Below are 72,089 nucleotides of genomic sequence, written 5' to 3'. Positions count from 1 at the left end.
GTTTTTCCAGGATGTCTTGTTTATTTATTTTTATGATTTAAACTTCAAAAAACCTTAGGTTTTCCTTGCTGCAAAAGTGGGAGTTTTCGAATTTGTGGCTGCTTATATAAAACTGAGGCAGTTAAAGTTTTATTTTGAAATAGTAAGTCAATGCTAAAATTCCAGTTACCATATTTAAACACTTTTTACGTCTCTAAAAGTGCTAAGATTTCTACTTTTCCATAGATTCTAGTCCCATCTCTGATACTGAGTGTCAGACAGCACTTTCTTCAAGGAGCAAATAGCAGCGTAAAGTCCAATTTCATATGTTCAGACTGTGTATCCATAACAAAAGTTGCTCTTATGTTTGCTTTGAATGTGCCTTTAATTTCAGTGCCTGGGGAACAAATAATACTCACTTTTAAGATTGAAGCTCTGCATTTATTGCCTTTTTGTAGCAAATGAGCCTCTATTTGGGCAGGATTCCAAAGCATTTCCCCAGGGTGGACTGCCTGAATGCTGGTATGGAATACCATGAGGCTGGAATTTTGTGCCTCTATGTCCAACATAGGTCTTTATCTCTCTGTTAAAATTAAGCCTAAAATAATTTCCATTTGTTTCTGCTGCTATAGAAATTCTCACCTTCTACTGTCTTTTAATAAAAATTACTTCCAAGAGGATAAAAGTGCTATTTTTTCTGCTCACATTATTTGGATGAGGGAAGGCTAGTGCAAGGTACTTATTAAGACATCCATTCTGGAGACATCTGATTGAACTAGAATGCCTTTTTTTTTTTCTCCCTTTGACTTGAATTGTTCTCTATTAATTAGTTAGAAAATAATAAATCCCATTTCAATCGTTATTGAAAAGAGTTTATTAAAACAAAAATTTACTCAGTTTCAGTCTGCAGCAAACCATAAATGGCCTTGCACATGGCCAGAAGCACTGTGAAATGCTTACTATCTCATGAAAAATTAACATAATTGCCAGCATTACACCTATAAAATCCCCAACCAGAAAGAATTTCTGCAAGATTGAAGATGAAAATTATAGTGAGCCATGTCTAGCCTATTCTTCCAAGCAAATATATATGGGCTGTAGGAAGAGCATATAAGCACACATGGGATGACAACCCAATTTGATTTTTTCCCGAGGAGCAGGAAATAGGGAGAGAAGAGAAACTTGCTGCACTGGCCACCTCTTCCCCTTTCCTTTTCTGTTCCCAGAGCATTCAGCTGAGAGGATGGGGTAACACAGAGCTATACACAGAGATTCTGATTATTTTAAGCCGATGAATGTCTTGCCATTTTGCAGGTTAAGAAATTGCTTAATAAACAGTAACAGCATGACTGTTTTGATTTCTTAATTCTTCCTAAAATATTGAAGTGGAAGAAGAGGAGGAAGGAACTGAAGGGAATTACTTTGTTCTGAATGTTTCCTCAAGATCTTTAAATCAGAAAAGGATCATCTGATCATGGGAGGCAAGAGCTGTTTCAGAAGAAAAGCAACCAACCCCCAAGCTGAATGTACAGATTATATGTATCCCTTGACACTCAAAAAGGCATACAGTCTTTCTTGTCCTTTGCAGAAAACAAAGGCAAGTTAAAAACCTGTATGTCAGTCACAGTAAAAGAAATTACATTTCTTTTGGAGTGATTACTTCAGCTGACTCCTTTTTTGGAGGATGAATGTCAACCTGGATTACCACCATTCTATCTCCAGAGAAAACCCTACTGGAAACCACAATGTGTGCTTTTTAAAATAACATTTTTGTGACTTCAGCTTGTTTACAGAATCAAGATATCTAGAACTAGAATTTTTTAGTCATCACCTGTCTCAATAAGAATATATCTGTCTGTTTTACAACTCTGTAAGAGCTGAAAAAAAGGTTTATTGTCTTGTACTGCAAGACTTCATTAGCAGTAGGCCATTTCTGAACCCAGAAGACCTTTAAGACTATCTTGACTTTACTGAATGCAGAAACTGAGAAAAAAGCTGAACTCTTATTAAAGATAAATCACAAGAAATAATATTAGTGATTCTTTTATTTCCAAGTAAAATTTATACTATATTTACAGTAAAAAGTTTCAGATGAAAAGTAATTAAGTTTTCTTTACATTTTTATTTTAGGAATTTCTATTTAATAATGAGAAAAAGGTGAAAAATAGAGACTTAATCCCTCTCTCCCTCCTGGGATATTAAACAAGGACTACCAACTTGGAATTTAAGCAGGGGTAAGAAAAAGGTTTTATTTTTTTTTTCTTTTCTGAAACAAAATAAAGAAAATACTTGATTACTAATTTTTGCAATCAAATTTACATATCTTTGCATTATGTTTTAAACCTTACCATAAAAGGGACAGGTGACTAGCTTTAGAGTGGTCCTTCTCCATTCTGAAGTACTTCTAGCTCTGCATATGATGCATGTGTATGATTCGTGTTTCTTCAAGAACATACAGACCAGAGGCTGAATTATTTATTCCAGCGATTCCATGAAAATCTGGATTTGAGCATTGAACCCATTTTTCTATATGCTTACTCGCGTTTGGAACACCATAAGGCTTGAGCTAATTTTTAAATTGTCATGGTGAGGTCTCTCACAGTAACTTTAGGAGGCTGCAGCCTCAGAATAGCAGCCCAGTCCTGTTACCCCCGGAGAACCTTGGTCTGCATCTGGAGCAAATACCTCCTACTAAATAGTTCCATATCTGCCTGAAATTAATGTCTGAGTGAAGGTAGCTGTTGAAGCTGTTCTCAAAAAAGACAAAATGAAGTCTGCTTAGAAAGGCTGACATACTTTGATTATTTTAAAAATATTTTCTCCCATTGCTTTAGTGCAATGACTTATATCTTAAGAGTCTGCCTTGATTCATGTTCAAATTGGTATGAGAAAAAACAACTAATGGTCTTCTGTGCCTGGCTAGAAGACAGTTTCTAGTCTGTTCAGATAACCCATTTAGCTAACTTGGGCACTGTGATCTTTACTTTCTAGCTTCCAGTTGGACTATTGCATTTTCAACTATTTCAGTAGAAAAATGCAAAGTCTCATTTGTGCAGAAAGCAAATATTCTAAGAAGTCTATGGGTATAGGAAATTTAAACCATCATAGATATGACATTTCAAAATGGAAGAAAAAGTTTATTTCTGATTTATTTTCTACAGTTCACTACAGTGTAACTAAAATTAAGAATACCAGGGTAAGAAACATGTACAAGTGAATTTATTGAGAAAGAGAGTTGAGAAAAAGAGTTGTTTGGTAGACACAGAAAGAAGGAAGGGAAGATTAAATCAACTAAGAGAAAGTAGAAGGAAAGATATACCACCATCCTAGTGCGATTTTGGCTATTTACTCATTAGGAGACATGTATACTAAAAAGGCTCACTAGACAGATAAATAGCACTGTGCAAATATACACTGCTGCATAAATTTAAGAGGAAAAAAGATAGTACTGAAACCTCAATTTCTTTATTGAATAATTTACTTTGTCATTATAAATGTAATGCTATATTGCCTTGTAGTGTAACTACTGGAGAGATGTGTTGGTAAAGCCCAGTCCCAAGAGGGATGGCTGAAGAATGATCAAAAGCTTAGATTTAATTTTTTTTTCTTAGTTTGTTTTTATCATTTTGTTTTGGTACCTGGAATTTCTTATTAATTTTTCAAAGACTGGGTCATAGACTGGGTTTTGGACTTTCTTCCTGCTGTTAGTTTAATGGATGAAGAAAAGTTTTCCACAGAAATTATAATAGTAGGAAAAGTTTATAAGAACATAAGCAGCTAACTTTGAAAATATCCATTTCTGTAATGGGTCTGTGATAAATTCTGCCATCTGGTCTTCTAATGCAGAAGTTGTTTGATGCTCTTATCTCATATGGAGAATGTTTCACGTAGGTAGTTCTTGACTACTGAGGCTGTTTGATGGTATCAAACTGCTGTGTACTTATTAACTGATGCATAGAAAGTTCACTGGAGAAAAAAACATCTGGGGAAAAATTGTACTGCTTCTTTGAGTTTGGTGAACTTCCAGAACTCAGTGGTGAATGTGGCCAGTTCTTCCTGCTTGCTGTGTTGTTAATGAGTTCACAAAAAATTTGGAAACTTTGTTTACTAATTTTTTTTAAGTGGCAAGACTTTAGTGCTGACTGTACTCTACTTGGGCCAGTTTCAGGAGAATAAATAAGGCCACTCTCAGTTCCCACACTCCAGAGAAAATCTCTAAGAATGCAATACTGGTCTTGGTAAATAAGCTGTATTTCAGCAAATTCAGATGACCTTTAGTAGTATGGTGATGGCACACATGTCGTGATGCAAAGATTTGACCTCAAAGGATTAAATTAAAAAAGATTTAGCTGCGGTCCAAAGTTTTCCCTCAATTAGCCTGCCTGGTATAAATTGATTATAACTGAGGTCAGACTAAAGCACATATAATGAACAAGATTTAGAGTATTTTTTCTCAAATTGGCATAAATGAAGATGGCTGGCTCACAAAAGAACGAGTACTTAAGCCTAAATGTATTTCCTCGCCCTAATCTGCATGCCAGTCCCTTTGCTAACATGGATAATTGGCTAGCTCCACATAATCTCTCTTTTGCATGCCATTGTGAATGTGTTATTTTATAGTCAAATACTGGTATATACACATAAAAGAAAAAACCCAGTATCTCTGAGTTTAAGAAAGGAAAACAATTTTGACTTCAGATAGAAATGACAGTCCACTAAAACTTACCACACCCAAGCACAAAGTGTTCCACAGCAGATTGACTGTACAGGTGATCTGTGAGAAACGGTTAAAATTACTTTCAATTTTATGGGGTTTTTTTTGTGTGTGTGAGTGGAGGATCACGTCATGATTACTTTTCCTGTGATGCCAGTTATTGTGGTTTTTGTGTTGGATTATTTCCAGACATCTAATATTTCATCATGTATGAAAGTGGACTCTGATCAAACACCTCACATTCCTGGGCTGTTTGGATGAAAACTGTAAGCAGCATTATCCTATTTGAAGTGACAAAGGAGATTTTATTTCATTTTCAGTTAACCAGAGTAGTTCCCTTGATTGTAAAGAAAGCACTCTACTAAATGTGAGGGGAGCTGTTTTTCAAAATCTTTCCCCAGAATTTGTATTCATTGGTTTCCCTCAGCTGAAATCATATTAGATACAATAATATTGCACAGTTAGCTGTAAAATATATGTTTAGTTTTCCCAAATGAAAAAAAAATAATGGTGAGGATTACTTTTGATATATGCAGCGTATTTACATATTTTAAAATAAAATATGCTTATTTGTATGGAATCATATAACACTGTCTATTATAAAGTGTATTTCTTGAGAACAGAGGAAAAAAACCTGTAATAAAGAGATAGAGGTGTTCCTATTTTCTTTCAGCACCTGAAGGAGCTATCTTCAGGAAGGTCACTCTCCTGTAAGGATTTAAAAAAAATACCTTTTAACTTTTCACATATATGAACAAAAGGATTTAAATACATAGTGCAGTTTTAAGGTATAAAATCATACAAGAAGTGGGTTTGTAATTGAGTGCTGTAGGACAGTGCAACGACCATTACAGATAACATTTCAAATGTACTTTCATTCTAACTTCCAGTTTTCACTCCTAACTTTCTGAAGTCTTTAACTTTGAGGAGATGTCTTTAGGTGCAATCTCCATACGTCCTTGCTGTTTACTTTCTGTTTAGCACTTTGTTTTAATTCTGCTACTATACATCTTTAATTTTACTAGTTCTTAGTTGGGAGAGTTAGAGGGGAAAATCATTGTCTTTAGAGTTAGAAAATAATCATGTAGCATTGTTTTTCTAGGCATGGAAAACTGCTAGTGACAGAAATTAAAATGCATTATGTTATTGCAAAGGGAAGCACCTTGGAGTGGTCTGATGAAAACTGATGTTGATTTGACAGACTTCTCAGCTATTCAGAGCTGTTTTCCCCATCTGAACAGTGTATTTTCTTAGAAGAGCATTCAGTTTTGTTCATACTTTCTTTACAATGGAAATTTAATTGCTGCTATTTCAGCTGTGATAACTCTGGGTTAGCACTGAGCATTTTGGAAAGAACTTCCCTGTGAGAGTAAGTTACAGAGATGCATGTTACAGAGGTTTCTGGAGTTATCAGCAGGCAGTGCCTTTTGCGTGTTCATGATGTGCGTTTCCTATGTAACCATACCAGGATTTGTTGATTCAGTGAAACAAACATTCAGAGAAGTGGATTTCTGTTCCACGAACCAGGTGAACCCTTTCAGGGCTCATTTTTCATAGGTAAGATTGCTTGAGAGAGAGAGCAAACTGAATGTGTTTATATTTGGTATCTATCCCCAGAGAATGCTATACAGTAAAAATAAGCAGGTCAGGGGCATTACAAAAGAGGATGTTATTAAGACCAGCCCTCTCTTATAATTAGACTGTGTAACGTGTGGGAAAATCTACCATAAAGGGAAGTCAGAACTTAACTGTAGGACCAAAATCATAAGCATTTTAGCAAAAGGTCTGAGGAAGAGTCTGGTGCTATTTTGTATTACTCTAGCTTAATAATGGCATAAACTAACTAAAAAGCTGGTGACACTCCTAATGATTCTCCCTTTCATGCTGCTGGAAACATCAAACCTGCTAAGAATCTGACTGCATCTTTGGCTAAACCTTACAAAAATAGTAAGCACACATTGAGGACTTCTTGTCCAGTGCCAGCTAGTTTGATATTTAGAGACTGAAAGGAATAGCAACTAAAAATTGTGTTCCTTTTATTTGCTTGTGTACAAGCAGTTTTAAATAAAAACTGTCAGAACTGAGACCAGTTGTATGAAAATTTAGCAAGCATTTTGCTGGAATATTTACTATTACTGTTTCTGAAGAAAATCAGGTTTTTGTGCCTACCTGTTGTGAACTTCAACAGATTTTCAACAGAAGGACATTAGTTCAAAGCAACAATGTAGTGTCAATTATTTTCAAAACCAAAAAATTTTAGGCTTTTATTTCTATATATCTTTCTTTGTAAAGTAGTGCCATGCACCACTGAAAATTGTGTTTCAGTTTTAAGTAAAAACTACAATGGTACATTAAATACGTTATTTGTTTCTCTGTTGCATTTTCATTACAGCTGACCAGATGCTTCAAGTAATTATACGTCTGACACAGACCAGTAACACTGATAAATGGGTGATACTATCTCTCTTTGACTCTAAAGGATTGTCAAGTTGTTAGTTGATAGATTGAAGCTGAATTAAAAAAAAATAAAATACTGTCCTGTGTAATTTATAAACCAGGACATTTGGTATTAATCTGCCTTCTGCAAAATGAACCAATCCCTACTTTTGGGAAGATGTCCACATTAAACAGAGAGATACTCTATGGAAGCCACAGTACATAGTTACAGCCAACTTGGGTTGAAGTCCAAATGTTAAAATGTTCTTTATCCAGCTAAAAGGGGGATTTTTTAATAAATTCTGGAACATTTTCCTGTAATAATCTCCACATGTACTTTTTATAAATGTAAACATTAGCTGTTGCTATGCCCTGATTTTATTTTAACCTGAACTGTATTTACTATACCTAAGGATAATTCACGTGGAGCAAAGAGCCCTAATATTTGTATTTTAGAATAAATATTATGAATATCTCTCTCAGGGGAAGAAAATGTTTAGATAACCTGCCTTTCACACAGAGAAGCTGGCTGCTGAACCTTCAAGCCAGCAGTTCTTCCCTGTCTTTCTAACCAAGAGACAGTACTACATATGAAAATTCAGTGCCTCCTGGCCATACTTAAGAAACTCTATTTCTTTGTGAAAGAGGGAGAACGTATGGAAGCTGTAAATAAATTATGATTGCCGAAGATCAGAAGAATTTTTACACAAGACCAAAGCAATTTAAGCTCATTCTTTGATACAAATGTTTAATAATTCAACATAGTGGCAATTTTGGTATTGCTAGAATTCCTAACAATTGAACTGATCTCCAGGTTGTTAGCAGATGATTAAGAATTAAGTTATTAGTAGCTGACCTCTGCAGAAGTCATACAATTCAATGTTTAGTTTAAGCAATAGGTATGACTTTCTTTCTGAGATGTCCTGGAATTCTCCATGAAAACACCCCAACACTCATTTGATGCTGACACACTGTTCAGTTCTTTAACGAGTATTTCTTGCTCAGGTGTCAAAGGCAATCACTCTGAGCTACTCTTATTCAAGTAATTCAGAAGCAGGACTTAAAATACGATGCCTTAATGAAATAGCATGCTGGATATCAAAGAGAAGAATCATATCCTTTCCAACAGGAATATCTAGAATAAATACATACTCACCGAGGAAAGCTCATCCCCTTTAAAAACATAAAGAATTCGGTGCCATGGTAGTGGGCTCTCACACTTAGACTACTACTTCAAATAAATATAGGTTATGAAACACAGACATTGATTTCTTCTTTGCAGGAAGACTATTTCACTTTTACACCGACCTGCCAAGTCTCAGACATTGTGAGCTGGACCTGTTGAAGAGGTTCCTTCTCCTTCTGTCATGCCTACACCTCACACACTCGCAGGGCAGCATCCCAGCACCCAGCCTTCAGTAGTGCCTGTGCCAGCACACAGAGCACTGCTGATACACGTGAAGTTGGAGGGAGCACATGGAATTTCACAAAACCAGGAGTGTGTGCTTCCTAATGGGGTGCAGAGACCAGGGACCATCCTTCATCCTACCCTGTGTTTCCCTTTTTCAGTGATTTAAATCCATGGCCCTCCCTGTGATGGGGAGTCACCTTACCCATCACATAAGGTAACCCTCAGTGCCTTTCTTAGGCAACAGTCCTGCCACAGATGTGTCCTTGTCAGCAGACCAGGAAGGGGTGCCTCACACATCAGAAGCCAGGAACTCTGACAGGTCCACTTATGTGAGATGGGTAAAAAATCTGAAAGTATCAAGCTTTTACACAGGAACGTAACAACCACACTCAGTTTAGAGTGTTATTAAGGCAAAATACTGAGCCAGGAAAGTCAGAAAAACTAGGATCGCTTCCTGTTAATGATCCAGTCTCGCTTACTATAGATACTGTTCTTTTACTGGGCTTTTTCCTCAGCTGATGTAAACAATGTAACTCCATTGAAGCTAGTGGAGTACTTGATTCCTATCAGTTGAAGATCTGGCCCCACAGAAAAATGTGCTTTCCTCCCAAAATACTTTCCCTTTTTTTCTTTTATTCACCTAATGCTAATGATAGTCTGCATTTTTTTTAATAACTAGTATGTAGGCAAATGCACTTTTAATAACAAGTAAAAGATTCAAATTCAAACTGCTTGGTTTAAAAAAAGAAAAGAGAGAAAGAAAGGGAGAAAGCCAGCATAAACAGTAGTGAGCTGGCAAAAGAGTGGACTTCCAGATGTGCATTAGTATATTTTCAGGCAGGGTCAGTTAGCATATTTCTGTTCTGGCATGTGCATTCATCTTCTGAACAGGGTGGAAATTCAACATAATGAGCACCTGATCATCCATTACTAATGAGCCAGATATGCCCTGTTATTTAATTTGCTCTTTCATAATTTCATACACTATATATTGCTTAACACTATACCAGTCAGTCTAATGGAGAAAGCTTGTCTTCATCCTTTTCACTCTCCCTGCTACTAAATGGATTTAGAAAAAAGAATGTAGTCTATTATTCAAAGATGGTTTCTAAGATGGTTCACAACAGGTTAATGAATGATACCTAATACTCATATTAGACCAATCATATTAATAACAGAGAAGAGCACATGAGGGTCATAGTGCTAATTGCATAGGACGTCCAGCCAGAAGGCATCTTTATCTTAGAATTCAAGACGCACCAAGTTTGACTAATCACCCACAGTGTGTTTGCAATTAAAATAACACTGTATTAACCCTGCCAATGTGAGGTATCAATATTTTATGTGTGGCTTGACAGTTCTAAGCTGAACATTTGTAGTGCTTGATATCATGCTCACACAGGAAGCACACAGCTCTTGCTCTGCTTTAGACTGCAACAAAGGAAGTTGCACAGGGGAAATTCAAAAGAAATATTTTTGTGAGAAATTTCACTTTTTTCTATTATTTTTAAGAATGGTGCTAACAGCATCAAAAAGAGGTATTTTTTGAATTAAGTTGCTTTATACACCACAACACAAAAACTGGGTTGCTTTAGAAATTGTTAAACAAAATCCTATTGAAATCAATGGAAAGACTGACTTCTTTAGCTCCACCCTGAATTGAAGGAAAGGAAGATTGATGCTCTATTTTAGTGTGACCATGACTGATTGTTGCACAAAGTTCAAAGTAGATACAAGGCATGTTGCATTAGCAATAGCTCCATATATGAGACAGATCTTTACCTGGTTTAAATTGTCATGGGGGTCAGAGTACGTGTATTCTGTTAATCATGTGAGCCTTTGGTTTACACATGTGAAACCTACAAAGCAGTTTAACTTGTAGACTGAGCTCCATTTCCCAAATCTGATGTCAAAGAGTAAAATGTTGGTCCTTCCTCCGTAGCCCACATCCCCAGGTTCTCCTCAGCACTCTGCCCAACTCTCCTGTAGATCTGGTTTTCATTTGCACAACTGCTGTTATACTTTTGAAAGCTGTCATTGTCTGAAAACCCACTCAACCTTCACCATTTATAACTTAAAAAAAATAAAGAACCCCCATTCCTTTCTCTAAACTTTGATGACTGTTGAGGGTACTCCAAATTCTTAGATCACATGCCCAGAATCGTTGCATAACTTTCAAGATTGTCTTTAAAAGAAGTATTTATCTGAGAGCCAGGTGCTTTTTTGAATTCCGCTAAGCATGTTATGAAACGAAGTAAAAACTGCAAGAGTCTTGAAAATGTCTGTTCACAATGAACCAGCACTAGCTTCTTTGTTAGATCTCAGGTGTTTTATGATATGTTTTTGTGCCAATGGATTTTTATTTTTTTATATTATTCTTGTTGGTAGTCTGAACACTTTCAAATGTTTGTCAGTTGACAGTCTCTACATAATGGGTACAATCCGTATCTGGGTCAGACCTTCCAGTTCAGGTACAATAGCTTAGCTCCCTGGAGCTGTGATTTTTTTCATGTGATAGATTTGTAAAGAATGGAAATGATGCCAAGTAGACTTAAATGCTTTTCCTCAACTTTTGCAAACAGTTATGCTTCTGCTTGGATCTTCTGCAGACAAAATTATATAAAGTTATTTCAAGTTTTAAAGAATATATTGAGACACCTGTGAGACATAAAACTAATAATAGTTTTTCTTAATAGACTCCTATAGTCTCCTATCATATCTATCTTATTCAGATATGCCTTAGTGAAAATTCCTGCATTTATGAATGTGATCAAGTTTTTAAACCACAGACAATGCAGCATAATGTAAACTTTTCAATGAAGCAAACAAAGCCAGCAAAGAAAACTCATATACATCATTAGCTAGTACAAGGTCATGCTGGACGATAAAGGAAGGTCCCAATTAAAATCTGACAGAAACTAATTATTTTATTTTGCGTAGACATTTTGGAAACTGCTTCTTTTTTTAGTGCTCCAAATCCAAACCTTTTCAAAATAAAAACAGGACTATGAATCTTCAGTTTTCAAAAAAACTGTGGTTATGCTTGATTGTTTGTTTTTTAAATCAGACATCTGGAATTGACCAGAGAACCGAGTTCCTTTGACTTCAGATAAATGTTTAGCAAAGGTACCAATTAAATCTTCATGCCTCCACAATAGATTTCAGATACAGCAGAAAGTCAAGCACTGCTCAACAAATGGAAAAAAATATGCTGATCAGGTTGGGTACCCAGATCCCAAAGTGGGCTGAGTGGATGTTCTGGGAGGATAGTGAGCAACTCTGATTATGTGCAATGTTTGTTGTTTTTTTCGAGGGCAGGGATACTATTTTATAAGATTGGCCTGGTTTGGTTTCCTTTTTTTGATAAGTGTTTTGCTGAACTGCAAAAGCCAAATGTAAACCCAAAGCTTCTTATTGTACTTCAGAGAGTCATTGGAAAGTCTACAGGACACACAACTGGGATAATTTTTATTTTTATTTGTCGACATATATTGGTTTTACTACCAATCAGATTAGTTTCAGATTAGTTTTATTAATATAGATTGCCCATTTGTGCTTTAATATCTTTTTTACTAATGAATCATTACTGAAGTTTGCTAATCATAACAGGAAAGAGACTGAATCTTGAAATGAAATATTTAAGCCTCCAAAATTCAATGTGAAAATTCAAGGGCTACTATAGCAATATGCGAGATCTGAAGCCAGTAAGTGGAGGGGAGCTGAGGGAAAATTTGCTCTCTTTCCCTGTGTGTTTGTACATGTGTATTGCTACATTTGGCAGCACCTTCAGCCTGTTGCTGCTGGTGAGAGTCTCTCCGAAAGAATCCCAGAGAGTCATAGCACAGCAGACAGCAAACTGGTACATACTGGATGGCACAAATAGGATAGATGGGAGGGAATGGACATATGCATACGCTATCACGGTTGTAGCATATTCAAAACTTTTCAGAAAAAAAAGAAACGGTTCAGGAAATTTCTCATTGCCTTAAATACATTGAAATGTACACATCGTGAGAGATTATTTTTCTAAAAAATCTTTATTAGGACATGGAATTATTTCTAATTTCTTCTTATTTGCTTTTGTTTGGGTGCTTTATCTGTTTTAACTTCACAATTGTTAATGTCAGAAAAAGTCCAGCAGACAGTGGGTCAGTGAGCAGAGGTGCTGATAACATTTCATTTATCAACATATACTTCATCTACTTAGTCTTTTTAACCACAGTTCTGCACAGAAAAGAGAGCATACACCAGCCTTGAGCTAAAAAATCCACTGTGTGGCTGTTGATGAGTTGATCGCTCTCTAAAGTGCCTGATGAATTAGGCATGAAGAGCCACATGATGAGGAGGGTTCATTAGCATGATCTCTCTCTCTCCCAGTTGCAAATCATGCACCCTCAGACTACAGTATGACTAAGAGGAGAGGGAGGGTGGCCAGCCAGGCCCTTGCCAAATGGGTGGTGAAGGCAGGGAGCAAAGCCATGTTCCCACCTCAACCTTTGCAGGGTGACAGACCATGGCATGCTGCAGACCCTTCAAGTCCTTTGTTGTTAACCCTGCACAGAACGGAGTGGTGTAAATACACAGAGAGGCTCACAGAAATTGTTTATCATTGGAAGTTCACTTGTTTTCCTTCAAAGTAATTTTTTAAAAAGTTATTTAAACTTCTGTGGTCTGGAAACAAATCTGTATGTGAATGTGGGTATTTCCTGGTTTCTTCTGGCCAAGAAATACTGTAGTACAAGAACCGGCTGTGAGCATGATTCCCCCTGCAAATATTAGGTGTGTGTACAGAGGACCCTGTAGGACCTCCTCTTGTGTTATCTCCACCAGTGGTCCCTTTGGGAAGTGACTCATGAAAACTGCATCCCCAGAGACTCTGATTATATTCCTTCTCCAAGAAGCATCAGACTGGCTAAACATGAATTGATACTACTTTCTCTTGCTGTAATCCAATGTCAACCCCCCTGGAAAGAAAACAGATATCCCTGGGGGTCTTGTATGCTAGGATAAACTAGAATCAAGCCCTGTGTTGCTTACTTCCCACTTCTATCTAAAAGTGTAAAAGCTCCTATAGGAGCTACTTTGCAATTGTTAGAAGCGTATGCACTCCATTTATACATTGCAGTGTTTTATTACATTAAAATTTTATTCCTAGTCAGTATTAATAAAAATTTCCCAAACTGTCTAGTAAATTACAAGAAAGTAACCTGTATCTGAGCTTCATCTAAGGTATATGAAATGAAATGGAATGTTGGATTTAAAAGTAGTCAGAGGAGAGGTGGGGAAACAGCAGTCACTTCCAAGTGCACACACTTCCTTCAGGGGAGGAAGACTTTTTGGAACTGAACTGTCATTCATTGTGAACAGTTTTAAGTATGATATTCTATGCAAACCACCTTAGGCTGAAGGTTTGTGGGAATATAGGTTGTTCTTTTCCCCTGGTCAGTTTGCAGTTCTGAATGAGAAGTGGGAGGGAGCAAAAATGTTGTTTGGGGTTAAAGAAAACATTATGTTTTGATAATTCTTTTGGTTTTCTTCCTTTTACAAAATGCCTTTAAAATAATGTGGAAAAAACCTAAAATTTTGGTCAGTTTGAGTTGAAAGTGAATATGCTTGTTTTGAAAAAGTGAGGAGAAATATATCAACTCCATTTGCATTCTGAGGAGAGAGATGACTTGTAAGGTAATGATAATCTGAGTATTGTTGTATCTTGCACAATAGGGTAAAAATCAAAAGAAAAATGTTCAACAATTGGGTTTTTTTGCAAAATATTGCAAAGCTTAGTTTTAAAAATGATGAACAAAAATGTTAACAGGCACTTTGGAGAAATTTTCAGTGTACCTCAAAATTGAGGATAGATGCAGAAGCACCTTGGAATTTCTCAGTAGGCACCTATCAGCATTTTAGATCCTTCTGTCTTCTCTCCTTCTGACTTAGAGATCATGTTTGCTTTGAATCTCAGCAAGTGCCATATGTCTGTGTTGAGAACCTTGATTTCTAAGGATTAAATTCATGTATTTATGTATATTTTATGTAGCTGTGTCCATATTGTCTTTAAATAGCTAGAAACTTTCAGGTATATCTAATAGATATTATAAATGCTTAGTATCTATCTAGTGTACCTAAAACACACTTAATAGCCCCTCTGAAGAAGTAACTAGGGCAAAGAAACATAGGAAATTTTGCTCTTTAAATGCAAGCAGTCACTACAATGTGCACCTTCTGCTTTGCTTTATTCAATTTTAAAAGTAATTTAAGGTCATAGTGCTCTTGCCTTCCTCCACACATTCATGCCTTTCTGTGCCTCAGACAAACTGAAAAATAATCCCACAAAAATACCCCTTTGTGTTTTGCTTAGTTCCAGCACAAGAAAGGTACAATAAAATATATGGTCTTGAGGTGGTGGGAAGTCAGGAATAGCCTTTTTGGCAGAAGAACAATCTTAAATTGTCTTACACAGGTTACGAAACCGCATGTAGCTATCAGTGGTTGAATTCTCTTTTTAGAGGCTTTGGAAATCTTCCTGAGATTTTAACGTAATATACCATCTCAGGTGTTGACTTTGCCTGGAATTAGATATCTAACTATCTTTTGTGCCTTTGAAAAAGTTCCTTTTTATTCTAGCATAAACTTAAAACAAATTCAGTGGAAAACTCTGGGATCCAGGGGTGCTTTTTGTCATGATGACACAGTTTATATGTACTGTATGAGACTCTTGTTTCCAAGAGCTATTAGGATGTTCTGAGTTATATCAATCTGTGTTTACATTTGGATATTTTTATTCATGGATTTATTTTAGAATTGTACACTGCATTGCAAAACATAACTGGCCTTTTCCCACCCAATTTAAATTCATTCGATGAATATATAAACTTAGCAACCAAGATTTTTCAGTTACTTTTTGGATTTTGACCCCATGTGAAATATTCATGTAACCTGATGTTTTTTCTGAATAACATCCTAGTTAGAAGCCTAAATTAGGCTAAAATTAGGTGTCTATACTTAACAGAGGAACATGGGCATGTCCAGAATATTATTTCACACAAAGTGAGTTAGATGCCTGGAAACAGTTTGGATAAATATTTTCTCAACATTTCTTACCAACAGCATATTGTTCACTAAGTAAATTTGGAAGAAAACATGTCAAAAAAGGTTAAGACTTCTTTATTACCTTCAAAGCAGTAACAGTTTACACTACCTTACATTTCCCTGCCTTTGCTTCTATCTAGGGAAGATACTAATTTAGCAGAATTTTACATGTATTTTACTGTGCCTCTTACTAAGAACATTATGATGCCAAAATGACTTGCTGATATAATGCTCTGGCACTACCTATAGCCAAGTGTTGTGGTAGTTTTAAGATCAGAATATTGGCTACATGACAACTTGGAAAGAGCATGTGGCTGTTGGTAACACTGGAACTGAGAGGAAGGGTTTTTCCCAGAAGATTGTTTTCTTTTCTGCCCTTGGGCCACAACAGCACATTTGATGAACCCATAGGACAGTTCTGCAGGCTGTTAACAATATCCTGTTCTCCCCCCAACCCTATGCAAAGTATGTCAAAAGCTATTCAGAGAAGTCTCCAAACTCTTACCAAGTAGCAGCCACAGTTGGTTTTGCTGTTCATTTGTATTACCACCTTAGGATCACATGGGAAAGGCTGTGGATGGAGCAGAGTGGCCTCTATACCTAATTTTGAACTGAAGGCAAGGCAGCATTACTTTTCAGATCCTTTTTCCTTCAAAAAGGCTATAAGTCATTGTGCTAAGCTATGTTTTTTATAAAGTTTTAAAGTACTTGCCTTCAAAGAAACAACATTAAGAACTAATTGAATGGTTAACACTGTTTCAATGAAATCCTAAAATCCTGTAAATCTGTATTCATATGTTTACTGATAAAATATATAGTGATTTAATTGCCTGGATGAGATTTTTGCATTCTTCTCTAACAGACATACTTATAGAATGGTAAAGGTGAGTTTATATGGCAGAAAAGCATCTTAAGCTCACTTTTAAGATAACAATGTCCTATGTTATGATCTAGTAATAGGAAGTTAAGTGAAAGGGAGATACTTTTTAATGTAAAATTTTTTAGTCCAATAGGCAAAATATCTACCATTCGGCTGAGATGATGGAAGGAGGAGTAATAATGCTTTCTCTGTTTGGACAAACACAGGACCCTGAACCAATTTTTTAGAAGAGACTGTTTCAAGATAGTTCTTTCTTAATCTCTTCTATTGAAATAGTGTTACAAAGTATTCAAATATTCCTGGATGCAGGACCTAGAGTTCAGGTTTACACTTCTAGAGGACTGCTCAGAGTGCCATCACAGAGTTGTTCTACCTCTTTTTCTTTGTTTGAGCCAAAACAAATTATCTGCTTCACAAAAAATGATATTGTTTTTAGGTCCGGTCATCGAAATAAAAATTCAGTTATTCATGCAGTCCCAGTCATGCTGAAAAAAAGTTCTGTCACACCATAACAATATTAAAACAGCAGAATTCATATGCCACCTCATTATATATATTTTAAATGTGGGATATCTTAACTCTTCCAGAAGGTTGAAGAAGTGTTGTCACAAATTCTTTTTTATGTGTGAAGATTTTACATTAGACTGTATCTGAAAAATCAGAAAGGGATAGAAAACTGTGATTACAGAATAGAATTCAAATAGCATATTAAATCGTGGAAAGAATGATTCCTTTTTATTTTGTCTAATACTAGTCTGAGAAAAAGAGTGGGATACCTTTATTAAACTAAAATAAAGCAGCATTCATCCATAATTCTGAGCTTAATACAATGATTTCAAAGTTCCACAAAGACTAACTTAAGTATTATTTTGAGCTGTCTTCTAAAGCACTTTTTTAGTAGTAACGTTTCTGACTGACTCCATAGTCTTAACAAGAGCAGCCGCCTGCTACAACATCTGATAACTACCTGTGCCTTCAAAACACCTCAGCAGACACTTCTTCCTAACACAAATCACAACATATTATTATCAAAGCATTTTTTCCTAGTATTTTCTCTTTCTGTCCTTATTGAAAAATAAAGTAGGGCAATCTTCTACTTCAGTTGTCCAGTACAAAAAAAAGTTATTGTATCTGCCACTACGGTGGTGCTGTACAACACCCTTGTGAACAGTGTTGTTGGAGAGAAACATTTGGGAATTTTCTTAAGAACGTTTTTGTCAGAATTCATTGGTTTGTTGAAAGTGAATTTTTTTTTTTTTTTTTTTCAACAGAGTTTCTGTATTTTAATACTGTTTTAATAAGGCAGGGAATTCTGGTCAGGGAGAAACAGACCTGATAGATGCACTAACCCACTATGGAGCTGGCTCATTTAGGATAGTTAAATCCATGAACTGGCTCTGGGGACAGGTCAACATTTGATGTACCCTTATTTCCCAGAGTATAGTAGAACCTTTTCAGCTTTTGTTTAACGGATGACACAGGGAGGCCTTCTGCACGTCTGCATGTAGAGCGGAGCAGGACACTGCAGCCTACAGAGTAGCATGGACTAACCAAAACCTGGAAGCGGTGTGGTTGTGTCTGCCTGCTGCTGGACCCACGTGGTTCACCTGTGCTGAGGACTGCAGTGGGTCAGGTTACCAGCACTGCCACTTTCTTTCATGCCTGCACTAGTCTGGAGTAGTGTTGCTGTACTGTGCATTACATCAGTCAGGTCAGTTATAGCTGAGGATCTTTCCAGTGGTGCAGAAAAAAACCCTGCTATGGACCATGCTTTCCTGCTCTGATTTTCTTTTCCTACTCCCCACTCTTTCCCCCCCTCTTTCTTTCTTTCTTTTTTATATGGATTTTTACTGTGGTTGTTGTTCTCCTGGTTCAGAGCAAAAAAACTTAAAGAATCCTGTAAAACTTCCCTTGGGTAAGAAAACAGTTTCCTAGCCACTTCTGAACATTACAGTACCTGGAAAAGTAGGGAGAAGGTGGGAAATTGCTAAGGACTCTGCAAGGTAGATTTATAACATGGGTCTGTTAACCATAGCTACAAGTTTAAAGGAAAGCATGGTTCAAGCATGAAAACTGCAGAGTGAAATCCTTAAAGGGTCATATTCTTATCTTCTGTATGTTGATGTAAACACATGGTGTCTGTAAACATTACTGATATTACATCTGCAGTGTCTAGTAAGGACAGAAAATAACAAGTGATGACAGGTAACAAGTGATGTATTCATCTGTACTCCACAGAACTTGAAAACTAACAAAAGTCTTAAGATCTAAGCTTGAGGCTGATGCTGAGATGTCATTTGCTTTTGAGGCTGTGCCTCCTTTTACTGAAGTACAGTCCAGTAACTTCTTCCTTTGAAGAAATACGTGATAGAAATGCTTAAACCCAGCCCCAAGGTAAAAAGGTATAAAACACAATGAAAGTGCTAATACACAAAATGTACTGCCAGATGCCCCAAGAATTAAAGAAACTTTACAATGTCCTGTTCCTTCCATCTTTTCTGGCAGAGCCAGAGCCTCTGTTTCTAGCCCTGTACGTTTTAAAGCAAAGAGGAATCAAAACAGGTATTTGCTAATTTTGATCAACTTTTACTTGACTGCTATTTTTAATGAATTATTATTTTAGATCTTTGTTAGGCAAAGTGCATACAAGCAAGGTGACTCTTTTAAGGACATATGATACATTCATGACACAGCTGAGGAGGGAATCTGAATCACCTGATTTTCAGAACTAATCTGTAAGTAATAAGTAAGCTCTTAACATCTAAGTTCTAAGCCAAGGCTTTATCTTCTCATCTCTGAGTACTTGTAAGAAGTGACACAATATATATATATATATTAAATTTTCCCTAACTTGACTGCTGGATGTCCTGTTTAGACAGGTCCCAAACAGTATTATTTCCAGCTTGCAACTGGTTTAAAACCTAAAGAACAATTGGCAGGAATTTTTTTTTTTCACTTGTCACATCTTCTGCCTAATAGCAAATAGTATTCTATTTACAGGGATGCTAGTTTTTAGTTCAGTGTTAAGGTGTCATTAGTATTTGTCTACTTCTCTATACACCACTATAGAGTCAAGTCCCAAGAACATCCCTGGCTGGCCAGCTGACTGTTTTTTGTAAAACCCAGCCTTCCTAGGCCAAGTTAAACCTCTCTGAATAGGCATTCACAGCCTTCAATTTCCCCCCTCCTCAAAAACTTGTTTTTTTTCTGAACTTTTAAATGTATCTTTCAAAGAGTTAAGCTCTTTAAAATCAAATAGGGGGGAAAGGGACAGGACGGGGACCACCATGAGCAAAACAACTGACTTGTTTTCTCTGGCTTTTAGCTACAAGTTGAGACCTTAGCTTTGTTTCTCCCTCATCAGATGCTTTGGCATGAAGCATCCAAAAACGTAGATTGCTGGACTTGTTCATGGCATTTCAAAGAGATCATCATTTGGGCCATACATTAGCAAGTAGGCGAATAATTAATAACAACACATGTGGAAGCAAATGAATGTTTTGCTTGTTGAAAGAGAATGAGAAAGTCAGACAAAGGCTTGGGCTCTGTGTCCTTGCCCTCCACAGCAGCAGAAGAAATAATGTTATGAATAGCATTTAACTTGAATTTGTAGCAAACTGCTGCTTTTATCATAAACAATTGCCAGATGGTATACATTATCTTCCTTTTTTCTCCTTTCACAAAAGCAGCATTAATTGCAGAGCAGCCCAGGGCTCCACTCAGCTCATCAGTGTGATAACACTTCATGACCCTGATTAGCCGTCAGTCTACTCAATTAAAAAGATCATTTAGACATTCACCCAATCATTTGCCTATCGAGCCACCTGGGCCTCAACCAGGGGCTCCATTTTTAACATTCTTCTGCCCTCTCTCATCTCGCCTAGCTTTTTTACATATCTCCAAAAGACGTAATTGAATTAAATAAAGCGTCTCAGGGGCAGCTGCAACATCTGCTGTTTGTGGTATGTCAAGCCTTCAGCATTAAAAACAGTTACATATGCTCCAAATTAGCAGGTCGCAGAGATGAAACAGTCGATGATAGTGTTTTTGTGCCAGCGTGAGAAGCAGCTCACAGCTGTGTGCAATTTACAATTAAAGGCTTTATCAGAGCTCAATTGTACTAGTGAATCAAGTGGTGAGAGGTCAGTTAGTGAATTAGACCAATTAGAGCTTGTACAGTTAAATTATCTGTCTTATTACCTACTGATAAACAGCCTTGTCATATCTTTACTCGGATGATGAAGCTTAGAAGTGTTTTATGAGGTGATACTGTACTTTTGTGTGTGTGTAATGGAACTCAGTAGCTCAGCAAAGTTAGTCTAATGCAACAAGCATACAGCAGACAACTTAAAATGGAGAGAAAAAAGAACCCTAAACACCTACAGTTAGAACCTTTAAGCTAATTATGTTAGAACATGAGTTAAGATTACAAATGTTGGCTGTATTTCAAGATGTATTTTTCTGCTTAGTAATAGCTGAATTCATCGAGTTATCTGAGGAAAACGTTATGCTTTTGATTTCTAGGACTTGTTTTAATTACTGTCTTGTTTCCCCTCACTCCCACTCTGAAGGAGGGATGGGAGGCAAGGACAGAAGCTAATGAAGTCACGCTCTGATTTCATGCTGAAAAATAATGCAGTAATAATGGACAAAGACAGAAACTGCTGCTTCTCAGTTTGAGGATTTACATGTCTGGAAAGCATCACTTTAAGTCTGGACACAGATGACTGAAGATGGGTGAACTGAACTAAGGTGAGCCAGTAAAACCTTTTCAGAAGTATTATGCATACAGGTGTGTCAGCTTATAGCTGGGTAGTATTAAGCACCTTTTATTGCCGTGCTGTCCTACTGTGTGAATGAGATACAAGCTTTGCCAGGCACTGCAGTGCCAAATTTTATAGACACCTGACCCTAAGAATGAGGAACTTGCTGTCAGGGACCCTATACAATTTTGGAGGATAGGGGGTAGTGGAGATTCACCAGCACGCCAGAAAATGATCCAACTTTTCACCATGTTGCACAGTATCTGGACACTGCTGGCATGGCAAAATCTGCCTTTCTAAGGAAACACTGAGGACCAGAAGGCTCAGAAACCTTCCCTTGAAAGGAGCTATCTGCGCTTTGCTCTTGAAAATTAAGCAAGGCATTTCTTTTAAAGTACGATCAGACACTGATAACATGGTGGTTCCGTTCTCTTTTTAGAGAAAGTCTAGATATTATATCATCTACTCAATTCTCTGCAGAAGATAATCAGTGATGTGTTAGGCCATAGGAATGGAATAAAGGCATGCCTGATTTTATAACCCAGTAGTCAGGGAATTTGGCTTAAAGAAGAAGCATTGAGTCCAGTCCCAAAGCTGTATTTCAGTCTTTCACATCATCTTGTCATTGAATAAAAGGTATAAAGTTAGGCATCCCCCGTAAATCAGTGTCCTGAATCACTGTTCTTCTTATTCATCACAGTAGCACAGCTTCAGGAGGAAGGATGATGAAGACTCTTGTAGGCTTTTGCCTACAAGGTGAACATGCTGGCTTGCAGGCTGTCAGGTAGTGGGCAGTTAGGCCACCTCCAGGAGACTCAGGGTTAAATCTCTGAGAACAAAGGAGGATATTTTACTTCATGGTCGGTAACTCTTCTATGTTGTGGGGCTGTTTAAGTGTGTTCAGGGGATATCTACCAGACCCAATCCAAAACTGAGCTTAAATGTTAGTGGATTACTAAATGGAGATTGGGTGGGGGTGGTTGGAAGGTTGTTCTTTGATTCCACCCTAATGCTTTGTTGCTGCAAACGTAAACTTTTGGAATGTACTTTTGTTCATGTTTAGTTAGACGTTACCTTCTACATATTCGGGCATACAGATTTTGCAAAATGAGGAGGGTAAGTTTCAAACAGATGTCTTGAGATGTCTCATTAAGGATTGTGTTTGAATTAAATTAATAAGGTGGTGATGCTGGCATTGAGCAGGGTCCTAGCCAGTTTCTGCCTGTGAATGATTTTGGCTCATTTTCCCAGGTTTGGGCCTTGCATTTAAAGAAATCTAATCAGCATGGAAATGGCCCTTTTTGAAACAGCACATTTAACATTTTAGTATTTTCCTGAAGTGTATCAACCTCATTGCCAGGATTCAAAGGTTTAAGAGTAGTTGAAAGAACGAGAAGGTTTTGAACTTGTGGATGAAAAAAGAAAGAAAAATTATTCTTGAGTGTAAATAGACACATTTTTCAACACTCTTACCCTTCCCAGTAGTACAGGGTATTCAGTTCATTCCTCAAGGGGAAGAGAGAAACATGGCCTAAGCAGTCTCAAAACTGCTGAGATTTGGATGTAAAGTATACACTTGGTCAGGACCCTGATCTCTCCTACAGTGCACATGCTTCTGGCAGTTATCGAAATTCTTCATGGTTTCCTCCTGTTGCAGTCTTCCAACTTCTGAGTGAAATTTGCCCTTGGCAAGGCCAAAGTGAGTCGAGCCCCAGACATCATAATTTTCTATTTTTAAATACTAAGTTGTACTTGACTGAATTTACATTAAAATTATTTTTGCCACAAGTGTAAGAAGGAATGGCTCACAGTGAACATTGAAACAATTAATTAGAACTTTTTTTTATTTATTCTTACCTTTGTTGTATGGTAATCAATAAATTACTTCAGTCCCATTTTTAAAAGATGTAGGAGTTTCTGTAGCTGTCTATAAAGTAATTTTGAATTTTAAGTGTCTTTTGCCTTCTAACAGAGGTTTATACCTCATTATTAAGCACAAAGATGACATCACTTACATAACTCAGTCTTAATCCAAAATAAGGAAAAAATCAGGAAAGTTGGTTAGAAGCTAAGATATTGCAATAACAAGACCATATTATGTTGACATACTGATTCCTTGAAAATTCTGTTGTAAGTACAGAATCAGTTTATGGAGGATACAAGATCTAAAAAGAAACACAGAGTTATCAGTGAATGATAATTGCTATTTATCATCTGTTTGCTGAGAAAACAGGAGCAGTAAGGGCATTGCATCACTTACTGCACTTACAAACCTCAACTTGGCAAAGCAAGCTCTTCACAGCAGAAGACGGTAAAGCTGATCATGGGTTTGAAAACACTATTAGATGGGGCACTGTCAAGACAATAATCTTCTGACATTTAGTTTTTCCTCTCTGTTACTAGTTGTAGATTAAATATTCAAAAACGAGAATTTTGACCACTGTTATTTGTTCCCATCCATTTTTTACTTCTACTTTTTGTGCTTGCATAACAGAGTAACATGGTTCTATACAGCTAGTTTCATTAAAGACTTTGAGACCTTATGGAACTGTAGGTATTCCAGACATCCACAAATAACGCTATGTAATGTACAATCACATCTCAGAGTTGTGCTTTACATTTGTGTGCTGTAGCTTATGCATCTTCTTTCTATAACTTGTCACACAAAGCATTCCAGTGCTCCCTCACCTATCCCTGCAGAACAGACAGATATCATTGCAAATTAAAAAAAAATCCTACCCTATTAATGGCAGGTGCTGCTATTCTTCCTTATTGCACAGAGCTCTGTTCTTCCCAGGCACGTAAGCTATGCCACATGCCTGTGTACCTGAAAGAGTCAAGGGAAGAGCTCTTATTCTTCCTCTCTGATTCAATTTAGCCATCGTCTGCCATCGCAGCACAGCCTCCCTGTCTGTCCTGTAACAGAGCCACAGGACTAAAACTGATGTGAATTGCTCATGGGCTGCAGCTGACTTGACTTGCTGGCTGGACATCTCCCACCGGTGCAACCCAGCCACAGCCCTTCTCAGGAGTGCATTACAGGAACTCGTTTGGGACAGTTGAACATTTAAGAACTAGTATATGGTGACGAACATAAATGTTTAAATCAAGAATATAAATGTTTGAAGAAGTGGAGCACAAATGGCATAGTGGCATTTGTCTTGCGGGAACAAATGAATCACCCACCCAAAGAGTGGTGTTTATATGCTCGCAGTAGTTGTCTTAGTTTTTACAAATACTGTGTTTCCTTCTAAATTCTCTGCTTACCCATTTCCCAAACAGCACTACCACAGAGATTATATGAATATTATGTAATAAAAAGTTCAATAAAATACAGTAAGATTCTGAAGTAATTTGGTTCTGATGCATTTACTTCTCTGGAATGGTAAACGAGGACTTACAACAATTTGGTTTTCAAGTCTGTTATCATCCACTACCCTTTGCCAAAAGTACATCTTTATTAAACCTCAGCAACAGTCCTCCTGTCCTCCCCCACCCCTAACCCCCCTTCCCCTTCCAACATCCTTACTTTTTTCTGGCATAAACCTCCTTAATGTAAAATAGCAAATCTGAGCTGTTGGAGGTGTTGAGAGGGCAGTTTTCATCTCTGCGGCCTATAGGCACTGACTCATGACTGCACAGCTTTCCTTTTCAGCTAGCCATAGCGGTTCCTTCCTTGGGCTGGCCACTCTACCTTATCTTCAGAGCTTCCTACCTTGTCTTAGCTGCTAATATAGAGGCAGATAAACCACCACAATTTAAAATTCAGATCATTCAGTTATATTAACAATTTCATTGTTTTATTTAAGACACAGGCCACGATCTCTGTTGTTTCACTGGTGGCTACCTGAGCACTTTACCTCTCCGTGCGCAACAGACAAGGGCAAAGTAATTATTCTCAGTGATGGATCAGAGACCTTCATTTCTGTCTCCAAGACTGCTTTCTGTTGCTTTTTCTTAAACATCTCAAGGCAGGGCAAATCTTATGCCCATTTTGTGTCTATATTGTTTTCAATTTATTGTTTCCCTGTCTTTTTACTACAATCTACACATATGTTCTTTGTATACTCTTAGTAACATACATTTTGTGTGAGGCATGAATAATTACAGGAATTAATGAGGGAATGAAGTTGTGTAAAAATCCGGAGCAGAATTTCTTGGTAAGCTTTTGGAAATAGCTGGCTGGCAGTCAGTGCCAGAAGTCTGGCAGAAGTGGTGATTTTTCCATCGGCTTGGTTTGGAGGGGAACTGCAGGAGATAAAAAGATGCTGGAAGTAGCAATAGCTGTATTTTTAATGAAATGTACATAGAGCAGTACTTCTAAACTGCATCACTGGGTTGATAAACCAAGTAGATACCAAGTGCTGTCTCTGAAATAGGAGGAGCATTACCTACTTTGGTGGAAGCGGCACAGAGCACTTCAGTCTTGATAAGGCAGGCAGTTCTGAACTTGCAAAGTGACTTCATGGTTCTCAGTTATCTCTGTTCCTCAACTTATTCCAGGAAAAAATACAAAGCAAATCACCTGCCTGTACTAATCATTCCCACCAAAGCAATCTGTATTAGTTGAAATAGTTTCATTAAGTGTGCAAGTAGCAGAGTTGCTTTAAAATCTTGCAGTTTTATTGTCTTTCTGACTCATAAACCTCTAAGTAACTTTCAAAATTTACACTTCTTTCTTTTTTTGCTGAACATTACAGAATACAAAAGGGGCATTAGAGGGCGATACAGTTTATTGGAGCAAGTTGTGTATCCTAGGGTAACTAGATCAATGGGATAACTTCTCTGGCTACTGGATAGATAACTTGGGGAATAACTTACCTACACATTTCTGAAGTGCATTTGGATATACTAAAGTGTAGTTATTACTGCCAGTCTTCAACTTAAGACCTTGTCCAGCTATTAAAAACAAAAGAAAAAGACGAATAGGAGAATGAATCAAAAGGGATTTTTGGACTTATATCATACTTTTTAGATCTTAGAATGCTTCAGTTAATGATGTAAAAATTGTAACTATTCAGTACTATTTTCTGTATTTACTCTTACAGTGAAATAGCTTCAAATTGCATAATGTTTTTTTTTCCTAGTTATTTGCTTGAGAAGGAAATCTCTAACTCTGTTAATTTAGATAAATGCGGGGTTTGAGCTGTTTGACATTATGATTTTTTTTCTTTTCTTTTCTTTTTTTTTTAATAGGCACAACACCAGACCTTCATATTGCTCATGAAAAATTAATTCTTGATCCATTATTATTTTTACTCTGTGTTAATAATGTATAAGATGTGCTTATTGCATATCTGTGGATGTATAGATGGGCACACTTTGGTTAGACCAGTCAGAAGTGTTGCTGAGATCACCCTCACTTCAAACGGATTCTAATGCTTATTGGTTTCATGTTTTAAGAAAAATGAGTCAGTGCATGAAGGAATTTTATTCAAGATGTACTTATTAGATGTGTTGCCTTAGTGAAGATTATATTTTCTGTATTGATCAAACCACTCTCCCCTGGTGTACAGATGATTAATTCCCTATTAACTCCTAAGATATGACTAACCCAAAGAGTACATTTTAACAAGTGGCACTGCTTCCTCCAAAGTGCACACAAAACCCCTTTATTAAAAGTAACTCCCCAAAAGCCTTTTGTGTACGTTACCTGCTTACCTTGATGTATTGTTTCTCCTGACGTATCACTTTTTCCTGATTTTTCTTTATCTTTGCTTGAAATGATACCAGATATGTGCTTATTGCATTTTTTGTATCCCTTCTTATAGTGGTATGTTTAGGGCTGGTTTTAAAAGTTAGATGAAATCTTTTAAGTTTAAAAAAAATCGTAATTCTGTGAAACTTTGCTGATGGGTGTTTCTGCCTGTCCAACCTGGATTAACTACTAGCCAGTGGGAAGGACTTGTATAAAAATACCACAAGTCCTTGCGCTGACCAAGTCAAACAAACCTGTGAACCTGTGTTTGTGCTTCTTGAAGCAAAGTATCTTGGCTGATGGCTATTCTGAATGAGACTCTTTCAGTTGTAATATTTGAAAGACCCAAGGTGGCTCAAGTACCAGCATTACTGAAAACTTTGTCATGCAGATCTCTAGAAGGAGATGGAGAGAGTCTTAATTGTACGTAGTTTACTGCTCTGTGATCTTGTCTTGCTGAGGGAGAGACAGTAGCATAGCTGGAACCTCAGTCTTTGTGCACGTTTACTTAGGTATGTATGGGAAATCTCAGAAAGCTTCTGACTTGATCCTTCTGCAGCATAGGAAAAAATAAACCCAAAAGTATCATCAAGTATGAAGACTAATATTTTCAACCGCAGGCACGTTACCCGATAACTCATCAGTTTGCCACACATTAGCTGCTGTCTGTAAGGCTGTTCCTGCAAGATGTGTGTTTAGAAAACTTGATCACATGAGTAAATCTCTAGCACAATATACAACTTGATTAGTGCTATTATTAAAATTCTTTGTGTGCCAGTCTCTGTAAGACCTAGTTTTTAATTACCTAACTTCTCTAAAAGGTATCTAAACTTGACATTGTTTCTCTGTCACTGGCCATGATCACAGCTTCACAAATTACTGTTGTCTGTGAATCTTACAAGCACAGAATGTTGTCTTTTCTTACAGAACATGGATGAAGCGGTGAGTTAGTCTGAATATATTACCAATCACTGTGACGTCTGATGACATGCCCACGTTAAACATCAGGCTGATTACTGGCAAGCCTTTTTCTGTGGATATTTCTGTGTAAGGGTTCTAGCTAGGCTCACTAGCTAGGATTATTTGAAGGCATCAAAGGATTGGTGCATTCTACAGCAAGAATTAACCACAAATCAAGACAGATTTAAAGTGACATTACAGAGAAGTAAGGGAGTGCCTTTTTCTCACATTTTTGTTTTAAATTTTGCAGTATCCCACCTTTTTCTGACAAGCTGCTTACCGTATCTTATTATCCTAAAATATCTAGGCTGAAGAGTATTGGAAGTTTTAGAGAATACACTTCTTGAGTTAGTGAAGACACAATTTTATGTGTGGAGTATTTTTAGTTGTGAATTAAAATTAACTAGGTCCTACTTTTAATGACAACCATTTTGGATGGTGTCAATTTCCTTTATTCAAAAATCTTTTCATGCAAGAAGTTTAGAACTAATTTCATAATCCATGGCAAATAAATTGGGAGACACAGTGGTAATGTTTACTGGCTTTGAACTGTGTCTGCCTACTAAATATTCTTGTCTGGTTTTAGCCAAACATTTCCTATAAATAACAGTAACGTGGGCTGTTTAAAAAAAATTTCAAATGAACTTTAAACATTCAGATTATCTTGACTAGACAACACCGGTCTGCTTTTTAGTACTCTGAATATAAACTTTAGAAGCAGGCTTCTAGAACAAAAATTTGTAATTGTGAATTTCAGATAAACCTTCTGAAATATTCCACAATGCTTGCTTAAAATGTGATGGATTGGCAACTGTATTTTAACATGTTGTGGACATAAAAGACGGAAAATTAATATGAAAGGGCAAAATAATAGTAAAAAAGAGGATACTTTATAATTTTTAATATATTTTACATATATTTCAGTGTTCATCTAATTTATTTGTTGTTTTAATGGTAGAATATAACCCAAAACATCTTCAAAATCTGCTTACACATAGCTTAAATTTATCTTTACTGAGTTCAGTGAATATATGATGGTTTGAACAGGAAAAATATATTTATATAAAACTTTTCCATGATTAAGGGGACTCTTCATGGCAGTAACATGTCCACTGCTTTATTTGTAAACTAGCTCAAAGAAGCATGTTCTTTGACCAGAACTGATCTTGCTCACTGCACTGGCAGTAGGAGAAGCCCACAAGCCCTGTGGTACCCTCCCATAACATTCACAATCAACAGACAAGGGACAACAAGGCATGTGTCCCCACCTATTCCCTTTAGTATCTGCTTCTGAACCTGGCTGTCCATCGGCTTGTTCTTGAGTATCTTGTTTGCTCCAACTCTGTCTTTGACACCAAGTTATACAATCATTACCCTTTGTAGAAAGTACATATTTGTTTTATTCCAAGCTGCTACAAGTTTCAGCTGGTAATCCTGGTTCTAGCTAGTTAGGCTGTTTCTCTGTCAAGACAGCTGCACCATGCCTTTAATAATTTTACTACTTCTTCTCTGTACCTTTTCTGACTCCAGTATGTCCTGTAGATATGGACACCAGCACTACACACAGGTATACAGTGACAGTATTAGGACTTCTGTCCATTCTCAATTGTATTCTTGATGATGCCCAGCATTTTATTGTTGTGTTTTCTTTTTGGCAGCTGTTGGATTTTGAACTGATGATTTTAGAGAACTGTCCACAATGGTTCTAGCATCTCTCTGCTGAGTGGTAAGTCTGCGTTACAAGATTTTCACATACTTGATGCAGAGCAGAGGGCTTAAAGAAGCTAAAACTAGAAGTTAGAACTCTTTCATAAAGAAAGTCTAATGACTGCAAGGCATATTTTAGCAGTTTATTTGGAGCTGGGTTTATAAAGGAGGTTGTATGCTCTGTAAGTAACATTTTCCTTCTATGAAAAGGTACTATTTAGATACCTAATGTATCAGAGCTTCTATACATATAAGGCGCTTCCCTGAGGAACCTGAAGCCTTCTATTTGCCTTCTGTGCAGGACAAACGGCACTTGCTGTGGCCACATTATATCATAATACAGCATTGGGTCACTGATTTGTGTTTTGAAACTGCAGGATCAATTTGATTCAAATATCACAGAATAATTGCTTAACTCATCTTCCCCCTTGTTCAGAGCACTTCAGTCTTAAGTATAAAATGAGCCTGGGTTATGATTCCTGGCAGATAAATAAAACCAAAGGATTTGTGACCAAAGTCTTTATTGTCTTAACAAGAGCACTGTATGCCTCTTAAACTAATGAATCATCAAGTACTATTGGCTTTTTTCCCCTTTAAACCTTTTGAATACTTCAGATTTTTAAATAGGAAGTTGAATGTTATGTGTGTTAACAGCTTTACAAATTATCTGTGATTTTTTACTTTGGATTCTGACACTCATTACTGGACTTCTGTCATTTCTATCTGCGATAAATGTGTCAGGATCAACTGATACTGCATTTTTGGTGGGTTGTTGTTTGGGTTTGTTTTATATCTTCAATCTATATGATAGAAGACATTAAGTCAGCATTACTAGTCACATCCACCATACTGATAAGCAGATCTTGCCTAACTTTCAGGCACTTGACTAATGATGAGTTTATTCAGATGAAGAGTGAAACCCATGAGGTGGTGTAAACACATCTGTGTCTGGGACTCCTGTAAGGGCATCTATGTTGTGTGGAAGCTGCTCCTCCAAAAAGAGGTATGGCCTTCGTACTCAGAAAAACATATTTACACCCACACAAGTCTTGTCACAGGTTTGGCATTGATCCTTCTGCTTGCTGCTGAACTGTAGAGGAGTGCAAAGAGGGAAAAGGAGGAGAAGATAACTTTACAACAAGCAAAGAATGAAAATATTATTTCTAAAGTTGACGGTGGAGGTGATGGCATGTTTCTTCTACATGGCATTTTCATTTGCAGCTTTCATTTCCTTGGGTCCAATTAAACAAATGCAACCATACCTTTATTTTTCTTTAAACAAGTGTTTAAATATAATTTAGAAGTATTTTCTAGGTTTACCAGAAGTGAAATTATGGGCTTATGTGCTTTATATAAGTAAGTGCAAACTGCCAGACCAAGACCTTAGTGTGTACTGTTGCCTTTAAGAAGCTTTCTCTTCTTGAACCTACCTAACAATGTTGTTTTTAACCAATTTCCTGTTGGACTGGATCTAGCGTAATATCAAAATTGGTGCTAAGGTCTTCAGCAAAGTGTTTAAGTCTATGAGCCGTTACACCTTACAGACACTAGAGAGAGTGCAACATGATGAAATGCTTCATAAGTAGAGATGCAAGACTCAGATATCATTACACTGATGAACTTGGAAGGAGTGCACAGAATACAGCATAACAGTGATATGATTGTCTTATTAAGTTTACCTAGAAGACTACTTTGCTTTCAGAATTGCTGAAGGAAAACCAGATCATTCACAAGAATCATAGCATAAAGCATATTGTCACAATAAAACCTGCATGTGAAAAATGTCTAGATGAAGACCTTAGCACTCGTGTTAGCTGAAGAAAGATACAATCCACCCGCTTTACTAACATTATCTGGAAGGAAATTTGTGTTTTTAGGACAGCAACATACTTTTTTTTTTCTTTTTTAGTACATTTTCTTCTTAATCCACATGTCTCTGAAAATGCAAGATACTTATAGTTATTTACTTGTGCAGAAAAGTAACTTTAAGCTGATAGATCTGACCAAGTTTTATTGATGCAAGACTTTTTCTCTCATGTTGATAGAACAATCCTGTTCTGACTAATAAACTAGAAAGTAAGCTCATCTTATTATCTGTACTGACATGGACGATGTCATTAATTTCACTGAGGATTTTTGCTCAAGGAAGTATCATTCCTCAATTTATAGTGTAAGTTTAAACAGTAGCAAAAATCCCAGATGAAACTCCAAATGCAATTAAGACTATACACTGTCTGAAACACTAATGATGTCTAGTTCATATTTTATCAACTGTTGAAATTCAAAGCTCATAAAGGTCTCATTCTACCATAAACTGTTCATGCTTAATTCTTTTTAGTTTCTACCAGACACGCTCACTCCCAGGCAGATGATACATAATCAAGCAAATTCCTTAGCAGGTCATTAAAGACCTCACAGTAAGACATCATCTAAGAACTCACAGTACACTGATATGATCCGGAGATGGCAAAGATCATTCATTATTGGTCTGATTCTGCAGGACAGCAGACAATGTGAGTGGCAATCTAAGCTGACATTGGAAATATATCTAGAAATTTTTCTCTAGAAGTCCAGGCATGGACTCCTATTATTTATTGCAGAATATTGCAGTAAGGGAGTTGCAAATTTGCAAGATATTTGCGGAGCTAAGAAATCTTATAAAGAACTATGCTAAAACACCATTGCTAGAGTAAGGAAAGGCATAACCTCCTAATCATAAATAAACCATGAAGGTCATGGTCAACACACAGATGACAGAATGCAACCGAAGGACCACTTCAGTCAACTCAGCCTCAGGCACTGGAGAAAAATTGTACTTAAGTTTACAGATACATCAGAAGGCAATAAAAAACCAGAAATACCATCAACTTCAGGATGACATTCGCAGAAACCTGAACTCTAAGAGCATTGATCTTATGTGTAAAGGCAGGCAGAAAATGATTGCAGTTGACAGGAACTGTGAATTTTAAAGACAAATCTTAATCCTAAATCAGAAATAATAAAACTAATAGTGCCTGAGAGCAATGTACTGTACATACATATAGCATCCTTGAATACATAACAGTAGTGTAACAGAGAGTTTAAAAATAAACTGAAAATAATATGATGGCAGAGGTTAGTAAAAGATTTGGTGTGAATCACATACTTTCAAAGGGAAAAGTAAAATAGTTAAAAGAGACTAGCTTGAACTGCTGAATGGCATCCAGACTGTTGTACATCTGGAAGTGTCATTGCTTGTCCCACTAAAACAGTCTTTTAAAAGGGGTTAAAAGGCATCTTTCATTTTTCATCTATAATAAGATTATCTATAGATATAAATGGCATTTTTAATATATAACTATCTGGGCAGATCTTCACCACATTCTCATCTGGTGAAAACTGACATTTACTTGTTCCATGTCAATTGACTCACAGTGATGTATGTTGCCTGAGCATCTGGCACTTTCATTTTACCACTCCGATCTTCAAACTATTTCCACTGTGGATTTCAGGTACAGGAAAACAGAAACCGTTTTTTCAAAGCTAGTTTCTAATATTTAAATGACAGTATGTATTTTGTGTAAGAGTTATTGCAGAAGGAGTTTTGCATTGTTTTTCTATTAATCTCAGTATAATCACTGAGGAAAAAAAAACCAACAAACTAAAACATCACCTATTGTGGCAATGAGCCTGAATCTGCCTTCCCTGATAACCATTATATTTACAGCAGGACAGTGTATCCTGATATCTCTGAAGCAAAGACCTTTGCAGTGCCTGCATGCAATACCCAGAGTATGTATCTCTCAGTGTCTTTTTCTTCAATTGCTATCCAGGAGACATATGCAACCTTTGATCTGGCAACATAAATAAAATGAGCATTTAGGAAAATTTTGAAGCCAGTAAACACAGTTTTGGGGTTTTTTTTAATGACTACATTTAACTAGAACATCATACTTTTCGTCAATTGATGATTAAACGGACTTCAGGGTCTACCTCTTCTCATCTCTACATTTTAATGAATCCAGATAGATAATATTAATGTTTTAATTTTATGCAGTTCATGCAGTCATAATTTCACCATCAGAATTGTATGTCTCAGAAAAAATAAAGATTCTGTAAAAGTGGAGAAAGGTGAACAATATGAGTTTTAACTGCTGCATATTTTTTCTTAGTTCCACAGGCACAAATATAGGTTTTTTTCATTATTTTTGTGTTTGTGCTCTCTGCAATATTTTAAAATGTCTCTTTGCTTTGCTAGCTGATTTCTAATTCCCTATCAATGTTTTAAGTGCATACAGTAGGAAAAATATTCAAACTCAGCTTGCAAAGATAAGTGATTTAGTGTTTCACTACTAGAGATTTGATAGAAATGTTATACATAGTTTTAAAATTTCTTTAACAAAACAGATGATTTTTAAAATTTTATTGCTGTAAATAATTGAATTAAAAATATTCCCCAAACATTGAACAAAAAGTGATTGTAGAAACAAAATGCAAAGGAACTGTAGAAAAATTACACTTGGCATCAGAATGGTGTCTTCTACGAGACCAGCAGATTAAAAGCTGTGACTGCAACAATACACCTCATCAGGTGTTTCTCATAACAAAGAAAATTACTGCATGGTATGAGCTGTGCAGAATGATTGCGGAACCATTGTCAAGGCTTGTACTAAAAGGTAATCAACACAGTTCAGTCAACAAGCACTAGATGGAAGAAAAGCTGAAAGTCCTGCTATTATGCAGTCGGTTTATATATTGAAAGAACTACTGCCCTATATAGAAACAGAAAATTGGCAGTGTGTTTGTAGTGGACAAAGACAGGTGGTTCCTCAGTTTACAAATGTGGTGTCTTTCCACATTACCATTTTTTCTGGTGTCAGTTTCTTATTACTTTCGTGGACTCTTGGTATGCAATCTAATTACACAGCAAAAAAAATATCTCAGAAATATTAACGGATTGTTGCTGAAAAGAGTGGGAAGAGACAAAATAAAATAATTTCAGGTCAACTCAGTGATGCTAAACAAGAAGTAACTGACCTGTGAAACTTCGCTCAAGTTGCCTTAGCTATCAATACTGGAAAAAAGTGAGCATTAGAAAATTTATTCCTGTGCTTGTGTTAGCCTTAAAATCTGGTCCTCACATGGAGTTAAAGGAAACACTTTAGTTCTGAGCATCTAAAAATTCTTGAAACTAAGAGACACATTGTAGATGCTGTGACAGCTAGAAATATAACTGAAAATAAAACCCATGTTCATTTCCCAATACCATTTTTTTCCAGAATAGACTCTAAATGGAGAGGTTTTTAACTTTACTGTTTAAACAGGATCTGTTTGCTGAAAGTCACTAGAGGACTAATAATCGCCTTGTATACTTTGGTTGACCAGTTGGCTACAAAACCAGAATACTCCCTATTACCCATGCCAAAGTAAATGTTTTGAAACCGTATCAAGATCCAACTCTGGTTGAAACTGAAAGAACACAGGGGAGACTAATGTTCTGATAGCTGTCTCCTGACTTGCAACTCATACTAAACTTTGCAGGGTTTTTATGAAACTAATTTGTTTTCTGAAGTTCTGCCCCATCCATAATCCTTTTGCAAATCAAGATCAGAGAGAGTTCAGTGGCTGCTCTGACAGGAGTGAACAAGAGTCCATTGAAAGTCAGTACAAGTGGCCTCACTGCCTCTCGGGTTTGGCTCAAGCTCATCATGCAGGATCTTTAGAAGTCACCAAGCTAAACCCTAACCAGAAAATGAACCAACAAAACTAAATAGCTCACCTGTGTAAATATCTAATGAATAAAACCCAAAACACCACCCCCACCAACCACCCAAACCTCGCCCCGCTCCCCATCCAAATTACTGTCTTCTGTCATCTCAAATATTTGAGAACTGATTTTGGAATGAAATTATTTGTGGTCTGTCGATTCAGAAGGAATTGCATTTGGTCTGCTTTGGTCTGAGTGAAGACAGAAGCTGATTTTATTCATCTCCACAATTAGAACATGGAGATCTAAGGTATTCCAAAGCCATATGAACATATTATGACTTTTTTAAACTAATTTGCGTCAGAACTGAAAAACACAGAACTGAACAGAATCTGATCATAACTTTAAAAAGAAGAAATAGTTTGATTATTTTTATAAGGAAATTACACAAATGTGAGAACGAACCGGAAAGAGAATAATTACTTACGTAATTTGACTCTATGAAAAAAGAATTTATCAGAAAATGGAGCGCAAATTGTATATAATGTTGATTTATTGCAAACCTTAACTAAAGTACTCAAAGTGTTCTCCATAAAATGCACCTAGAAAGTACCTCCCAGATTCAATATTATTTCACTATTCCCATTACCAAAACTGAAATTAACCTCCTTTCAAAGGATTTCTCTTATTCCTTGTTTTAGTTCCCTCTCAGTATGACAGGACTTGCATTTGCCAACAGAGGGCAATAGTCAAGCTAGGAAAGACTGCATCCATCATTTTTGCAACTTCTAATGAGTCAGAAGGACACATAGAATCCTCATCTGCTTTTATGGATATTGCTGTGTAATTGCAGTGTAATTATGGCGCACAACAGCTTCAGAAAATTATCTTTGAAGAAAACAGCTGGTTCTCTTTAACAAACATAGATGAAATCTTGTCAATTTAGAAAAAAATCCAAAGGAAAAATACTAAAAATATATGCCAATAATAAACAGGAAAAAAAAAAAAGAGAAATCACATAAAAAATTGAAATGGATAAATCAGAGAAACTGCTATGAAAAATAAGCCTAAAGTATAAAACATTAGAAAATTACAATGATGTGAATGTTCTTTCATTATATGGTTTTATATTACAAAGCAAACAGGCTTGTTGAAAAGATTTCCATTTTCCTTCTCCCACTCATGTGTAGTATGTAAGACCCTGATCCTGACAGCCCTTCTGCATGCTTTCCACTCAGCAGAAGAAATCCCCTTGGTTACAGTGGAATTTCACAGCCCAACAAGGCCAGCCTCGAGCCCCACGCTGTATTGCCAGAGCCACGGAGCCCGCCAAGCCCTGCTCTGCCAAATCATTACCAACAGCTTCTGCTGGGCTGTGAGGGTGTTTGGCCGGGGCACCTGCGCCTGGGGGCCGGATGGAGTGGGCGGCTGAGGGGAGAGGAGAAGGTGTGTGGAGAGCTGGGCATCACTCTGTGGCCCTCAGGATGGGCACCGCAGCCCGGGGGACGAGCGTGTTGTGGGAGGGGAGCTTGCAAGGAGCAGGTTTCAACAGCCAGTTGGGGAACGGGACCAAACCACTTCTGCCACGGGCCTGGACATTCACCAGTCGACACGAGCTGAGGGGAGTGGAGATGGATTTGATGCATTTATGTAATGTGGAAACAATAAAAAAGAGAAAAAGAATGCTGCAAAACACATTTTAGTAATTACAGCAAGTATTTCCAAGGCTTTTGGGATCTATATTGATATATAAATATAAGTATTGTTATTATTATGATAATGTAATTTAACTTTACTAAAAACTAGCCCACAACAACAGTTAAACAATACATGCAAAAACATATGTCATATGGCAATGCTCTGTAAACCCTAGGGCTAGAAAGATTTCAGTACTGAAGATCTTTATTTCCATATGGTAAAGTGGGTAAACTGAGGGAATGGTTTTATCTCCCATATATTAATTTGTGCATGTGCTGTGTGGCTCTTCTGCAGGCAATAGGTAGACAGATAAGAGGGAATAAATGTATATCATAGTATCTGTGGAGTCTGTGTGCCGCAGTTACATGATGAATTTCACAATTTGTGAAGTAAGTTGAACTACCAGACTCAAAATAGTTGAGTGGAGAAAAGTATCTGTATTAAACTTGAAAGCATGTGGCCAAGGTTATGCAGAGGAACATTGTTTGGCATATGGTATGATCTGTGAAACTTTGAAGAGTTAGAGTTTTGTTTATCAGAATCATATTTTAGTAATTCTTAATTTGCACATATTTAGAAATTGTAGGAATATATACTTATTATATACATTAATTCTGTAGGCTATGTCTGCATTACATATGGAGGCATCACTTGTGGGTCCCCAGTTAAGGATGTGCTTTGCACTTACAATAGAGTTATTGAGGTTTAATGATACATTTTCAGTCAATTTAACAGCATAACTAATAATAAATTGAACCCACAGCATATGTTATGAGAAAAAAATTAACATTTCTGAAAGAACTATTTCATTTTCTTAATGGTGCATGACTTTTTAGCTTCTTGCATTCCATCTCCTTGTTTGTTTAAATTTAGTAGAAACAGTGATCAGGCTGAAAAAACCCCATCATATCAGAGACAGAGTTCACTCTTGCATAAGTGCATTGTCCTCTGTGTCTGATGCAGCATAAGACTTGCCTAAATATTTGTAAAGGCTAGTCTCTAACAGCTGATCTACTGTGCGGGCAACATTATTGTTCCATGGAATCAAAGTTTTCATTTAGTTCAAGAGCTTTGAACGGTGCTGGGAGTGGAGTGTCAGAAGTATGGACAACTGGAAATACAGATGCAGTGTCGTGTGTTTACAGCAGGAGGCCTAAATTCTCCCTGCCATTTTCTCATATGAATTCTGCAACGGCAAAGTGGCAATGCATACGGGCAACAGATCTGTGAAAAAGTAGGCAACTTCAGAAAAATGCAGGCTTACTAGTAGTCTAACCAGTTAACTGCAAGGTACCTTCTGTGCTGTTATCTGTTACACAGTCTGGGGAACAAATAATCTTCAGCTATACCTCAGAGAGCATGTGGTTGATGTTGCTGTTCCTCCTGGCTGATAATTAAAGGTTAGGTAAACAATCATCATTATGGATATTTCTTGCCAAGAGGACAAAAAAGATCAATGAGAAAGATGGCTTCATGAAAAGGCAGTTGGAATGTGTTATTGTCATTGGAGGAAATATTGGCAAATAGTCTAACTGAACTAAACATTGAACATGCTTTAACCTGTGTTCTAAAATGTTCAAACCACAGTTCCATTTTATGGAACTAAATAAACTACAAGTAATACCAGTGATAAAGCAATACCAGTGATAAAACATATGTAGACAATCACACAAGTTTTCCCATGAATTCTGCTGATTACTGAGAGACGTTTCAGTATCAAAATTAAGAATTAAAATTAAATATGAACATTCACTTCAAGAAGTGGCAACTGCTTTTGAATCAAAGCATTCAGTTAATAATAGCAGAGTTTTGTCATGTAGGTATTTACATTTTTCTTTAACATGATTATGAAAAATGCATTTTTTTATATGATAATGCTTAAAAACTGGCATATAGTTTTAGTATTTGCAAAGAAGAAAACATTGCTGTAGGAGTTAATAATTTAAGGGTGAACATGAAGTCAGACACTGGAAGGAAGAAACAAGGAATTCGTTGGTATACCAAGGACAAAGAATTTGTTTATCCACAGGGATTACGTAGACTGTGGTTGAGTGATCCCACCATAACCTTGTAGTGCTGACATCGAGAATAATAGGTTCACATAAGCTTCAGTGCTGTTGTTGGCTTGGTTGGCTTTCTAGAAAAAGCTCGAAGGTGGAAACACTGAGGCTGAAAGAAGCTGTGCATGACAGGCTTATTCTGGAGGCAGCACCTCTAAGTGCAAGTGGACTTCAAAGAAAGTAAGAAAGAATTTTTCAAATGACAACATTTTGACTTGATGATTTTTTAATGAAACTTCTTTACAGTTGAAGAAGACTAAAGAGGTGTAGCTGCCTGGGTCATAGTGTTTAGTCGTATTAGTGATATAGCAGCACCTAAATCCACAGCCAACCACAGAAATAGCAAATTACTGGATGAAGTACATTCAAAAGTTATATGCAAATTGATAGATGCTTATAATTTCTGAATAGAGCTTTAGTAAAAATAAAGACTAGCTAAGCCCTGTGAATCCCAAATCTTTTCATGTAACCAGGGCAGGAACCCCTAAATTTCAGGTGTTTTGGTCCAGATACCAGGTTACTCCTTGTGTTCAAAAAGTGGGTTTTTTTAAATTATTTTGGGCTTTACTTTTCTGCTTTATGAGCAGATTTTCTGTCTCTCAGGTAAGTAAATGGGAAAAGCACCATATGTTGGTTGGATGTGAGGGCTCTCACAATGGCTAATGTGTTTTACTTCCTAGTTTCTCTCTTGCTTTGCTACAAACTGGTTGTGACTTGGTTGTTTTTTATATGGGAACTTAGGAATTTATGGCCATTTTTGTGAAATGGTTTTCACCTCTGTGTTACCAATTATGACACCAAGAAGTATAATGGAAACATGTCTGTTGGAAGAATATAACTTGTATGAGCAGAGGTTTTTGGGGGTTGATACTTCAAGGCCATGTCTCAGTTTTATTTTTCATCATGCAGGAAGGCGGAGTTGAGTAGATACAACTTTGTCTCTCAAGTGATGATGGGAATGTCAAGATTTTCAGTCTTCTTGCTGGCAGCTCTACTTAAAATAGCCTTCTGAAGCTCTTCGGCTAGTTTAATGTTGTAGTAACAATGTAGGTTTTTAAAAGCCTCCTATTTTATTTCTGCTTAGTTGTAGTGAGCTGTCAGTTTTCAAAAATGTTTTCTTCGTTCTTGTTTATTTCAAGGTCAGATAGAAGAAGGACTGTGTGCACAGCAACTGAGAAAATGAAGCAAAATGTGTACTTCTCTGAAGTTCAGACATATATGAGTAGTGGACATAAAATTCATAAAGGTCAGACTGTTGAGATTTTCACAACCACATAAATACCTTAATCTCTAGCTTCTAAACAGTTATATTTAAGGTAAGACATATCTGTGATCAGACAAATCTTGTACCTAGTTTTGTTTTGAGTGAGGTTATTCCATAAATCCTAATGGCTGTACTATTAACTTTTTATTCCTCAAAAAAAGTATATGGAATTTAATTCCCCATTTGTTAATCAAGCTTTGTAAATCACCCTAAACCTCATTCCAAATCTAGATTAAATTTAGATGACATCAGAAGGAGATCACTATTCCATGTTGCTTCCATTTAGCTTGTACTATCAAGATCTGTTTACTATAGATGTCTTCAAGTAGTATTTTCTTCAGCCCTTCTGAATCTGGCTATCCTATTAACAGAATCTTTCAGGTTAAAAATGTAACAAAGCAGTAGGTTGTGTTTCTCTCTTTGTACCAGTTCTGCTGCTGGAGATGACCTTTTATCTTCTGGCCAAGACAGAGTTGTTCTCTTTTTCTACTAAAGCCCTCATCCAGATCTACCAAACTCTCAAACATAGGTAAGCAGCAGCTCCACAAATGTAGATTAGCTTCTCAAGGAAAGTCACAGTCTCAACCAATAATGTATTTTGATTGTAGCTGCTAGTTTTTTGAAGTCAGGCTGGAACAACTTCATCACTCAGAAAAAAAAAGTTTGTGTTCCTAAGAGCTTCCAACCAGTGCTACAGCCTGTCCTGCAAGGAACCACAAAGCTACATGCAGACATGCTCTACTGCCACCCAAAAATACCATTGTCCTAACTCAAAATATTGCAAGCTATTTAAAAATTTATCAGCCAGTGAATCTGCTATTTAAAAGATTTTTTTAAAAGTTGTCCTTTGTTGTGAAGGGGAACAGGCTACATATGTGAGTGTTTCCAATGTATTTCCTGCCACGGAGCCCTCCATCTTCCATCTAGTCACTTGTAAGTACCCAAAGTTGGCGAAGAGCCTGTTTCTGAGAGAGCTTCTTCACCAACATATGGCTGTGCTCAGAATGATTACTCTGGCCTTCAGTCTGCTCATTTAAGTCTAATGAGGTCCACAGAGGTGACTGTATGACTCACACAATGAAGTCATTTTTCCAATTAGCATTCTGACAAATGTATTATAAGTAGAGCTGCTTCAATAGGTTTCCACAGCTGGGGGAGAGATCAGGTATCACCAAATACTCCGTTACTTTCTTCTGATCTGGTCAGAGAAATTTCATTCACTCTTGAGTATGACTGTTCACACAACAGATGGGTATTTCATGTCTGAAGAGTGTGACCCTTTCCTAAATCAAGCTCTGTATCTGCAAGCCAAAGTGCTCATGCAAGGCACAAAATTAACCTTAGTCTTCAGTAGGTACTCATAATGTTCATACTAAAAAGCCTTCCTTTTATTAGGAAGTCTTTTATTCATTATTGTGGCATATGATGTTTGGAAATGTAAGCAGCTGACACCTAATGGAAGACTTTTAAGTAACCGACTGAAAAGCCATTCTTCCTGTGTGCCTATGCCCTTTCATTCTGGTATTCGTGAATGTTTATTGCATGAATATGGGAGGGATAAGGGAATCAGAAATTACCTAAAGAGTATTCATTATTTTTTGTTTGTTACTGGCTAAGCATTATTTTTCATTTTCACTTTTAAAAAATATTCATCTATTTAGAAAGCAGAAACCAAACCAAATGATTTAGCTAACAGTTATGCTCTACAAATTGTGAATAGTCAAAGTTCATTGTCAGCACATCACCCTATGTACTAAAGTTCAGTACATAAACTGTTCACAGATCTAATAAAAACAATGAATAAATTCATAGGAACTCAAATATCTTTACCAGGCAATCTGGAACAGAATAAAGTAATATACTGGTTTAGATAATTTATGTATTATGAATAATTCAGCTATTACTAATTGGAATTTTTCTACTTAAAAAATAATAATAATTTGACCTTGTTTGACAAAACATTGAAATTTCTGTGAACAGTTTATTTTTCAAAATTAAACTTTGTTGAGATATACAATCAGCACCACTACCAAGTGAAAACTACAAGAAATTTGTAGAAGCTATTTAAGAAAGAAAAATAAGTCTGAAGATATTCCAAGAAGCAACAAAGAAAACCTGTGGCTTCCTTCACAAATTGTTAGGACTTCAGCAACGCTATGGTACATTTCTAACTGTGTTGTTATTATTTTTGCCTTTATTTCATTTTAATTTTGAGGGTTTGCTGCTGTTATCATCGAAGCAGGTAGCTAACAGGACACATACAACCAATTTACCCCTATGAAAAGAGACATAATTTAACCGCACTTCTTCAATAAAAATCCATTCTAAGTGATATTTTTTTCATAGTTCAATAAATAGATCATCTTATACTATGTAGGAGTACAAGTATTAGAGGTAACATGAAGTGCAAATTTAATTTTATACTGTGCGCACACTCAAGCAGGGAAGCTCTCAAAGCACAATGTTCTGACATAGTTGAGTCAAGGTCTGCAAAGTGGGGTAGTATCTACTACTGGACTAGCTGCTACAGTTGGGAAAAAATGGCAGGTTTTTGAATACACAAGAACTCCTGCAGATTCAAAGTAGATGAAGGAAACTCTGAAGCTAAAAGCACTTCATTTACTGCTTTCAAAATAGCAGTAATAAACAGCTACAAATACTACTCAATACAAAGTTCTATAGCAATACTCAAATTAATTCTGAACTAGCCAGAATAAGGCAGTGTTGCCTAGACATAGAACTGTACTAAGGGGATGACAGTAGCCAAATAGAGATTTCTGGATGTTCTTGCAAACTTCATGTAAATTTCACCAAGTCATTGATAGGTAGCATGGGTAAGTGATCCTGAACTGCATCGAGTCATTCAGGTGCTTATGTCCTACTGATTTTTTTTGGTTATACTGCTTTTGGCAACAGAAGTCTTCTCATCCATTGTAAGACACATTTCACCTTCCTTTAGGTGTCTAAGAATAAATATCTACAGCCAGAGCTGGTGCTTCAGGTTCCTGGTGTGGAAGTGGGATAGAAGAAACATGAACACAGTTCATCTGACCCACATTTGACAACAAATGATTTCAACACGTCACTTGCCTGCCAACAAAAGGGGCAAGGGATGTCCTCTCTGTTTGACACAGTGACCTCTAGATTTATAGGTAAGGTGTTACAATCCATACGGGGGTTTTTTTGTTTGATTTTGGTTTTGAAGAACAGGAAACCATTTTCCTTTTATTTACACCTTGCAGTAAAATTATTTCCTACTGGTCACAGTTAACGTAGTCTGTTGTGAGCACTCCTCTTTACAAACTTGATACTCTAATCTTCAGAGGTCCATTAGTGAATCCTTCATAGTGACTTAGAATTAATTTGTTAGAATATTGTCTTTGTGTCTTTTTCTCCTGGTACAGAGCAAAAACAACCCTCCCCCTAAAAAACTCCATGTGTTTAAACAGTTCTAATAGCCTTACAGAAAAATCAGACTACAAAGGGTGGGCTAGAAAAAAGAGAGCAAGGTAGTAGCCTTCTGTGATTCCTGAGGAGACAATATATTTGATGATCTCATCATGAAGGTTACTAAATAAATGAAAGTAAATGGCTGGTTGATTCCCTTTAATTCAACATGTGGTGTAGACACTTCCTTCCCATTCCCTCGCTGCAGTACATTGGATCACATTAGGCTTGACAATAAGGATTGACTTAGTGGTTTTCAGTTCTGTGTAGTGATTTTGATTCTTTTTCAAAATGATTTACTGATTGCTGTAATGTGCTTTCTAAGTCCTCATTCTGTTGGTGGTGCTTTTGTTAACTTTTTTTTGGAAATCATTGCTAGGACTTTATTGACATACCTTAGCTGTTAATTTCCAAATCTCCCAATCAGCTATTGCTATGTTGGTTTTGTTATAAAATCATTGACCTTTTAGCTTTTTATTTTCTTTTTTTTTAATTATCCCCCCCCCCTTTTTTTTTTCTTCCTCTTTTTTTCTTTGTTCTCCCCTGTTGGGTGGAGGAGGGGATGGACTTGTCAAAGACAATAACAGGCTACCAAAGTTACCATTGCATTAAGGCAGGTATGAATTTTAAAGTGTGTTTGACTTGAAGCAGGAGCACAGTACAAATGCAAATATTCCCCAGTGTGAAATAAAGCAAATGAAAGGAAATGAACATGAAGTACTGATTCAATGGTTCATAATCAATGCTAGTAAGGATGTTGGAATGCATGGTTTAGAATTTCTGAAGATGGTTACACAATATTAATCCACTATCTTGAGTTATTTAATATGTCCTTGATAGATGTTAAGGCATTGGTGAGGCTTTGCATACATCCTGGAATTAGTGTCATTTAAAAAATTATCAGTTTTTATCACCTCTCTTACCAGTCAGTACAAGTTAACTTATTAGATTGTAAGAGACTGAGAATGATGGAGACTGCAAATTCTTTTTTCAAATTTCTCATAATCATCCTTTCATGTGACTTTCATCTTTATTGCTTAACAGCTATGATCCTTCTCCAATTTATTAATGGTAGAACTTTTGCTTTTAAAAATTGGTTGACCCAAGTAAGTCTTACAAATGTCTTCGAATATTTTCATGTATCCAGTTTAATTAATATGATACTTACAGACTTTAACAAAAATCATTAGATATGGGCTCTTTCACCATTACATATTTTAATGGCAAAATCAATCAATTTCTGGTTTATAGTATTAATATTGATTTACTTTCATTTTCCAAAAATACCCATCTGATAGCATAGTGCAGTGGTGCTAGTACTTCATTAGCTTTAAAGTCATCTTTTCAAAGAGATTTTGATCTTAGTCAGGACCGTTTCAACTGAAGTGGACCGATAATCAATGAGGAGAAAAAAATGTCTCTGTGCTTTTGGGACAGAAGAATTGGAATTTCAATCTATTTTTTTAAGTAGCTAAAGTAAGCAACTTCTTCCTAACTTGTTTTTGCATGCATTGTAAAAATGGGAGTGTAGCCAGGCCCCTGAGGTTATTTGGTGTAATGTAATTGAAGCAGACTGTCTTTTTTTTTTTTTTTTTTAAAAAAAAAACCATGTTCCCTTTTGGAGCACTCACCTTTTTAAGACACCTTCTGCTGTCCCTTCTTACATAGTCCACTTACTTGAGCCTTCTGGAGCTGGTGAAACTCTTTGAAGACAGATGGTATTTGTTATGTGTAAAGACTCCAGAAGATGAAACTTCAAAACCATATAGGCAGTCAAACCTGCAGCTTTCAGTGAGGAGTAACCGACAGCACAAGCTCATTCTGTTGATACTGGCAAGCGCTGACCTTAACAACACGATAGCTAGGGATGTGTGAAACGTTCATGATGAAGCCAAACACCTCCGAAGTTTCATACTTTTCTAAAAGTCCTTCATATTAGAACTGGGGTAAATCTACTCTTGAATTCAAAAGGATTTTGACATTGAATTAGAGTCAGAACTTTAGCCTGGTTCAAAACCCATTCAGAGGTTTGTTATTCTATTTATAAGCTTTTGTAAAAAAGTGGGTGAAATACAGTACTCCCCTCAGAGGAAACTAGTACCAATCAAAACCCATGTGAATATTCACACAACTTTTCAATGAACCACCACAAAATTTTTCATGGATCTCCTAATATAAACTTACCTATTAACTCTGTTGTTACTTTGTTATGGTAACAAGCACATTCATTTAGATTCTTCCATTCATTTTGACTTGAAAACATTTTGGTGCAGTCATTCGGTGGCCCACACATCATTTCTGGTCTGGAACTCAGGCAGATGTATCTTTTGGAAAACTGATACCACTATCTTGAGATGGGCAAAAAAATAAACTCCTGACTGCACCTAAGGGTTCCCAGACATGCCTCAGTCCCCAAACCTAGAATCCTATGCTATGCAATCTTTAAAATGCCATTTCATATACCAGGCCTTAAGTTATTTATAAAGTTAAAGAGGAGAAAAAAAAAAGAGGGAGGGCAGGAGAGGAAAGTGTCACTATGCCTACATTCCTGCTGCGGCAGTTTTGTTTGCACTTGCATAATTGTGAGCACAAGTGGAACCTGTATTTGGGTGCATTTTTGTGAATGACTATGCTACAAAGGCAGTGAAGCTCAAGTAACAATAAAGTATTGGCTATTTTACAGTCATATATGGTTATGGTGCATGTGCTGAGGTATGGCCAGTAAATCAGCTGTGATATGCAATGTGTGAATGTGATTTGCTTTAACCTTGGTATGTGAGGGTATCACCAAGCATATATGTATTTTCACTCAGACACATAACTTACCATCGGACCAGAGCAAACATGCACTAGAACATGTGATTTGTGATGATCTGAAAAAGTCAGATTGTGACCGTCTAAGGAGGTAAAGGAACAAAGACTGTTTCTTCCTTTGTACTCACCTAGCAGTGACCTGTGAACCGTTCCCATCTTACCACTATTTTGACCTGTAAATAAGGTCATGTATAAGAGATCAAAAAGGAGAAAGCTTTCTTTGTCAGCAGTTGTATAGACACGCAAGGGCCAGGGGCAGGCTGGACTGATCTAACCACAGATTCTGATTTTCCAAGCAGATTTCAAAAACGTAATTAGACCTCATAATACTAAATAAATGTTTGTGTCTCTTCTGCATTTGCTTTACAGAATATTTGAAAAAATTATATTAAATTAGAACTTAACCTTCAAAGAATTAATTTTTCTTTTCTCTCCCTTTCATTTATTGATAGTCATATCTCTTGCAACTTACCAAAAAACTTCAAACTAAGACTGTTCATGAAAAACTGAATAAGTGAGATTTTTACTCCAGCACACTGTAAAGATTGTATCAAAAGATTGGCAAAATGTGTCACCTACTTGGACCTGAAAGCTGTGATTTCAAGTATACGAACTGAAAAGCCTATGACTCAGCTGTAAGACATTTCATTACATGAGAGCCTCCATGTGCCATTTAAAATGTATAAGTGTCATCATAAACTTCCCACTCTCCTAAGAATAGAGCTATCACTGGACCCTGTTATCTCACAACCCCAAGGTACAATATGATAATGATACTGCTTAACATCAGTATATGGAGAGAGAAAACACTGGAGATGCCTCAAGCATCTCAACTATAAAGAAAATCAAATTAAAATATTAATTTACTGATTAATATAACATTAGATGACCCATTTCTCCAGCTTGTTAAACAACAAAGACTCGCAAAACTAAATAAGGGCCTAAGAGATAAGTGTTTTAAGAATTCCCATAGAGATGTTTAGCCCCTTTTTAAACATCATTAAAGATGTACTTTGCATATAACGGGCAGTTTTATTTTTTTGCTACACTGAAAAGCCCTGCTTGTGTTTATTAATATACACTTTTAAAAAAGGTTACAAAGTGAGGGTTTTGGTCACAGTTTGAACAATCATATCATAATGTAGAATGAAAGAAAATGAGCGCAAGAAAAATGAGTGCAAGACAGACTTGTGGGGGTGAAAGAGAACAAAATCTTGCAGGTAAATCATGGGACAGAAGGTTCAAAGTTTGATGTTTAACTACGCTACAAAAAATTAACCATTTGTACCCTCTGTGTCTGGAAAATGAGGGGAAAAAAGTTACTTTGCTTATCTTTTCTATTTAAAATGCCTGCTGTTTGGGAAAATGGGAAACTGCAATACATGATTCGTATATAGGAAATGGCAATCCAAAGTAACTTATTTTAAAACTAAAAAACCCATGGTGAAGTCCTAAAGCAAATTTTATCCCTCTTGAACCATGGTTATGTCCCATGACATCAGGATATTGCTTGAATGTTTGTGCTGCATTTTACTGAAAAGTATCAGTAAGAGTATTTAGTATTTAGGTTTTTAAAAAATGTCTCTCCCTAAGTCAAACCCTCATACTATTAGAATTGTCACTGCACTCCTATGAGCCAATCTATGACTTGTTAGGGGAAGAAACTGTGAATCTGCTGTTCCCATGGATAAATGCCTCTGTCTTTTCCTTAGTGATCCACAAGGTATCAGCCTGTGAGCATGTATGTTCACCTTGTATCTCACATACTATGTATATTTTCAAATGAGCAAAAAGCCAAGAGAGAACTATGAATTCCAAGTTGGTCAGAAAAAAACCCACAACTATTTGTGTAATAGGTTCTTAATATTCCTCTTGCAAAGTTTTGCATTTCTGGCCTTGGCCCCCTCATACATGTGATTGCATAGGTTGGGAATAAGGCAATTCAGTCTTCCTAAAACACCGTGTGTGTGTGTGTGTGTGTGTGTGTGTGTGTGTCTGTTCCCTGTACATACAGCATTCCAAGTTCTTATATCCCCCTCTTTTTTTGTTCTTGTTCCCCAGGCACTGCCTCCACGGTACCAACTATCCTTATCCCTGCTCCCATGGCAACAAGTCTCTGTTCCAGCGGTAACATCTCTGACTCTTCACCTCCTCCCTCTGCAGCTATGTTCTACACCGTGGAAGTAGCTTGATTTTCTCTCACTAGTTTCTTTCCTTTATTTATCAGGCCATCTGTGCTTGTTCCAAAATGTCTACTGTGAATATACCGATTCTGTATGTGGCTCTACTTTAGCAAAAAAATGAGTGAACCCAGGCCTGTTTTCTTTCTTTTCCAACCATACTCTGAACTCTTCTCTTCTATGCTTGGCTGTCTGAAAGAGGAAAGAATTATTATTTTAAACATTGTCCTCCCACATTTCCATGGCAGGATCAGCACGAATTGAATTAGAACCACAATCATTTTGAAATGTAAATTAGATTATGAAAGGTTAGAGTTGTATGTGCTTTAAAAACACTCCAACTGGCACCAGACTGTTTTTTGTAGACACTTTGTTCACAGAAAAGAAGATGTGAATTTTTTGAAACAATTTGCTAATATTAAATGAGAAAAATATTTTAGAATAACCATTCCCTTTCATTTTTGGTTGGCTCCTTAATATGCTGGAAAGCATTTTATAACACAGAATATTCATTTGGGACCACCATTCAATTGTGCAAACAAGCCAGTAACAGCTAACAGTTCCAGAATCAATATGCAACCATTTGAGAATGCCAAAAGTACATGGACCCGAAATGACCAAAAAGAAAAGGGGAGGGGGAGGATAAAATTTAATGGTAGGCGAGGGGTAAAGATCCAGAGATCCAGTGAGGGAGTTATAAATCTCATGGACATGATAACAGTAAATGTGTCATTTTTAAAACAATTTGCTGATTTGTGATCGTCTGGAATAAATGTCGCTGCTAAAGAATAGATCACTTACATTACAATGACTAGCAAGTTACTCACTTTTCTGTTGCACAGTGACTTTATTTTTTAGAAATCTTTTCCTGTTATTTCTTTTCAAGATCTAAAGAGGTTAGACCTGGAAGTTCCCTTAATCTTAATGGAAACACAGGATATTTAGCAATTGACAGACTGAAGTGCCCTGTTGAGATGGTATTGAATAGCTTCTTTCTCCTAAAACATGAGTAACTGCATCTCCTATAGCCCTTAGTTACATTATTTTTGGAGGAAGAGCTGTTTTTTGCACCTATGCAAGTTGGGGGCCAACTGGCTGGAAAGCAGCTAGCTCTGCAGAGAAGGACAACGGGATCCAGGTGGACAGCAAGTTGAACATGAGTCAACAGTGTGCATAACAAAAGGTAAAAAAAAATCCATATTGGGCTGCATTAGCAAGAGTACAGCCAGAAGGTCACCTAAAGTGTTTATCCCCTCTGAGAACTGGTGTGTGCACTCGTCTGGAGTGCCACATTCAGCGCTGGGCTCCCCTCTACAAGAGAGGCACCAACAAAGTGGAGCAAAGCCAGAGAAGGGCTACTGAGACAGGCAGGGCCTGGAGCACACAACATACTGAAGGAATGTATTTATTTAGCCAGGTGAAAAGAGGGCTAAAAGGTGTAGCAGGTGGTTAGAGAGAGATAGAGGCAGTCTTTCCTCGAAGGTTCACAATGAAATGTAAAGGGCAGTGATAAAAAGGTGCAGCATGAGACTTAGCAAGTGGATTTAAGGAAAAAATTGTTCACAATGAGAGTGGTTAAGTGCTGAACAGGCTGTCAGAAAGGTGGTGGACTTTCCACAAGGGTTTCAAAATTGGACTGGACTATGCCCTAATCAACCTGATCTTATTTCTGCGCTAGCCTTGGATTTTGAACCAGATAGTCTGCTGTGGTCCAGTCCAGCTAAGATTATCCTGTGATTCATGAGTCTATGACTACCAGTTCCCTAGCAAGACAAATTGTCACTGTTCTTTCAAGATTCCCAGAACAGAAAATACTAAGGGGGAAAAAAAAAAAAAAAAAAAAGTACTGTTTGCACATTAAGACAGACTAGCCCACAGAAATGGTTGATTCAGACTCTTTTCAATAAGTCACTTAAACCATTGTAACCTTGGGCAAACAACAGAGCATCTCTGTGCTTCAATTCTCCTCCAGTAAAATGGAATGAATAATATTTCTTGGCTTTTTTTTTTTTTTTTCCTAAGAGTAATTCACCTTTATGCCTCAGGGTTTTTTACAGACTAAGCCAAATCAGCTAGTGATCAGAGATGCTATGGTATTATAGCAATTGCGCATCTGGTCAATGTAGGTATTAGTTCACAAGCATCATTAGAGAATACATGGCGGGGGGGGGGGGGGGGGGGGGGGCGGAGGGGGAAGGGGGTAAATAAATGGTCCTAGAGACCTTCTTCCTGGATACAGAACCCTGTTTCAGATATATCTGTGATCCAAATAACGGTTTCAATTATTATATCAACTAAACACTTTGATAAGGGATATAAGCACAAGGAGACAAACATCCTTTTCTCTCCAGATCTTCTGAGAATTCATGAATTGATGCCTCAACAGTTCGTCTGCCCTAAAAGAAAATGCTGTCTCTAGGTCCTTGCTTCATGGTCTTGCTTGCTATTGCAGGTGGAGTGCTCTACCTCTTGGCTGTTTGTTGAGACACTATAGGTGGCAGGTCAGTACTGTGTAAATGTTTTGTGGTTAAAACCAAAAGATGTGATTTGTGTTTATAAGCTTTAAATTGCCTTCCTGACAAAATATGCACAAGCTGAAAGCTTCTGCTCATGTAAAATTGTGATGGATTGCATTTTATTGGAACTTATTATGAATAGCTCTTTGATTTGAAACAATGAACCCTTTAAATGCCTTTAAAATTTACAGTGGGAGAAAGAAAGTTGTTCCCCTCCATCACCACCATCAGAGAGTGACAACACCCCCTATTTTTCAGAACACACATACGTACAGAAGCATATGCACTCACTCACATATACATATGATCAGATATTCACATTTACAGAAAATGACATACATATTAAGTTGAAACTTTTAGCTTGGTATTAGATGCCTGATTTTCAGAAATAAGCTCAGTGCAAAGTACTCAGAATATGTGCCTGTATCAGAATACAGACGCTGTATTTATATACGTATGTACAAAATATGGATACCAATGCACTATATATTGAAAGACACAGGACTTCCATGAAAATTATTTTGTGGTTTTCACCTGTAGCTGATTTAGTTAATACTGTACTAGAAGAAACAGAGATTAATACATTTTCCCAGGACTTTGGTGAGTGTGAATATATAGATTTATTTATGCACATACACCTTCAGTATTCTCTCTGTATTTATTCATATCTAAAAATGTCATTGTCATATTTTATTTTTTTTTATGCAGGGGTTACTTGGTTTAGCACTCTGAAATTAAAGGGAGCATAAAGTCAAAGGAGTATATAGTTAAGAGCATATTATTTCTTTCAGCTGAGGCCTTCAAAGCAGGAAACTATTTCTCATATGTATGTGTATTTGATGGGAAAAGAAGGCAAAAGAGCAGAGTTAAAACTGTGAAAGCCTGGCTTTTTTCAGGCTAAGAAGCTTTTAGTGGCAATAGTTAAATGTCGAATATGATTACACAAAACTGCTGCTTAAAACTGAAAATGAAGTGGAGCATACTTGTGAAGACTGTCTATCAGAAATTTAAAAAGTAGTAGTGCATAATTTATCAGTGTTAATAGCCTTAGGTGCATTTCTAAGGGAATTAACCTAAACAGTCAAACTATTTATCACATCAGAATACATAAAATGTACTTTTAATTAATAAATGGACATTCTATTGCCTTTACGGCTACAACAAATCAATCCTCCTTTACCTTCTGTCTACAGTTTGGGTTCCTTTAATGGGTTTTAATGGGTTTTATTCTACGCAAACATAGCAAAGCTTATTCATTTACTTCCTGGAAGACTTTCTGTACTTTGTGGCATAATCTCACCAGTGTCTTTGGTCCACTTACACCAAAATATCACTATGGAGAAAAATAATAGCATTGTCTGTTACCCTAAAGTATCATTCATTGCCCCGGAGATGACATGCCTGGTCCAAGCCTACCTTGGAAATAATGAAGTTACTGTAATGTGCTGTAGTTCTTGTTAATAGACTGTCTGTGAAGTCCTTCAGTTAAAACATTTTATTGGGAAAGCAAGGTATTTCCAGTTGCTCTGAATGGTTAATGGAGTACTTTGCTTGTATAATCTCAAATTCATTGGCAAAGGAGATATTTTCACTGTCTTACACAGTAGTAAACTAGGTGGACCCATGTCTACACAATAAATGGAATAATTTTGTTGAGGGATAGTGAGCAAATATTTTGAGATGGCAAGTGCAGTCCTGAGACCTGCAGTGCTGTTTTATTTTTTTTGTGTTTTTTTGGGTTTTTTTTTTTGTTTTTTTTACTTAAACCAAAGTTCATTCATGACTGTTTCTGTGATAATATTATAGTATCAGACAGTATTTCATTTGCTGGTCTTTGACATTCAGAATATGCAGTTAGCTAAAACAGTCCTGTAGAAGGTGTAGCAAGGACATAAAGGCATAGGTTTGGGGAACACAGTGGAAATTCTTAGTTCCTCTGAATTCTGAGAAAAAGATGCCAAATAGTCTATGCTCAGAATTTCAAATAGAATACCTGAATTTGTTTACGATCTTACATTAGACAGTTACTAAACTTCTGCAAAAGGAAAGTAAAAAGCACAATAAATACTTCAACAATGTTGAAACATGGAAAACTGGGAAAAATCAGGACCAGAATTAATAATGAAATGCTTATAAACCCACTACAATTTGTTGTTTATCTACTGGTAATATTTTGTCAAGGTATTTATGTGAACTATAAAACAAAATAATAATTAAATTGAATATATTTGTTGAAACATTTCTCAAACAGCTCTCTCATGAGCCATGATATCTAGTTTGCTCATTGGGACAGATTTTCATAGGTAGCGCTGCTTAGAGGAATCTTAAGGCAGTCTTATGGCATTTTCTGGGAAAGGAGAATGACTCTTTTACATCCCTTGTACTGCTGTAATGATGTTAAGCACGTATAAAATCCAGCTGCATATCTGTCATGAAGGCTCTTCCCCTTGTTATGGGACTGAGCTCTGTCTCCATAAGAATGAATTAGTTTACTTTAACAGAGAATAAAAAACACCTGGATAATCTGTCCTCAGACTGTATATATGCATGCAGTCATTTAGACATAGATGAATTTTCTTTGGAAGAGAATCAGACATTAAGAAATTAGGATTAAAAATATGTATTATATATTTTTAAATCAATATAATTGTTTGAAAATGTGGGAATCTTAACATAAATCCTCATGGAAATGTAAAGTTTCTGGATTTTATTCCAAAACTTATGATTTCTCACATCTTGATGAAATATTTGTCAGTGATATAAGCTTGTTTATTAAATCTACCTTGTGAATCACTGTGTGTCATTGACAGTTCCAACAGGGCGTAATTGGCACTAAAGAAATCAACAAAGACTTGAAAATAAGAAAGTATTAAATACTTAAATGATAATCCTTAAACAGCATACTGTGAGACAAATGATAGATATGTATCTGGGACAATGCTGCTGTTAACAGGACAGGGTTGAATACACAGAAACATTTAGAGACAGTAGTTCATAAATCAAGAAAAGGTAGCCTGAAATACTTACACACACACACCCTGACCAAAAAAAAAAAAACCAAAAAAAAACCAACCAAAAAACCCCCAAACAAACAAAAAACAACAAACCAAACCAAATCCAAAACTAAAAAACACCAACCAACCAAAAAAAACCAACCCCAAAACCCACCAAAAAAACCCACAAAAAAACAACCAAGCAAAATCCCCAAACAAACCACAAAATCCCTTTTCCTTTTCTTCATCATTTCCATAGCTAAAAGCAGATACATATCTCAGGTAATTAGGTTCTGCTGCTCTTTCTTACTTCTCACAACTTCACTTCCACTCTGTTTTAAAGCAAAATGTCTGTGGCTCTTTACTATTTATAGATATTCAAATCTCCACTTCTTTTGTAGAGCTCACCCACTGAACCCAAACCACAAACCAAATTGACACCAGCTGTCATCCATATCCAAAAATTAGTTCCAAGAACCTACAAATATCATTTTAGATTTTAACCCATCATTCTCAAACCTGAAGTGTTGCTATGGTAAAACCTCTATGTCATTTTAAAGAGATCCAGAGCCATAGATCAAACAAAAAGCATAATATGTCACAGGCAGCATATATGAATGGAAGCCTAAGTCAGAGAAGGAGTTTGTCCGGTTTCTACTTTTTTCTGTGTATCAATTATTCTTAAGTTTTCCACACACAATTGTCAAACAAAAAAGGATTTTAGACAAAGTTATTACAAAGTAATAGCTTATACCCCATGGTTTCCAGTCCAAGTAACAGTATATCAACAATAAGAAAGATGGAGGCAAGTATTTTGTTGAATAAATTAATCAAATAAATGTTTTGTGGTTGTGTTGGATTTTTTTGCTTCCTGCAACTTCCAAGTAATATTAGTGAATGAAGTATAGTAAAAGGTTATGAGTCCAGTAGAGTAAAAGTGTTGTCACCATGAGAAGAGGCTCAAATGCAGTTCTGGCTTTTATAATTGCAAATATGGAGTACTTCGGTTGCCAGCTGCTGAAAACTTCCACCTTTGAAAGTTTATCTTTTGAACATTGCTCAGTTTGAACCTCTTCAGGTAAAAGAAGCTATAGCTAAAGTTCTGATTGCAAAGAATGCAGAGTCTAAATTTCGCTCGTTAGACTCTACATACCCAGAGTCGGGTTTTTGCAGTAGTCAGATTTTTTTCATGATTTTAAGTCCATTCATCTATGTTTATATAATCTCTAAACCTTAAGGATCTGTGACGAAATTAAACAATATTTGGTGTGATTTCTTCCCAGTTCTTTGATGTGCTTTTTGTTATAGACTAAATAAATAGCTGCATAAGTAGCTACCTCTATTAGCTACAGCCACTATTCTGTATTTCGATAAATGTCTTTTTCCTTCATATCATCACAGATACTTCATAGGATCCCATCAAGGTGTTGATGCAAAGCCTATTGTATGACTTCCAATTATAAGTTTTTCCTAATGAGACATATCCACTTTAAAGACTAAATTAGATCATCATCAGACTAACACCATCTACAAAACACTGTACAAAGGTTAAACTCTTTTAGATGGGTTTTCTGGATATTTATATGGAATTACAAATGTTCCTGTTAGGTTATCCTTGTACCCATAGATTAAGGCCACTGCATGAACACTCTTTTGCAAATCAATATTAATTAAAAATTATTATGATCAGAGAACTAAACAAAGGGCCTGTGCTACTAAAGAAAGGGTATGCCCCAGTGACAGATCACTGTTAAAACCTCTCATGCCATTGGGTGATATTTGCCATATGTCCAATGATTGATAGTAAGATTTAATGAGTTCTTACAAGCAATTAAATAATCAAGGGTTCCTGCTGTTACATGGCATAGCTTGATAGAACAGTGACAAATGAGAGAATATCTGCAACCTAATCAAAGGGACATATTTCCTTGGGAACAAAATAATATTATCCACCAGTGCAATCAAAGGACAAAAGAACACAGAGAGGACGCAACAGAATGAGATAAATTTTGTGCTCTTTTCATTATTCTGGCCATACAGTTTCCATTTATTGGATCCTATTAAATCAGAAAGAAAATTAGGCTACTTAAATATGTTTCATTTGTCATACACTGTTAGCTAGTGGGTACATATCCATATCCAGTCACCTCAGGTCTCCTTTCCCTATGAAACACTACCTTAGGTTATGTTTTCTGTGTTCTTATGTAGTATTTTTTTCTATTGTGGTTACTGAAGTCTTGTAGTTTTGGTTTTGTTTTCACTTTAACTAAAGGGATACAGTAAAGATCTTTGCACTATGCTGAATTTGTGAAACATTTTTTATTAATTAATTATTCTGAACATATGTATTCATGTTCTCTTAGAAGTGTTTGAAAATAGTAGTTCACAATAAAAAACAGGAAGTTCACTTAATTCATTTTGGAATTGCTTAGATTCAGATCATATATACATTTTAGTTTGGAAGAGTGATTATGCAGACTTAAAGTCTGCACCTTAATGAATTTGCAGGCTTCTATGCATTGTGCAGTAGAAGTGAAGAGTTTTATCCTGAACTGTAGCCTAGCATGGCAACACACTTGATTTTCTTCATTAATTTTTGCAAGCAAAAGAGCTTTATAGTGACCTTTAGAAGACATCCAGAGAACTCAGGATTTCACCAAGTACAGACTGAAAATCACTAGCAGACAGATTTATTTCCCCATTTTTAAGTTAAAATTGATTGCAAGTAATGGGTATGGATACATACAGCTAACAGAATATAGATCAGCTTATTCTGACTTGTAAAAAAAATATTTTACCTTTGTGATTAGAGAGATTCAATTATCTGCCTGGGTCCTGCTTATTCAGTCTTTAAAAGCATAAACTTCAAACAGCCAAGCTGTCCCATTCAAACCAAAATGTAAACTTCTGGCCCAAAAGATGTCAATAAAACTGCCTTTGACTTTGATGTAATTTTTCCTTTGATTACAAGTAAAGCCCATACTTAAGAATCTTTTCACCTTTCAGATAATTTCATGTTAACATTAGCTTCATGTGTGATAGTGTAATATTTTTAGGAACAAATTGTTTTTCACTAGAATTTCAAAGTTTTCTTTTTTATTTCTGTCAAAGAGAAACAAAAATGTTCCAAGACTAGGAACTGCTTTACAGCTATAATTTTCATCAGAAAATTTAAACATTAGACTGTAGTCTTCTATACTGTATTTCAATTAGCTAGCTGATGTGTAGGATAAATGTTACAGAAAGGCACTAGACAACCAACAAAACAAGATGCCTCTACTAATTGGTATATTTAGGTATTTAACATGTGATCCATCTTTAGACTGTAAAACACATGACCTTTCTAAACATACACTGAGGACTGAGCCCTTTCCTACTTTCATCTGTGTTGTTGCCATGTGGGAAGGAAGGTGAGCTCCTATGGAGCAGACTGGCTGCAGGACAGGTCATTCCCATCCCACCACGCCTTCTCAGAGCCCATTTCTCAGACTGGAACTTAAGAAGCAGCAAATTGATTGGATGGCACATACATACTCCAAAACAACAAAAAAATATTTAGTGGCTTTGGTAGCTAATATTCAAAATTGTCATAGAATCATAGACTCATAGAATGGTTTGGGTTGGAAAGGACATTTAAAGGTCTTCTAGTTCAACCTCCCTGCAGTGAGCAGAGACATTACTTCATCTGTGTCTCCCACTTCCAAGAGAATGTGCAATACTGTCTTACCCACAAGGTGAATTTTCTTTCTTTTCTTTTCTTTTCTTTTCTTTTCTTTTCTTTTCTTTTCTTTTCTTTTCTTTTCTTTTCTTTTCTTTTCTTTTCTTTTCTTTTCTTTTCTTTTCTTTTCTTTTCTTTTCTTTTCTTTTCTTTTCTTTTCTTTTCTTTTCTTTTCTTTTCTTTTCTTTTCCTTTTAAAAGCATAGTTCTAATGGGGGATGAACACAAGTTGTAAACCCTTGACATTTTCATAAAACAGAATACTTGCTTTCCAGCCAGCTCTATTCAACAGTGAGGGATGTATCACTGATTCTATTTTTTCCACATGCCAGTACATATTTTTTTTGTTTTTCCATACACAAAGCAAAAATTTTCCAGAGTATGTAACATATTTCAGACATTAGTCATATTGTTTAATGCCCTAATGGAGAACATTCAGATACTACACCAAAAAGTGAGTGCAAACAAAAAATACATCAAATAACTGTAAAACTTAGTTAAGGAAATCAACAGTAAAAAGCTGCTTAATTTTTCTGTGATTTGAGTATATTTAGCTGCAGATTCTATGCTATCTGTATATGTAAAAATTCCTTAAGCTAATGGCAATTTTTAATAAAATATGGCTATGATAAAGCACAGTTGACAAAATACTATAGTTCTATGTTGGGTTTCAGTTGCGGACTGTTCTGCTGAAATCAGCAGTGATGCATCATGAAGGTAGGATGAAGATGCTTAAACTAAAGCTTACTTTAGATTAGCAAGATCTGTTGGGTTTCTGTGTCTTAAATATATATTATCTACCCTAAATTTTTGTATTGATTCTTTTAGTCACCTCCAAACACGTAGGTTCAAGAACTGCTTAGAATATCACTGTGGTTATTTGGGGACTTGAGGGATCATGCTGCTGCTGGGTCCCACGTGTGTAGCCTGACTTTAATGAGCCTATCAAATGATGCATCGGTGTGGTTTCACATGGGTGTCAGTCAGATCACTGATGCATTGGGTCACATCAGGTCTGAGCTTAATGAGGTCTGATCTTAATGGGATCTATGAAGACCAGCTAAATGAGTTCTATGTGTAGTGGCAAGAATCAACAGCTCTTACTAAAATAGTAACTTTGTTGTTCCAGAAAGCAAACAACCCCTCTACAATTAGGGAGAGACACAAAGTTTTTGGCAACATTAAATTCCTAAGGACTACTCTCAATCAATAAATTCACAAAAAGTACACACCTCATTAGATTCCGTACAGATTGCAAAGCTAGCTATAATGTAAAAACAGGCAGACAGTCTGTCTCAATATTATTACAGGAAGGCTTGGTTAAATTAATAGCTTCTCATTGATTAAAAAATCTTGCATTTTACATGTTCTTAAGTTGGTTCCCACCATTACCTTTCAATAACAGAATACGAGTCTTTGGAGAAATGTGGTTATATTGAACTACTGTATTGAAATACAAAGGTAGGCAAAATAAGTTGTTTACATTAGCCTATCATTGTTTCCTGTCATAAAGTTCTGTCCACCTGAAAGAAAAAAAGATAATACCATCAACATGTTCTAAATGTTTGCTGTTTGTCAATTTTTATAATATTCCTAAACTGTTAAAAATGTAGTCAGTTTGGAATGGTCACTGAGCATGACTCCAGCAAATCATTTCAGTCACAACTGCAAGTGAGAAAACTTTATGTCCGTGTAACATTTGCCACTGCATAGAGCTCTCAGCTTTTGCCCATTCTTAATTACTGTCCTAAACCCAGCTAACAATAATAACACAAGTTCTGATATGTTAAAGTGCTTTCCAAATCATCCTGAGGACCAAAGTTATGGGTCGGATTGCACAGAGTACTTTGCTAGGGTGAGTTATTTGGTACCAGCCATATTATGAACACTCTATCAAAAACTGTTCTGAGAATTTCTGCATAAACCTACTCAAATATATTTAATTGTCATGCAATGATGAAAGACTTTTCTCAGTGCCGCAAGACCATCTAAACTGAAGTAGTACAAGCCCATAGCATTTAATTTTTTTTTTTTAATGTAAGCTGTTGTAATTGATTGTGCTTATTCTTTTTTCTTGTGCAAACTCAATCTGCAACACAAACTTTCTTATGGGTCAAGTGTTCTTCTGCCAGTTAAACAGCAAAAGAGTGATCAGATCTCCAAGTACGCCAATATGCTAAGATTCGCCTTTTAAGAATATTTGTTCTTGTTTCAGTGCAATACTTAGGTTGTCTTCTGCTTTCTCAGCAGAAACACCAAACCAAGCAGTGTGTTGTTGGATGCATGGCAAACAAATGGAAGCTTCTTGAGCTCCTGTGGTGTGACTGGGGTATTGGGGCATGGAAGGGAGGAGACAAAGAGGTTGACTTTATGGGGACAGGACAGCTGGGTGATTTTCCTGTATCTTAGACTGGAATGTCACTTACCATAGTGCTTTCAAACAAACACAGATTTTGTACACTTTGGGGTTTAGGCCAATTTAAGGATTATTTTACCAATTGAACTGGCTGACTGCAGTTGGGTGTTACCTCTCAGAAGAGACAATAAGGTTGTAAACTAATGCAGAACCAGTAGTAGCTGCTTCTCAAATCGCTTATATGCACTGTTCATGTTCATTTTCATTTGAAAATATAAACCTCAGCATCATCTAGAGATGGTCTGTCCTTTTGCCAGTGGAGCCTTCACTATAATAGCATCTACTAGACTAATTTCTTATTGAAAAAAGATGAAGTCATATGTTAATTGAGCCCATTTTGTTATCTTGTACCTCAACTTTTGGTATATCATGTCATTTTGTAAAACTTTAGGGAAACACTGTCTCCTTGTATAGGGTCACTATCCTATTTCTCTGTAAAAAGTAGTGAAGCTTTTCTATCCTGTGAGGCTGAACCCCTTCTAAGTTACAGGGGTCATGCTGCACGTCCACTTCCAGCTATTCACCTCGTTGGCCGTGTGTTTGCTGAATCTTCTTTTTTTGTTCTTCTGTTTTTAATTCATCAGAGTCCTGCGGTGCAATGCAAAGATGTTGCTTGGTTCTCAATGAATTCTGTGGAAGTACCAAAGGGAAAGAGCAAGCATCTATATTTGGAATAAACACAAACTATTATTAGACAGAGTTTTTGGAAGTAGTTGTAATTTATCTGCTATCAGGAGCAATAGAAAACCATATGGATGATAAAAAACATAACCAGGGCAAGGTCCTTCCTGTGTCTGTTGACAACTAATATGCACCAGGAGGGCAGTGCCATATGTTTGCATGTACGTTACCGCAGGGGGCAGTGACATATGTTCACACGTATGTCACCCCTCTGGCCTGCTGTCATAAGGCTGTTTCCCAAGGGGCATGCTCTCTTGAAAAACAGAAACAAAACCCACAAATGTGAGTCTCCTACATTCTCTTTGTCAGCAGATTCTCTAAGACTAGCGCTGCTGCATTGGCGAGCAATCAGAACAGCTGCCTCAAAGCAACAAAGGCTTCTCCGATATCCCTTCAAGGTACTGAACGGCAAGGAAGGAAAATACAGCCATGCCACTAGAACAGTCACACCTGCTACAGAACAGCCATACCTCCTGAAATGCTAGATCTGCCAAAACCCATGAGGATGGTAAACACTTGCTCCTCCCAAAATATTTCATGGACTGTCCTTCTCTTCACTTCCTTATGGCTGGACCCAGCTTCACATCACATCACATCACATCACATCATAAGAAGTTCTTGGCAGGATAAAAACCAAAAGTTTGAGTGTAGAGGAGTACCAAAGTGAGAGACAATCAAAAAGTGGTGTTCATGATACTTTCTCCCGTAGTTTTTGTAGGTTAGAGATGAACAGTACTATTAGATTATCTTGACCATTCCCCTGTCAGTGCAAAATTATTCTTTGCAATGTAATTTCTAGTGTTTTGTTCATTCCATTTAGTACTAATACAAGCAGATAGCCTTTCTGTTGTATCTCTTGGGAGACCATTTACCTCTCAATCCACTTATTCCACTATTAGGCAGATTTTCTGAAATTTGCAGGGTAGTTTTTCTTTCCTTAATTTCCTTCCTCTCTTTAATTATCCCTTTTGGTGCAAATATGGCTTATTTTTATATATTTGCATTCTCTCAGAGGTCATCAAGTCTGGTACACAGAGAAGGAATGCAAACTGCAGTGTGAAATTCGCTTCTAGAAAAGGCTAACCTGGAGGACATTGTGTGTCCTCTCAGATGACTTATAACTACAAAACGTTTTGGATGGTTTTGTGGATATAGACCTATTAACTAAGTCTTATTTCATCTAGGTCTGTTACGTTATTTAGACTTGAATGTTAGTAACCATTCCAAGGGCTCTCTGCGAAAGTTTTAATAGGAGCATACAAAGCTGCTTCACTGTTTTATGAGGGAAATCCCAACGTGGAGAAAAATAGTGAGACTCTTGTCTACTTACAAAGGCAACTCTGGATTAGCTGAACAAAAATTGCATCCCCTTGCTCTGAACTGTGCACTGTTCAAAGCCAAGTCTAACACTTCATAATCTGATTGACTTTATTTTCCTCTCCATGATTTATAGTTAATGAAACTATGCTTGTCTTGCACTTTCATAAAGATTTGGGTGTTCACTAGTGTCTGCTATAAAAGAGCTATGATTTTTGCTTGCCTCTTTCCTTTTCTAGCCATTTATCCACCTTGTCTCTATCTTAGTGCACTGAAAGCAGCATTACCCTTTTCTTGCACAGCAATTTCACCTCCTGCAGTGTCTAGAAGCTTCCCTGTGCTTTAGGCAGCTGTGTTTTATAGCTCCAGCACCTCTCAGACAAACTCAGCAGGAAGGTCTGGAAGAGGCAGATAGCTGAGGCAGATCCCGGGCATCATCACAGGCTGGTCTGCAAAAAACAAAGCAAACTGAGTAGGAGTAAGTCACAGGGAAGAAAGAGAAACCATGATGTGTTAGGTGGAGAGATTTTTCCTGTCTTCAGGAGTAACTGGGCCTGCTCAGGATGGAAATTTCTGGATTAGAGGTTGTGGCAGGCAGGAGAGAGTCACAGCGCAGAGGCAGGCTTTGCATCTTGAGGATAGAGCTGGAGACCGCTGAGAGAAGGGATGATGAAACGGTGCTGGCTTCAGAGATGCTAGAAACAATAAGTTCCCAGAGATCAGAGGCTACTGTGCAGTTTGCTGCAAATCAAAAAGCCACCAAGTTGACTGAAACCAAGCTGCAAAGGACTTTCTATGCAGGGACAAAGTAATCAAGGAGAGATTTTGGCAGAGATTTCTTTATAAAGCTTTTGTTATTTTTGTCTGTCCTGAGTTTTCCACTACTTAAAATAATACTAACAAAACAAAACAACAAAAAAAAAAAAGGGGGGGGGGGGGGGAGAGAGAAAAAAGAAAGAAAGAAAGAATATTCACCTTTATATTAACAGAAAATCTAGATAATTGAAGTTGAACATGGATTTGACATTCTCTAGGGATCTCATCATAAAAGCCCTGGGCTCCAATTCGAAGTATCCTAGCTACAGCACCAATATAATGTCCATATGTCATGAAGAAATAAAATTTCAATCCAATAATTATTTGGAAATAATTTTTTAATTAATATGCCTTTTTTGTTTGTTTGTTTTTTGTATTTTGTTCAGTGTTACAGAAGAGTTGAAATTTGTACTCAACTTTCTTTTATCACCATGCGGTTATGATCACATTATCTAGCCTAACAAAGTAATATATTTCTTTCATTTTTTCTGCAAAGGACAAGCAATGTAAATTTGAACCCAGAAATTCTGGTCTTGTCATCAGTTTAAATGAAATAGCATTTTATCCCAGCTAGTTACTATCCTACCTTCCAGGATACTTTACTTTTGGTTCACACTGCTACATTTGTCTGGCTGTAGGCCATCAGCATCAGACTTAACTCAGAATACTGACGAAGTTCTTGCCTGACTGGACCAGAGGGTTAAAACTCTTTAACAAATCTAGGAAATACTTTCAAAATCAAATAAATTAGACAAAGCTGTAAGTGCCTCATGGGTATTCTACAACAGGAAGAAAAGTCAACTTGAATACATTATTTATTCAAAGTAATTTGCTTTGTGAAATAAAGTAGTTTGAAAGTAAGGTTCAGAAATTGGTAAAAGTAGATGCTGGCTAAGGAGATAAGCTCAAATAAGAGAAGCACATCCTTATTCATGGAAATGCTTGTGAGGGAGTGCAAACTGGACAGGAGTAAACAGTCAGGGCAATGAAGGTTTTCAGTGTTCTGGCCAAAGAGGGTAGGTATGCATTTTTTTAACTTTATTTAAAGATATGTTTTAAAAGTCATAAGAAAAAGCCTAAGAAAGCACCGAAGAAGATGGTAGTCATGTTAGCAGTCATGCAAGACAATTATGATAGTGCATACTATCATATCTGCACACTAGTATTTTGAGATGCTAACTGTCATATATAACTTTAAGATAATTGTTTGTCTATCATACCTTTCTCCCAGGGAATATTGTTCCTTTTATGCTGAATAGAGAACTAGTTATGAATGTTGTAATCAAGATACTCTATGTAAACTTCTGTTTCTTATCCATGTTATAGATTAAGAATTTTGTTTGAGTGTATACATTTCTAAGAAATGGTAGAAGATGATATTTCAAAGTATTTGCTTTGTGAATGTATGAACAGAGTATTGTAATCTATTACTTTTATAACCTTGTCACAGGAATACTATTTCTGCTTCTGCAGTCTTGTACTTGCTGCATTTGCTCTTGAAGATATGAACCTCCGTCGGCAGAAGACAAAAATGTGTCACCCCACTCAAGTTATAGCTGTGACCTAAAGTTTTGTTATTTACATCAAATTCTGATTTCAGCTTCTTTAATGTCTTTCTTCTTTTTTTTTTTTTTTAATTTTTAATCTCAACTCTGAATCACGGTACAAGACCACTGTGGCTTTATAAGCCATAGAGAGAATTAAATGCCATTCATCTCTGCAATTCACATAGTCCAAACTTACTGAGAAGGTTAACTCACCTGGGAAAAGAAAGCTAGGCTATCCCAGTCACTGGCCACCATAGGAAGACAGACTATTATTGTACTACCATGATCATGCCATTTGGTATTTGAACTCCAGTTTCAGTTACGAAACTCTGGACCTTTCAAGTTATTGGCATCACTGAGAAAGTGGATTTTCTACAGCACTCTTTCATTCCAATATCCAGTGAGGCACAACCCAGGAACGCAGAAGTGGCACATTGCAGCTAGAGTCACTAGCGTAAGCAAGATGGTGGCAGGTGGCTTATGGGGCAGAAGTGGGAAACTGGGGCAGGAAAGGAACTGGGGCGGAGGCCTGTGCTGAAGGGAACCCATGGGCTTGCTGCTTCGCCTGGGGCTGAGAAGAGGCCACAAGAGCTGGGGCAGGCTGCTCTTGGAAGGCCTGCTTCCCTTTCCAGCCAGCTGTGACCAAGGTTTTTCTTTTCCCCCTGTACCTTATTCACTGGAACTTTAACTTCATTGAATGTCGTCCTCCATTTCTGTCACTTACCGTCCTGAGGTCCTTCCTCAATTCTTCATGATCTCTTTTGTTGTATTAATAATATATTTTTTTTGCCAATATACATATCTTCTCTCCATTCATTGCGTTACCTATGAGAATGTTGAGCACAGATCCTCTCTCTCATGTAAAAATTTTTATTCTTACAGTTTGTTTCATCTCTTTCCTATTTTTGAAATCTCAGTGGAGAGTAGGATATTTTCCCTCCTATATATATCTATATAGAAAACAAGTAGTCATTTTTCTCACCAAGTCCCAAAGGTGCTGGGATCATCTGGGGCTTGGCAAGAACTCTGCAAACATACTGTCATTTGGAAACAGGTTTTAGCGACAGCACAGAGCACCTGGGCTGGCTCAGATTTCCACGGCATTTTACTACCTGTGCTCCATCTAGAGGTTTTACTCTTAATTCTAGTGTCACAGAAGCAGTAATCCTGTGTGAGCCCTGTATTTGTTCTTCACAAATGAACTGTCTCTTATTAACTTGAGAAAAGAAACAAACTGTGTTTTGTTGTGCTTTATTTCATGCACATGAATATTTCATACGATTCTACCACCGTGCAGGTCGTAGTCCCACACAGCATCTAAAAATTCGCTTGTAACCTTATTCCTGCTGTTCTCCAGAACCGTGTGTTCTCTAGAATCCTGTGTGTTTCCTCAGTGTCACTCATCTGATCTCAGACTCCTACCAACAAAACTGGTGTCTTCAATAGATGCTCTTCTTTAAATGGTAAATTGTGGCCACCTTGATAATCCCCCTAACATTTTCATCATCCTTTGAATAAACAGGTGAGCTCACAGCCCTGGGATAGGACAGTGCTCTCTGCTGTTTCTATTTTTTAATTTATTTACCTTTTGAAAAAGCTAGCTTGGTAGAAGTGGTAGCTATTTGAGGGGGCGTAAAATTCTTTTGTCTCTCTAGCTGCTTCTTGGTTGGGTTACATCAAGGGAGCATGGGTCAGTTTTAATGATGGAAGTGGCAATTAGTGCTGCTGAGCTATAGTTTCAGGTTTTTGACAGAGCTGCTGAGCTTAATAAATTATGGACACAGGGAAATGGGGGCAGCAGAGGGGGAAGGAAGGCCTCAGAATCTGCCTGAGCAGCACATGAACTGGTAGTGCAGTGCATTGCATCTCCATTCGATAAATGTCCATTTCAGTCTGTTTTTGCGGTCAAGTGTGAAGAAGCAGCATCATCTGTAATTAATAACAGTTAAAGAAAAAATCCATATGAATGCATGCCAGCACAAGGAATGAAACAGGGATAAAAAAGGGTTGGAAAAGAGAATAAAAAGTGCTTCAGAATAATGGTGAAGATTCAGATGATCAGCCTGTGGGGTGGACAGATACCTCCAACACAAAGCTTTGGGGAAGACATCTGAGCTAAAGACCTATTTAGGACCATGCCAGCTTTCACAGAGATAAAAATATATCATCACACAGGTTATCCCAGTGTGTGAGGTAAGGTACAAATTGTCTCCTCCATGCATCTGTGCATTACCACAGCCAGGATTTGGAATATGTGAGCATCTGCGGTTGAAAGAAGATTCAAAAACTTGTCCTTCTGTGTGTTCACAGGGGCATGTCTTCTTTGCAGTTACTTATATTCCAACTGTACCCAAAGTATGACAGGCACTGTGCAAGTGGAAGAAGAGGCTTTGGGACACAAAGACCATGGTGTCCAGAAGCAAAAACCAAAAGTGGAAAAAGACAGTGCCCACAACAAAAGCAGTTGAAGTACTGACCAACCACTTGCCATTGATGGAATTTCTGCTCCTTTTTAGAGTTGTAAACTATTCCCTGTGCTTTCTGAATTTTATCTGGTTATATTGATATATGTTTGGCCTAAACCTCAGCATATGGCTTTGCATCAATATTTAACTTCCTGTTGTTGTGTTCAATGCAGTAAATATTATTTCAATTCTAAATACCCCTTATTAATTAATACTAAATAGTACTTTCTTAGCAATAAAGTCAGTTAAATTTGAGCGGGCACTTATTTAGACATGGGTTTTTCTGGAATAGGATCAGTAAAATACAGCCTTACAGGATGACTCAGCAGAAATGAGAAAAGTGATATATGAGTCAAGAGGGTATATGTCTAACTAGCTAATAATTTAGGGATCTACATGTGTCCTTTTCCCTCCTTTGTGCCTGCTTCTCTTTTCTAAGTTTACTGTAGTAAAAAAAAAATTGCACAGAGCCAGAGTACAAGCTCAACTCAGGCACTGCATTTATCATATTGCTTAATAACCAGCGTACTCACTGGCACGATACTGGCACGGAATGGCTTGCAGAGTTCCCATTTGAGGACTCTGTCCCCAGTAGCCAGACTGAGCACAGCTTCCCTGCTCTGGAGACCCAGGAGCAAAGCTGGTGTCAGTCACGCCACACGACATGGCTTTTTCCCAATGTACTTACAGGTACAGCTGTTACCTTTATAGTCTATCTTTGGGATATCTTAGGGGTTAAAACTGTTTACCCTTTCTGGAACCCTTCAGGGAAGCAGGTGAAATACGTTATCCCCACTCTGGTGAAATATGTTGTCCCCACTCTAGCAGCTGGGAGGGAAGCACAGAACTGCTGAGTGCCAGAAAAAAATACATCTCTCCAGACACAGTGGTGAAGCTCCAAAAAGTGGACTTTTTATAAAGCTATGCCAAAATAGTTTTCTGCCTCTATTATTGGTGTTGGCTAGTAAATCAGAATTTGTTTTCACAAAAAGTTGGCTTTGGAAGTTTAGTAAGAAATGAAAACCAAATAGACCTCCTTCACATACGTGAAGAGTAATATACATACTCAGCTACTGAATCCACTGTAGCCCACAATCATGATACAGACATATTATATTGGAAGACCAAATTCAAATTCTTTCTCTTCTTCAGACCAAAAATTCAATTTCTGCTCTCCCAGTTGCCAAGTGGACCTCTAAGCTACCATGAGGATGGTGGATAGGGGGATATAAACTTGCTGCTAATCAGTCCCCATTATACAAGCTTATATCTGAGCATTACACTTTGTTTTAAAAATTCCAGCTTTGAAAAATTGGCAATTCCTGGTTAAAAAATAAAATAAAACAAAATAAAACTTGTTGCAAAGATCTTGGTCAGTGTTTTGCATTACAGCAAGACTGAATTAAATTTTATGGCTTTTATTTAATTCAGTGGTGTGCTAAATCAGCTCGTCCTTTATCAAAACTTGAGTGAGCCAGCAAAGAAGTACTTGATCAGGCTTTAAGTGTTTTTTTCAGGCTCGACGTGGCTAGTAAAAGTGAGCTGCTTTGAGTGTCCATTTTGATGAATGGTTGACTAAAATGCATCCCAAGAAGTTGCAGTCTTACTGCTTCTACTCGCTTATTCAGTGTTTTAAGGTACGCATATATTGGACTGCCACAATGTAGCATGAATATTGCTCCTTTCACAAGGATGACACGGTCTCAGCGTATTGGCTCTAGGGATTTTTCGCATGACTGCACTAGTAACACATTATTTCAGGTCACATTATATCAGCTAGCTCAACAAGAATGCCAGTGACTTTCACCTTGTTCCAGCTTCCTGTAAACATAATAATTACCACAATTATATCGTCTTTTATTTACTTAACAACCAGTACTTTTGAAAAGAAATAGTCTGGCATGAGCAAACACAAATGCCAGCAGAAGCAGTTGAGAGTCTTCCTTACTTTCAAACCCAACTTCTGGCACTTTTAAAAGAGAGTGAGAAAAACTGGAATGACTAAGAGACGTCTCAGGGTATGTTATGTTATCTTCCTTGCACTTTCCCTGTAAATGTCCTGTTGTCATTACTCTGGGCATAGCTCCACCCATGGGTGGTAGCAATACGTACTTGCAAAGCACTAATACTGTTATCCATCTGTCTAACCTTGTCAAAGCCTATTAGACAGTTTGGTTGCCAGTGGCCAATTTTGCTTGCTGTCACTCTGACCCTTTTCTACCAGGGATGAATGGCCACAATAAAATCAGAGGTTTCCAGTATAGGGGAAAAATATCAAAGGAGCCAGTATATGGGTTTACTGTCATATGAATATTTGCATTTTTAACATTCTTTCTATGAAAACATATGTCATCACCTTCCTCCCTTATTCTACTTAGGTCTTGGTCTTGCACACACACTAGCACTTCATGCTGTCCAACATTTAACTAAATACTTTCAGCTCATGCCAGCTGTGTAAGTTAAGTTAGTAGGTGCTATCCAGCTCAGCTCAAAACACACATACTTGGTGACTACCTATCCCAGTATAGGGGTTGGAGTGAGGTTTTTAAAGCCACTTTGCAGAAGCTTTCCAGACAGGTATGAGACAATGGAAGTTCTCTAATTCTAAAGCAATTTTTTTTCCCCTTTATTAGGAAATATTTCATCTTGCTTTAATAAAAGATTAAATATAGTTATTATTTTTTAAGTACTGTTCTAATTTTAGGAAGTGGTAATTTAGTAAGTTAGACTGTTACAATCTGGGGAACAGAGTCCTCCCAGACAGAGTCCTAAACAATTATACCTTCAAACCCCTGAAAGTTATATGCAGGTTTCTCATTTCCCTCTATCCCATTGAGCGTATATTAGCAATTCCTAGCATAAACTATTGAAATTATTCAGCCAGTTCACAGAGTGTTGTTTTTAAAATGAAAAATGCTATGATCTTTTAATGTCTCCACTGTTATAATACATACTAAATTAGCAGAACCCTGATGCTCTGATCATTTACACCACAATGTGCTATTTAAAACTGGAAGCCCAGCAGGAGATTTTATTTTTATTAATTTAGTATAATTTTAAACATTACAAAAATAGCTGTCTTACAGCTTCCCTGCTGAGCCCTAGATTGTTGCCACAGCCTCTGCAATACTTTATCAGCAGAGTAACATCACTATAAATACTGCATAGTTGATTCTGGTTTCAACACAGAATAAAAAAAAGGATGTGGAAGGCTGAAGAAGAGACAAAAGAGAAACAGGAGTGGTTCTGTTTTACGTTTTGTTTGTCTTTTTTGTTTGCTTGCTTTTAAATCTTTCCTTTTGTTTTTTTTCTCTAACAGAAGTTGAGAATTTGTAGTCAGAGCCTAAAGGTTGGGGTCCCACATTGTAGTTAACTTTAGACATGTCACACAATGCTGCTGTAGGAAAATGAGTTTCATTCTATCTCCTTTGTCTATTGCCCTGCCATTCCTCTAGACTAAACACTCCTGTAATGTTACTATTCAAGTCTAATGTGCAGTGTAAGAGCAACCTCACGTGAATTGCAGCTTTGCATTTTAAGTACAGAACTGGTTCACATCTGCTCACCTTTGCATGTATTTAGTGAGCTTACATCTACCTGAAAAAAAAAAAAAAGGCAACAGATAATTACATCCAATCTCTTACTTGTACTAGAAATGGCAACAAGGTCAGATAGACATAATAGCTTTGGGCCCTTTTATCATGCTTTTCACTTTTTTGAATGAGTTGAGTTGCGCTTTAAACTTTTGCCAGGAGTGCCACTTTCCAATGGAACCTGTGACCCTTCAACAGTGGAGAGGTCTTGGCAATGAAGCAGCATTTGCTATGCAAAAGGTGTGGTTTCAGGTACCACAGTCCACCATTTGTAATGAAAAGTTGGGGTGAACTGCTGCAGGGAAGAATGGACTATGGCTGAAAGTTATTTAAGGTTAAAAGATGTGAGTTTCTACATTTAAGCTCACTGTGGAACTCTTCAATGCCTGTATTATTTATACTTACTGACATTAAAAAAGTTATAGAGAGAATTAATTTATTAATTTTTTAATGGCTACCTGTGTTATGGACAGTGGTGGTGCTTTCCATGTACAATTATTAAAATAAAATTTGAAAACTCAATAAAACTCAGTTCCAAATTATTAGAATTTAACATGTGATTATATATAAAGAGAAACATACTTCACTGGCTGGCAACTGATTCTCTTGTAACACCCTTGTAGTTTTCATTAAAAATTACTGATTTGGCAGATCCGTAGTGCAAATGTGATTGGCATGTATTCCCCCTTTTTGCATTTGAGAGAGGGAACCTTATATTCAAAACGTCTTGACACTTGGATGTTAAATGTCATAGAGATATTGATTGATTGACACATCAGCTATTCAGTAGGGTCTCAGACAGGGGCTGCATGTTGTCCTGTCTGGGGCATAGAAGGCAGGAAACCTTCCTCCTTGATGACCCATCAATTAACCCTAATTAAATCAATAGTGTTTTTCTTTGATGCACATCAATACTGACTAAAACTCCCCCCACCAGCCCTCAATCCATAGGAGTGGGTTAGCCAAATGCCTGTTAATTAGCTATAGATAAGCATGTTCATCACTGAAATGTTTGCTGCTCAAAGTTGCTGTATCCCTGGTGTTGTGATGGTTACACCTATGTACCCACATACAGGAAATACCAATTCATTTGCAACTCTTGTTTTTCCACAACTGCCAGGAGAACATGAGTGAGGGAAGTCATTCCAAGGATATTGGAAGAAATGAAGCATGAAATAAAAGCCTTCCTGCACTCTCTGCTGATCCTCAGGAATGTAAGGCGAGTCACTGTATTAAAGAGGA

General features: G+C 36.9%; 1 long non-coding RNA gene across 1 annotated transcript; it reads left to right on the top strand.

The window, feature by feature from the left end:
• The first annotated feature begins 40,781 nt into the window (after nt 1–40,781).
• Nucleotides 40,782–49,112, top strand: LOC130149052 (uncharacterized). The gene is made up of 3 exons (XR_008821765.1): nt 40,782–40,874; nt 43,305–43,497; nt 48,668–49,112. It is a non-coding gene; the product is annotated as an uncharacterized LOC130149052 (long non-coding RNA).
• The last annotated feature ends 22,977 nt before the right edge of the window (nt 49,113–72,089 follow it).

This window comes from Falco biarmicus, chromosome 4 (genome assembly GCF_023638135.1).
Source record: "Falco biarmicus isolate bFalBia1 chromosome 4, bFalBia1.pri, whole genome shotgun sequence".
Classification (NCBI taxonomy): domain Eukaryota; kingdom Metazoa; phylum Chordata; class Aves; order Falconiformes; family Falconidae; genus Falco; species Falco biarmicus.
The sequence above is the reverse complement of the archived record's forward strand: the minus strand, read 5'-3'. Positions and strand labels throughout refer to the sequence as shown.